The sequence below is a fragment of the Bubalus kerabau genome, chromosome X (assembly GCF_029407905.1).
Source record: "Bubalus kerabau isolate K-KA32 ecotype Philippines breed swamp buffalo chromosome X, PCC_UOA_SB_1v2, whole genome shotgun sequence".
Taxonomy (NCBI): Eukaryota; Metazoa; Chordata; class Mammalia; order Artiodactyla; family Bovidae; genus Bubalus; species Bubalus kerabau.
In genome coordinates, this window is record NC_073647.1 from 158240540 (window position 1) to 158312628 (window position 72089).

The following is a 72089-nucleotide window of genomic DNA, read 5'->3' on the forward strand; positions in this document are numbered from 1 at the left end:
GAAAACAAACATGAAATAAACAAAGGGTACAAAGATATACAAATTACTCAGAAGAAAAAAGGAAAAACTACCAAAAAACAGGAGGAAGTGTTGAACCCAAATGGTAATAAAAGAAATGCAAACCAAAACAATAATGGAATATGATTTCTCACCAAGCACATCGCCAAAAGTTCAGTGAAAGCTTTGAATGATACCAAATGTTTCCTCCACTTTGAGGATGAGGGATTAGAAAATCAGTGCTCATGCAGAATTGTGAAAGCATAAAATGATGCAAATTTCTGAAGGACAAGTGGACAATATCTAGTAAACTTACCAATGCATGGAGCCACTTAGCAAGACCCTGTTTGGAATTTACATTGCAGAAATATTTATGCAATTCCACCAAGATTATATATATGATGTTCACTGCAATATTTTTCTTTTCCCATCATCCTAGACAATCTCTTTGGGCCCCTTCCTCACACATCCCTTCTCCCATGCACAACCTGTTCTATCAGTATACATTAATTTTGCCTCATCTCAAACTTCCTATAAATGGAGCCTACAGTATGTACACATGTAGTTGCTTTACAATGTTGTATTACTTCCTGCTGTACAGCAAAGTAAATCAGCTGTGCATATGTGGTGTGTGGTATATATATCCTTTTTGTAATTTCTTTCCCATTTAGATCACCACAGAGCACCGAGGATAGTTCCCTGTGATGCACAGATGGTTCTCATTAGTTCAGGTCAGTTCAGTTCAGTGACTCAGTCGTGTCTGACTCTTTGCAACCCCATGGTCTGCAGCATGCCATGCCTCCCTGTCCATCACCAACTCCCGGAGCTTACTCGAACTTATTTCCATCCCATCGGTAATGCCATCCAACCATCTCATCCTCTGTCATCCACTTCTCCTCCCGCCTTCAATCTTCCCCAGCATCAGGGTCTTTTCCAATGAGTCAGTTCTTTGCGTCACTTTTGACTTCAGAATCAGTCTTTCCAGTGAATATTCAGGACTGATTTCTTTTAGGATGCACTGGTTTGATCTCCTTGCAGTCCAAGGGACTCTCAAGAGTCTTCTCCAACACCACAGTTCAAAACCATCAATTCTTCACTGCTCAGCTTTCTTTATAGTCCAACTCTCACATCCATACATGACTACTGGAAAAGCCATAGCTTTGACTATATGGACCATTATTGGCAAAGTAATTTCTCTGCTTTTTAAAATGCTGTCTAGGTTGGTCATAGCTTTTCTTCCAAGGAGCAAGTGTATTTTAATTTCATGGCTGCAGTCAACATCTTCAGTGATTTTGGATCCCAAGAAAATTAAGTCTCTCACTGTTTCCATTGTTTCCCATCTACTTGCCACAAAGTGGTGGGACCAAATGCCATGATCTTAGTTTTCGGAATCCTGAGATTTAAGCCAACTTTTTCACTCTCCTCTTTCACTTTCATCAAGAGGCTCTTTGGTTCTTCTTTGCTTTCTGCCATAAGGATGATGTCATCTGCATATCTGAGGCTATTGATATTTCTGCGAGCAATCTTGATTCCAGCTTGTGCTTCATCCAGCCCAGCATTTCATGAGATGTAGAATACTTTGGCCACCTGATGTGAAGAACTGACTCATTTGAAAAGACCCTGATGTGGGAAAGATTGAAGGCAGGAGGAGAAGGGGATGACAGAAGTTGAGATGGACATGAGTTTGTGTAAACTCTGGAAACTGGTGATGGACAGGGAGGCCTGGCGTGCTGCAGTCCATGGGATAACAAAGAGCCGGACATGACTGAATGACTGAGCTGAACTGAACTCTGCATATAAGTTAAATAAGCAAGGTGACAATATACAGCCTTGATTTACTCCTTTCCTAATTTGGAACCAGTCTGTTGTTCCATGTTCAGTTCTTACTGTTGCTTCTTGACCTGCATACAGATTTCTCAGGAGGCAGGTCAGGTGGTCTGGTATTCCCATCTCTTTCAGAATTTCCCAGTTTGTTGTGATCCACACAGCCAAAGTCTTTGGCAGAGTCAATAAAGCAAAAGTAGATGTTTTTCTGAAACTCTCTTGCTTTTTTGATGATCCAACGGATGTTGGCAATTTGATCTCTGGTTCCTCTGCTTTTTCTAAATCTAGCTTGAACATCTGGAAGTTCAGGGTTCACATATTGTTGAAACCAGGCTTGGAGAATTTTGAGCATTACTTTGCTAGTGTGAGATGAGTGCAATTGTGCGATAGTTTGAGGATTCTTTGGCATTGCCTTTCTTTGGGATGGGAATGAAAACAGCTTCTCCAGTCCTGTGGCCACTGCTGAGATTTCCAGATTTGCTGGCATATAGAGTGCAGCACTTTCACAGGATCATCTTTTAGGATTTGAAATAGCTCAACTGAAATTCCAACACCTCCACTAGCTTTGTTCGTAGTGATGTTTCCTAAGGCCGACTTGACTTCGCATTCCAGGATGTCTGGCTTTAGGTGAGTTATCACACCATCGTGGTTATATGGGTCATGAAGATCTTTTTTGTACAGTTCTTCTGTGTATTCTTGCCACCTCTTCTTAATATCTTCTGCTTCTGTTTGGTCCATTCCATTTCTGTCCTTTATTGTGCTCATCTTTGTGAGATATGTGCCCTTGGTATCTCTAATTTTCTTGAAGAAATCTCCAGTCTTTTCTATTGTATTTTTTCCTCTACTTGTTTGCTTTGATTGCTGAGGAAGGCTTTCTTATCTCTCTGCTACTCTTCAGAACTCTGCATTTAAGTGGTTATAACTTTCATTTTCTCCTTTGCCTTTTGCTTCTCTTCTTTTCTCAGCTGTTTGTAAAGCCTGATCAGACAACCATTTTGCTTTTTTGCATTTCTTTTTCTTGGGGATGGTCTTGATCACTGCTTTCTCTACAATGTCATGAACCTCATTAGCTATCAAGGCATTATTCTCCAAAATATACAAACAGGTCATGTAGTCCAGTATAAAAAAAAAAAAATTCAATCAAGAAATGGGCAGATCTAAATAGACATTGTTCCAAAAAAGACATACAAATGGCCAAGAAACACAGGAAAAGATGCTCAACATCACTCATTATCAGAGAAATGCACATCAAAACCACTATGAGGCATTACTTCACACCAGTCCAAAGAGCCATCATCAAAAATTATACAAACAATAATTTCTGGAGAGGGTTTGGAGGAAAAGGGACCATCTTTCACTGTCAGTGGACATGTAAATTGGTACAGCCACTATGGTGAACAGTATGGCAGCTCCTTAAAAACTATAAATAAAATTACCATATGACCCAGTAATTCCACTCCTGGGCACATTCCTGGAGAAAAACCTGAATTCCAAAAGATACATGCACTCCAATGTTCATTGCAGCATTAGGTACTGTAGACAAGACATGCAGCATTTTTCAACAAAAGCAGAAATGGAAGAAAAAAAAAAAAAAAACACCTTGAAGCCAACAGTCTCTAAACAGGGGATCAAATTACTAGTTATTTGTAACTGTAAAGGCTTAAAGATAAGCAAACAAAGCAAAAATCAACTATCAAAACCAAGTTCTATGTTAGCATACAAATAGCTGAAATGATGATTTTATACTAAAAGAAGTAGCACACCATCATCGCCCCGAGCCAGGAACTCAGAATTCTGAGCCAATGGTAAAGTGAAATCATGGGTGATTTTTTTGTTTCTTTCTATTTTTTGGCAACTTTATCTCTTCTGTTATGAGTATATATCATTTAATAAAGCAATACAGTATCTTTTCCAACATGTGAAGAATACATCTGGATTTTATAAATTGCATTCATAAGCTTTCTTCTACTTCTCCACCAGAGGGCAGCAAAAGCACAGTAAATATTTATTCATACACACATATATACGAGAGTATACATCTGAATTTTATAAATTACATTCATAAGCACAACAAATATTTATTCATATCCACATATACTCTGGAGAGTCCCAAGGAGATCAAACCAGTCAATCCTGAACGAAATCGGTCCTGAATATTCATTGGAAGGAATGATGCTGAAGCTGAAACTGCAATACTTTGGCCACCTGATGTGAAGAACTGATTCATTGGAAAAGACCCTGATGCTGGCAAAGACTGAAGGCAGGAGGAGAAGTGGACAACAGAGGATGAGGTGGTTGGATGGCATCACCCACTCAATGGACCTGAGTTTGAGCAGGCTCCGGTAGTTGGTAATGGACATGGAAACCTGGCATGCTACAGTCCATGGGGTCACAAAGAGCCAGACACGACTGAGCGACTGAACATATACATATAAAATGCCAATACAGCCTCAAAATGGATGTACTATGCCCAGAGTGGTGTACTACAGATGTTTTCATAATATATACATGAAAATAACTGCAGATGAATACCTGTATGTATGATTAAAAGGATACAAGAGTCTGTACAGCTACAACAGTAAGGCCATTTGAGGCAACATGCATGGACCGAGAGATGATCATACTAAGTGAAGTGAGTCAGAGAAAGACAACTACCAAATGATATTGCTAAAATGTGAAATCTAAGATATGACACAAATGAACATATGCCTGAAACAGAAACACACGGACATAGAGAACAGACTTGTATCTTCCAAGGCAGAGAGAACTGGGGGAGGGATGGAGTAAGAGACTGGGGTTAAGAGCTATAAACTCGAGTACATGGAATGGGTAGACAAGTTCCTACTGTAGAGCACAGAGAACTATATTCAGTATCCTATGATATATCATAATGGGAAAGAATATATATGGGACTTCCCTGGCAGTGCAGTGGTTAAGACTCCACACCTCCACACACTTCCAGCTTCAATCCCCGGTCAGGGAACTAATCCCACATGCTGCACAGTGTAGCCAAGAAAGAAAGATTAAATATAAGAATGCACACACACACAATGCATATATACACATATATGTGTATAACTGAAACAATAATTCCTATAGAGGTTGTGGAGAAAAGGGAACCCTCTTGCACTGTCAGTGGGCATGTAGATTGGTACTGCCACTGTGGTGAACAGTATGGCAGCTCCTTAAAGAACGTAAACTAGTATTACCATATGACACAGTCATGCTACTCCTGGCCATATTCCTGGGGAAAACCTTAATTTCAAAAGATACATGCACCTCAATGTTCATTGCAGCACTATTTACCATAGAAAAGACATGCAAATTTTTTAAAATCTTACCAAAAGCAGAAAAAAAAAAAAAAAACTTGAAGCAAACAGCCTCTAAACAGGGGCTCAAATTCCTAGGTATTTTAAAAAGTAGAGGCTTAATGATAAGTAAACAAAGCAAGAGTCAAGTATCAAATCCAAGTTCTATGTTAGCGTTCTAACAGCAGAAAAGGTGATTTTATTTTAAAAGGACTAACGCACCCTCGTCTTTTTATCTCCCTGTCCCAGGAACTTAGAATTCTGAGGCAACGTTAAAGTGAGATCATGGGGTTTTTTTTTCTTTCTTTATATTATTCTGTCAATTTTACCTTTTCTCTTATGAGCATGTATTAATTTTTAAAAAGTTACGCAGTATCTTTTTCAACATGTAAAGAATGCATCTGGATTTTACAAAATTACATTCATAATCATTCTTCTATTTCTCCACAAGACGGCAACAAATGCACAGTAAATATTGATTCATACACACATATACATATAAGAGAATACATCTGAGTTTTATATATTACATTCATAAGTATTCTATTTCTCCACAAGAGTGAAGCATATGCACAAAAAATATTTATTCATACCCACATTTACTCTGGAGAGTCCCTTGGACTGCAATGAGATCAAACCCATCAATCCTAAAGGAAATCAGTCCAGAATATTTCACACTACCCCACGTCCAGGGACAGAGAAGCCCCAGCAAGACAGCAGGATGGGCAAACTGCATTTAGAATCAAACTCCATATCTGCCAGAGACACTCAGGGGGCTCAAACAAACCTTGTGTGCACTGGAACCCAGACACCCCAAAGAGACTGAGACAGAAGTGTGTTTGAGTGTCTTCTGTGGAGGTATGGGTCAGCAGTGGACTACTGCGGGTGCAGGGGCTCTGCTGCAACAGAGTTGCATATGGCATAAGCCCTCTTGGAGGAGGTCACCATTAACCCCACCATAGAGCTGCCAGAACTTACACAGGACTGGGAAACAGCCTCCTGGAGGGCACAAACAGAACCTTGTGCACACTAGGACCCAGGAGAAAGGAGCAGTGACCCCACAAGAGTCTGACTCAGACTTTTCTGTGAGTGTCCAGGAGTCTCTGGCAGAGGTGTGGGTCGGCGGTGGCCTGCTGTAGGGTTGGGGATGCTGAGTGTACCACTGTGTGCATGGGACCTTTGAATGAGATTGCCATTATCTTCATTACCTCCACCATAGTTTGGCCTCAGGTCAAATGACAGGGAGGGAACACAGTCCCATCCATAAACAGAAAGGTGGATTAAAGATTTACTGAGCATGGCCCTGGCCATCAGAACAACACCCAGTTTCCCCCCTCAGTCAGTCTCTCCCATTAGGAAGCTTCCATAAGCCTGTTATCATTCTCCATCAGCTGGCAGACAGATGGAAAACCACAATCACAGAAAACTAGCCAATCTGATCACAAGGACCACAGTCTTGTCTAACTCAATGAAACTATGAGCCATGCCCTGCAGGGCCTCCCAAGATGGAGTGGTCATAGTGGAGAGTTCTGACAAAGCGTGTTCCACTTGAGAAGGGAATAGCAAATCCCTTTGGTATTCTTGCTTTGAGAACCCCAGGAACAGTATGAAAAGGCACAAAGATAGGACACTGAGAGATGAACTCCCCAGGTCTGTAGGTGCCCAATATGCTACTGGAGATCAGTGGAGAAATAACACCATAAAGAATGAAGAGATGGAGCCAAAGCAAAAACAGCACTCAGTTGTGGATGTTACTGGTGATAGAAGTAAATCTGATGCTGTAAAGAGCAATAACGCATAGGAACATTTGATGTTAGGTCCATAATCAAGGCAAATTGGAAGTGGTCAAACAGGAGATGGCAAGAGTGAACATCGACATTTTAGGAATCAGGGAACTAAAATGGACTGGAATGAGTGAATTTAACTCAGATAAACATTATATCTACTACTGTGGGCAAGAATCCCTTAGAAGAAATGGAGTAACCATCATAGTTAACAAAAGAGTCTGAAATGCAGTACTTGGATGCAATCTCAGAAATGACAGAATGATCTCTGTTCGTTTCCAAGGCAAACGGTTTAATATCACAGTAATCCAAGTCTATGCCCCGACCAGTAATGCTGAAGAAGCTCAAGCTGAATGATTTTATGAAGACCTACAAGACTTTGTAGAACTAACACCCAAAAAAGTTGTCCTTTTCATTATAGGGGGCTGGAATGCAAAAGTAGAAAGACAAGAAACACCTGGAGTAACAGGCAAATTTGACCTTGCAGTACACAATGAAGCAGGGCAAAGACTAATAGAGTTTTGCCAAGAGAACACGTTGGTCATACCAAACACCCTCTTCCAACAACACGAGAAGACTCTACAAATGGACATCACCAGGTGGTCAATAATGAAATCAGATTGATTACATTCTCTGCAGCCAAAGACAGAGAATCTCTATACAGTCAACAAAAAGAAGACCAGGAGCTGACTGTGGATCAGATCATGAACTCCTTGTTGCCAAACTGAGACATAAATTGAAGTAGGGAAAACTCCTAGACAATTCAGGTATGACCTAAATCAAATCCCTTATGATTATACCCTGGAAGTGAGAAGTAGATTCAAGGGGTTACATCTAATAGACAGAGTGTCTGAAGAGCTGTGGACAGAGGTTCATGACATTGGACAGGAGGCAGTGATCAAGACCATCCCCAAGAAAAAGAAATGCAACAAGGCAAAATGGTTGTCTGAGGAGGCCTTATAAATAGCCGTAAAATGAAGAACAGTGAAAGGCAAAGGAGAAAAGAAAAGATGTACACATTTGAATGCAGAGTTTCAAAGAATAGCAAGGAGAGATAAGAAAGACTTCCTCAGTGATCAATGCATAGAAATAGAGGAAAACAATATAATAGGAAAGACTAGAGATCTCTTCAAGAAAATTAGAGATACCAAGGGACATTTTATGCAAAGATGGGCATAATAAAAGACATAAATTGTATGGACTTAACAGAATCAGAAGATATCGATAGTGGTCTTTTTGATTTCTCAGTAGTGATATCCCCTTGCAGTTTAATTTTTCATATCACTGACAAAAAAACCAAATGAGGCACATTTCCAGACGCATCTTTCTTCATTGAATTGCCGTTACCTGTTGATGTTTCCTTCCTGATCGTGTGGTTTGTTCTCGTTTTTATTTCGGTGTGCAAACCCTGGCCATTTTGTAAGGGTAGGTGTCATTTATTGCCCGGCCACCTCGTGAATAGGCAGTGTCCATCAGCCCAAGGTTTAAGGTTGCCATTCCCGAATACGGCCACAAGGTAGCAGCATTTCTTTGGATTCTCCTCTTGTTACCATGGGAATTGCATCTTTAGAGGTATTCGCCATTTCTGATTGTAAATGAGAGCAGAATGAGTTAGAGGAAGCCCCCGAAAGCTTGTGTCTCCTTCCTTCTCAGTTTTATTGTAGTTGATATTTCTTGTTTGACAAAGCTGATGTACAGAATTGCCTTTGTTGTAGCTATACCTATTCTTACTCCCTTACATGGATGAACAGAGGCATTCAGGAGCAGTTTATTTCCTCTGACCTGCTCTCAGAAAATGTGTAGTACATCAGTCTTGCTAAGTCGGTCCCTGTGGATTATGTATTTGACAGGTATTTCTGGGAATCCATGATTTTCAGACTTCCAATGTAAGCCTTCCTCTCACCCATCCCCTTTGTTAAGCATCAGTGTGTTCCCAGCACTGGGTGTCCATTTCACTTTGGATAGAGAAAAATTCAGAGATCATCACACTGAGTGAAGGAGGGTCGATTCAAGTTACATCATGGGATGTAATGGAGAGGTGGGATACAAAAATCCACAGCAGTGAGCACCCAGACAAAGGTTAAATGGATATCCAATCTGGCAAGAAACTTATGGGAAGCAGAGGACCCTGGTGGATGGAGGGGATATGTATGGAGCCTGGAGTTAATTTCTTCCCAAAGATATGTATAAAATATGGAATCCACGTTAAACCTACTTCAACAAGAGGAGCAGTTGAAATACTTTCTAATCTCATGCAGGTGAAAACAAGCACAGCTGAATAGATCTGGTACTCTCAGTGCCATGGAACAAGAATCTGTACACATAAGACAAAAGCATCCTTGCCAGTCAACTTAAATAGAATAGAAACTTTAAGTTAAAATAAAATCCAAGAGTGAGGAGACACCAGGTTTGGTGGCATTCTCTGGCTCATTCTATTCTAATGTATAACAAGGCTTGACAAAAGCTCCAAGGTGGCAGAGGCCAACCTAAAAGAGGACGGAATAAGGAAACTGCAGCATGGAGGCTGTTCTCTGTAACCACAGCCTGAAACTTATCACTGATGGACATCTGATATTCACAAGGATGCTGGACTGGACATGACACCTATCCTTGAACATGTCAGGAGTCACACATCCAAAAGTGAATAAGTAAATTAAAAAAAAAAAAAAAAAAAAACGGAAACTCTCAGAAGAAAACATCAACAGGTAAATACAACTCAAAATGCTTTCCAAAAGCCAAAAGCCCATCAACAGTGCTCCATAGGATTTCTTATCAGAGATACAAAAGCTAAACGGCCATGAGCCATCAACTCTTAGCACTGGAAAAGGCCACCATGGACAACACTCCAGACCAGAAATGGTAGGTTGACATTGGTCAGGGGGATCATTTTATAGTAGTGGGGGGAATATCAGTGGGAGGAGCCAGTATAAGAATCACTGTCCAAGTGCCTTTATAGATAAAAAGAGACAGAAAGTATGACATGGCCTCTCCATTCCAAAGACATCTCAGAAATACACAGATTTTTAAAACCACACGCCCCAGAACATGCACTGCAGGGGCATTCCCATTGATAAGAGATTAAAGTAAAGAAAATACACAGGGACAGAGAGATCAGTGGATCAAGAAATGGGACACAGGTTCACGATGGAATATGACTCAGGTATTGAAACAAGGAAATAATGTCATTGTCAGAGGTACAGACAAGTGTAGTGATAATCAGAGTCAGTGAAGAAGGGCAGATTAGAACTATGTCATAGGATTTACCGTTCAAACGGGAAAGACAATACTGCTGGCAGTGAGTACCCTGACAGAGGTGAGATGGACACCCAGTGCTGGGAACGCCCTGATGCTTAGCAAAGGGGATGGGTGAGAGGAAGGCTTACATTGGAAGGCTGAAATTCACGGATTCCCACAAATGCCTGTCAAATACATAATCCACAGGGACTGACATAGCAAGAATGATGTACTACACACTTTCTGAGAGCAGGTCGGAGGAAATAAACACTGCTGAATGCCTCTGTGTATCCATGTAAGGGAGCAAGAATCGGTAGAGCTACAACAAAGGCAACTCTGTACATCAGCTTCGTCAAACAAGAAATATGAACTACAATAAAACTGAGAAGGAAGGAGACTCAAGCTTCCATGGGCTTCCCCTAGCTCATTCTACTCTCATTTTCAAGCGGAAATGTCACATGCCTCTAAAGATGCAGTTACCATGGTAACAGGAGGAGAGCCTAAAGAAGTGCTGCCACCTGTTGGTCGCTCTCGGGAACAGCAACATTAAACCTTGTGCTGATGGACACTGAAGATTCACAAGGCGGGCAGGCTCTAAATGACACCTACCTTTATAAAATGGCCAGGGGTCATACACTGAAATAAAAACGAGAACAAACTACACGATCAGGAAGGAAACTTCCACAGGTAAATGCAATTTAATGCTCAGAAAGAAAGCTCTGGAAATGTGACTCATTTACTTTCTTATCAGTGATACGAAATTTTAAACAGCAAGGCGATATCAATACTGAAACCAAAAAGGCCACTATCCAAAACTATACAGACCAAGAAGGAGTAGGGCAGTATTAGTAAATGGGACCCTTATATTCTACTGGTGGGAGGTAAGCAGTCAGAGCCTTTATGAGCATGACTGTCAAAGGGCCTGGGAATCAAAAATGAGACAAATGATGTCGTATGTCAATTCTATTCCTAGATTATTTGAGAAATCAACAGATCATGGAAAACACAGGCCACCCCCACAAACATGCACTGCAGCAGCATTCACATCGCCTAAGAGATGAAAGGAAAGAGAATTGTTGAGTGCAGACAAAAAGAGAAAGAAATGAGACAGAGATACCCAGTGAAATATGACTCCAACCTTATGAAAATGCAAAAAACTTCCATTTTTTCCTAAATGAAATTTAGAGTGAAGCCCAATAAGCAAAGAAGTGTGGATTAAAGAGATATCACATCATGTACCTTCCAGGGGGGATTAAAAAAGAAAAAAAAAAACATTGATGGCAATGAATACCTAAACAAAAGTGAAATGTACTTACACTCCTGGTAGGAAAATTACGGTTAGCAAAGGGAGTCTGTGGGTGAGAGGCCTAAAGGTGAAAGCTGGAATAAAGCTATACCCACAAATACCTGTGCAATTCATAATCCAGAGGACCTCCTGTATCAAGAGGCATGTGCTTAACAGATTCTGGAACCATTGCTGTGACAGTAACAACAGCTGAATACCTCCAGTTATGTGTGGAACGGAAGGAGAAACTGTCTCCCTGCAAAAACTACAACAGTGTAAATAGCCTTAAATAAAAAACAAAATGTCATTTGTAGACTTAAGGAAGCAACCTATATGTCCATTGGCAGACAACTGGATAAGAAAGCTGTGGTACATGCACACAATGGAATATTACTCAGCTATTAAAAAGAATGCATGTGAAGCAGTTCTAATGAGGTGGATGAAACTGGAGCCTATTATACAGAGCAAATTAAGTCAGAAAGAAAAACACCAATACAGTATCTTAACACATATATATGGAATTTAGAAAGATGGTAACGATGACCCTATGTGCGAGACTGCAAAAGAGACACGGATGTACAGAACAGTCTTTTGGACTCTGTGGGAGAAGGCGAGGGTGGGATGATCTGAGAGAACAGCATTGAAACATGTATATTATCATATGTGAAACAGATCGCCAGTCCAGGTTACATGCATGAGACAGGGTTCTCAGGGCTGGTGCAGTGGGATGACCCTGAGGCATGGGATGGGTAGGGAGATGGGAGGGAGGGTCAAGATGGGGACACATGTACACCCATGGCTGATTCATGTCAATGGATGGCAAAACCACTACAATATTGTAAAGTAATTCGCCTCCAATTAAAATAAATTTTAAGAAATAAAAGAATATATATCACTTAAAGAAAAGCCTCAAAGAATACAGAGACAAAAGTTTTTGGCGACTTCTTGTGTATCATTTTACTCTCATTTACAACCAGGCCCTGGATAACCACCCAGGTTGCTTTTACCATAGCCACAAGAGGAGGGAATGAAGAAATGCTGCCGCCCTGTGACATTTTCTCTAACAGCAACTTTAAAATGCCTGCTGATGGACACACTATTCACAGAGGTGCTGTGAATAGTGTGAACCCTTAACGAATTGCCAGGGCTCATATGGGGGAAAAAACTCAAGTAAACACAGGGGAAGCTAACAGGAAGAGGATATGAACAGGTACACACAATTATGTGTTTCTTTAAAAAAAAAACACATGACAATTTACACATAGGGTGAATTCGAAGATACAAACATGTAAGCTGCAAGGACATTATCACCTCTGCCTGAGCATGAAAAAGGCCACTGTTGAAAGCTGGAGCTGGCATCAATGGTAGAGTAACGTTAGTACAGTGGACACATTAGGGTACTGATGGGATGGACCTGGTAAGAGCCACTATGAGCATGATTAGAAAAGTGCACTCCCATGAGAGATAAATAAATAATTGAAGAGGTAGAGACAGTATGATAAATCAGGTCCTCTCCTGGAATATTTCAGAAATGAACGGATTTCAAACACCACACACCCCAAACCGGGTCCCACAGCAATGTTCAGAACATCGAAGAGATGAAAGTAAAGACAGCGTACCTAGACATAGGAATGGATATAGAAATGTGATACAGGTCTAGAATGAATTATGAATCAAGGGTTGAAATATGAAAGTGGCAGTCTTCAGAGATAGAGATAAATGTACTGGTCATCATACTGAGTGAAGGAGGGTCAACTCAAGAAATATCATGGGATGCAATCAAGAGGTGGGATACAAAAACCCACAGCAGTGAGCACCCACACAAAGGTGAAGTGGACATCCAACCTGGCAAGAAACTTATGGGTAGAAGAAGACCCTGATGGATGGGATGGAAGTATTGTAAAATAGTTACAGTAGAATCTAGGTGGGAAGTCTTTGTGTATTAGGTAGAAAACATGTTCAACCTCGTTGTATGTTTGGAAAATTTTATAATAAAGTGTTGCAGAATGTACAGAGCAGAGAACAATGAAAACCAAAATGCACATGAAGCATAATTTCATATTTAAAAATATGAGCTGAAAAAAGATGCCGAGGAGATAGGGTAAAATATTGTGTGCTCAGTCACTCAGTCATGTCTGATATTTTTGCAACCCCATAGACTGTAGTCCACCAGGTTCCTATGTCCATGGGATACTCCAGGCAAGAATACTGGAGTGGGTTACCAATCCCTTCTCCAGGGGATCTTTCTGACCCAGGTTTCTAATTCCTGACTCCTGCATTGGCAGGCGGGTTCTTTACCAGTGAGCCACCAAGGAACCCCAAAATATGAACCGTAGTGAGATTAAACATGGTTTTTATTTACTTTTTCACACTCCATGCCCTGACCAAGTTCTTTTCCCAATATCCACAGACTACATTTTCAATAATAAAAGTAGCATCACTTTGCCTCTGGCCCAATGGTGACAGGCCTCCTGGGCAGCATCATCGCTCTGCTTGTGCTCCCCTCCTGGTGATCTTGGCTTTGAGCAGTTGTTGGGGATCACAGGGTCCTCCAATCACAGCTCTAGAGACGTGTCCCCACTGGCTTCACAGGTCTGACCAAACCTATGGCTGACTCCTATGTTTGGGACACCAAGGTGTGGCCCCTTCCGTCCTGGCTTCATCTTGGCCCATCATGGCGCTACCCACCTCCACTTCATTTTTTCTCTTTATATATGTGTGTGTGTGTGTGTGTGTGTGTGTGTGTGTGTGTTTCAGGGTAAAGCAAATAGCTCATTGAAAAGTACATATGGAAAGGCATACAGATAAACCCAGAGAGAGTTGCCCCACCTCCCTGCAGGGAGGTATCTTTCAACATACACCCTCTAGTTCCCTGGAGTTTTTCTCAGTTATTTAAATTTCTTAATTCAACTGATCTTTGTCCAATAGCTAAAAAGGGAAAATTAACACTTTGCAGAAAAATTCCTGCATGTGTAAATAATTAATAAACAAGGAATTATAAAATGGCAATTGAGAAATATTTGGAAGAGAGCTGACAAAGGGCACATTTACCTAATTTATGCAGAGTTCAAAAGTTAAAATAAGAAAAGAAGATGAAAAACCCAATAGAAGACAAACACGAAGTAAACAAAGGGAAGAAAGAAATGCAAATTACTCAGAAGAAAAATAAAGATTACCAGAAAACAGGAGAAAATGTTGAACCTAATTTGTAATAAAAGAAATGCAAACCAAAACGATAATGGAATACGACTTCTCACCATGAAAACTGACAAAAGTTCAATGAAAGCATTGAGTAATACCAAATGTTTCCTCTAAATTGAGGATGAGAGGTTGGAAAATGAGTGCTCATGTGTTGTTGTGAAAGCATAAAGTGATGCAACTTTCTGAAGGACAATTTGACAGTATCTAGTAAATTTATCTGGAGAAGGCAATGGCACTCCACTCCAGTACTTTTGCCTAGAAAATCCCATGGACGGAGGAGCCTGGTAGGCTGCAGTTCATGGGGTCGCTAGAGTCAGACACGACTGAGCGACTTCACTTTCACTTTTCATTTGCATGCATTGGAGAAGGAAATGGCAACCCACTCCAGTGTTCTTGCCTGGAGAATCCCAGGGACGGGGAAGCCTGGTGGGCTGCCGTCTATGGGGTCGCACAGTCGGACACGACCGAAGCGACTAAGCAGCAGCAGCAGCAGTACATTTATCAACGCATGGAGCCAATTAGCAAGACCTTGTTTGGAATTTACATTGCAGAAGTATTTATGCAATTTCAAGAAGATTATATATATGATGTTCACTGCAATATTTTTTCCCACCATCCTAGAAAAACTCTTGGGCCCCTTCCCCACACTCCCCTTCCCCGATGCAACCCCTGTTCTCAGTTCTATCAGTAAACATGAGCTTTGCCTAGTCTAGAACTTTCCTGTAAATGGAGCCTACAGTATGTACACATGTAGTTGCTTTACAGTGTTGTGTTACTTACTGCTGTACAGCAAAGTAAATCAGTTGCATGTATGCGTGTATTTGTATATATATGTATGCATCGTCCCTTTTCAGTTTCCTTCCCATTTAGGTCACCACATAGCACTGAGGACAGTTACCTGTGCTATACAGAGAGTTCTCATTAGTTATCATGGCATTACTCTCCAAAATATACAAACAGCACATGTAGCCCAGGATTAGAAAAAAAAAAAACAAACACTCAATAAATGGGCAGATCTAAATAGACATTTTTCCAAAGAAGTCATACAGATGGCCAACAAACACTTGAAAAGATGCTCAACATCACTAGTTATCAGAGAAATGCAAATCAAATCTGCAATGAGGTATTACTTCACACCAGTCCAAATAGCCCTCATCAAAAACTCTACAAACAATAATTTGGAGAGGGCGTTGAGAACAGGGAACCCTCTTGCATTGTCAGAGGGCATCTAAATTGGTACCACCGATATGGTGAACTCTATGGCAGCTCCTTAGAAAACAAAAAATACGATGACCATATGGCCTACTCTGGGGCATTTTCCTGGAGAAAACCTTAATTCAAAAAGATGCATGCACCCCAATGTTCACTGCATCACTATTTACCATAGCCATGACATGCAACATTTTTTTAATTATAGCCAAAATGGGAAAAACAAAACAACCTTGAAGCAAACAGTCTCTAAACAGGGAGTCAAATTACTAGGTCTTTGTAAAAGCAGAGACTTAAAGATAATAAACAAAGCAAGAATCACGTATCAAAACCAAGTTCTATGTTAACATTCTAATAGCAGAAAAGATGATTTTATAATAAAGGAACTAGCACACCCTCATCTTTTTATCTCCTTGTCCCAGGAACTCAGAATTCTGAGCCAACGTTAAATGAGATCATGGGTGATTTTGTTCTTTCTTTGTACTTTTCTACCAACTTTATATTTTCTGTTATGAGCATATATTAATTTTTAACAGTTATACAGTATCATTTTCAACATGTAAAGAATACATCTGGATTTTATACATTCACAATCATTCTTCTATTTCTCCACGAGATGGCAGCATAAGCACAATAAATATTTATTCATACACACAGAGAGGGCAATGGCAACTCATTCCAGTACTCTTGCCTGGAAAAATCCCATGGACGGAGGAGCCGGGTAGGCTGCAGTCCATGGGGTCGCGAAGAGTCGGACATGACTGAGTGACTTCACTTTCATGCATTGGAGAAGGAAATGGCAACCCACTCCAGTGTTCTTGCCTGGAGAATCCCAGGGACGGGGGAGCCTGGTGGGCTGCCGTCTATGGGGTCCCACAGAGTCAGACATGACTGAAGTGACTTAGCAGCAGCATACATATGAGCTATTTCAAATCCTGAAAGATGATGCCGTGAAAGTGCTGCACTCAATATGCCAGCAAATTTGGAAAACTCAACAGTGGCCACAGGACTGGAAAAGGTCAGTTTTCACGCCAATCCCAAAGAAAGGCAATGCCAAAGAATGCTCAAACTACTGCACAATTGCACTCATCTCACATGGTAGTAAAGCTTTGCTCAAAATTCACCAAGCCAGATTTCAGCAATACATGAACCATGAATTTCCTGATGTTCAAGCTGGTTTTAGAAAAGGCAGAGGAACAAGAGATCAAATTGCTAATATCCGCTGGATCATGGAAAAAACAATAGAGTTCCAGAAAAACATCTATTTCTGCTTTATTGACTATGCCAAAGCCTTTGACTGTGTGGATCACAATAAACTGTGGAATATTCTGAGAGATGGGAATAGCAGACCACCTGACCTGCCTCTTGAGAAATCTGTATGCGGGTCAGGAAGCAACAGTTAGAACTGGACATGGAACAACAGACTGGTTCTAAATAGGAAAAGGAGTTCGTCAAGGCTGTATACCGTCACCCTGCTTATTTAACTTCTATGCAGAGTACATCATGAGAAACGCTGGACTGGAAGAAGCACAAGCTGGAATCAAGATTGCCGGGAGAAATATCAATAACCTCAGAAACGCAGATGAAACAACGCTATGGCAGAAAGTGAAGAGGAACTAGAAAGCCTCTTGATAAATGTGAAAGTGGAGAGTGAAAAAATTGGCTTAAAGCTAAACATTCAGAAAACAAACATCATGCCATCCAGGCCCATCACTTCATGGGAAATAGATGGGGAAACAGTGGAAACAGTGTCAGACATTTTTTTGGGCTCCAAAATCACTGCAGATGGTGACTGCAGCCATGAATTTAAAAGACACTTCCTCCTTGGAAGGATAGTTGTGACCAACCTAGATAGTACATTCAAAAGCAGACACATTACGTTGCCAACAAAGGTCCGTCTTGTCAAGGCTATGGTTTTTCCAGTGGTCATGTATGGATGTGAGAGTTGGACTGTGAAGAAGGCTAAGCGCCAAAGAATTGATGCTTTTGAACTGTGGTTTTGGAGAAGACTCTTGAGAGTCCCTTGGTCTGCAAGGGCATCCAACCAGTCCATTCTGAAGGAGATCAGCCCCGGGATTTCTTTGGAAGGAATGATGCTAAAGCTGAAACTCCAGTACTTTGGCCTCCTCATGCGAAGAGTTGACTCATTGGAAAAGACTCTGATGCTGGGAGGGATTGGGGGCAGGAGGAGAAGGGGATGACAGAGGATGAGATGGCTGGATGGCATCACTGACTCGATGGACGTGAGTCTGGGTGAACTCTGGGAGTTGGTGATGGACAGGGAGGCCTGGCGTGCTGCAATTCATGGGGTTGCAGAGTCAAACATGACTAAGGGACTGAGCTGAACTGATACATATGGGAGAATACATTCAGATTTTATGAAGTAAATTCATAAGCATCCTTCTATTTCTCAATGAGAGGGCAGCTAAAGTACAGTAAATATTTATTCATACCCACACACTTTCGCCACCTGATGTGAAGAACTGACTCATTGGAAAAGTCCCTGATGCTGGGAAAGATTGAACACCGGAGGAGAAGGGGATGACAGATGATGAGGTGGTTGGATGCCATCATGGACTCGATGGACATGAGTTTGAGTAAGCTCCGGGAGTTGGTGATGAACAGGGAAGCCTGGTGTGCTGCAGTCCATGGGGTCACAAAGAGACAGACACGACTGAGCAACTAACATATACATATGAACTGACATATACATATGAGAGAACACATCTGGATTTTATAAATTACATTCATAAGCATTCTTCACGAAAGGGCAGCATAAACACCGTAATTATTTATTCATACACACATGTACATATGAGAGAATACATCTGGATTTTATAAGTTACATTCATTAGCATTCTTCTATTTCTCCATGAGAGGGCAGCATAAGCACAACAAATATTGATTCATACACATATATACTCTGCAGAGTCCCTTGATCTGCAAGGAAATCAAACCAATCAATCCTAAGGGAAATCAGTCCTGAATATACATTGGAAAGATTGATGCTGAAGCTGAAAATCCAATGCTTTGGCCACCTGATGCAAAGAACTGACTAGTTCTTTGACTGAATGCAAACTAGTGCAGCCACTCCAGAGAACAGTGTGGAGAGTCCTAAAAAAAACTGGAAATAGTAAAATATCATGTATGAAATGAGTTGCCAGTCCAGGTTCGATGCACGATACTGGATGCTTGGGGCTGGTGCACTGGGACGACCCAGAGGGATGGAATGGGGAGGGAGGAGGGAGGAGGGTTCAGGATGGGGAACATATGTAAACCTGTGGCGGATTCATTTTGATATTTGGCAAATCTAATACAGTTATGTAAAGTTTAAAAATAAAATAAAATTAAAAAAAAAAAAAAAAAAAACAAAAACAACTGGAAATAGAATTGCCATATGACATAAACACCGAGGAAACTAAAATTGAAACAGGATTCATTTTGATATTTGGCAAATCTAATACAGTTATGTAAAGTTTAAAAATAAAATAAAATTAAAAAAAAAAAAAAAGAAAGAAACAGACATGTGCACCTCATTGTTAATCGAAGCACTGTTTACAATAGTCAGGACATGGAAGCAACCTAGATGTCCTTTGGCAGACAAATGGATAAGAAAGCTGAGGTAAATATACACAATAAAATATTACTCAGCAAATAAAAAGAATGCATTTGAATTAGTTCTAATGAGGTGGATGAAACTGGAGCCTATTTTACAGAGTGAAGTAAGTCAGAAAGAAAAACACCAATAGAGTATATTAACGCATATATATGGGAAAAATGGCAACGATGACCATATATGTGAGACAGCAAAACAGACACATAGAAACAGACTTTTGGACTCTGTGGGAGAAAGCCAGGGTGAGATGACTTGAGAGACTAGCACTGAAACATGCATATTACGATATGTGAAATAGATCACTCATCCAACTTTGATACATGATATAGGGCACACAAAGCTGGTGCATTGGGAAAACCCTGAGGGATGGGATGGGGAGAGAAGTGGTCGGGGTTTCAGGATGGGGAAGATATGAACACCCATGGCTGATTCAACTCAATATATGGCAAAACCCACCACAATGCTGCAAAGTAAGTAGCCTCCAATTAAAATAAATATATTAATTTAAAAGAAAAAGACCCATGTACATGCTGTCTACAAGAAACCCACTTCAGACCTAAAGACACATATAGACTGAAAGTGACAGGATGGAAAAATATATGCCATGCAAATGGGAATCAAAAGAAAGATGGAATAGCAATCCTCATATCATACCTTAAACTAAAGAAGATTACAATAGTTAAAGGACACTACATCGTGATGAAGGGATCAATACAAGATGAAGACATAGCAATTGTAAACATCTATGCCCCCAACACAGGAGCACCTCAATACATAAGACAAAAACTAACAGACATTAAAAGAGAAACTGACAGTAAAACAATCATAGTCGACTTTAACACCCCATTCATACCAATGGACAGGTCATCGAAAGAGAAAATTAATACAGAAACACATCTCTTAAATGACACATGAGATGAGATGAATCTCATTGATATCTTGAGGACATGCCATCCAAATGGAGAAGAATACACCTTCTTCTCAAGTGCACATGGAACATTCTCCAGGATAGACCACATCTTGGGTCCCAAATCAAATCTCAGTAAAATTAACAAAATTGAACTTGTATCAAGCATCTTCTCTGACCACAACACTATGAGACTAGATATCAAGTAGAAGAAAAAAACTGTAAGACACACAAACACGTGGAGATTAAACAACATGTTTCTAAATAACCAACAGGTTACTGAAGAAATAAAAATGGAAATGGAAAACTTTCTAGGAAAAAATGACAATGAAAACACTACAACTGAAAACCTATGGGATGCAGTAAAAGCAGTTGTAAGAGGGAAGTTTGTAGCAATACGACCCTAACTCAAGAAACAAGAAAAGCATCGAATAGACAACCTCAATTGACTCCTAAAACAACCGATAAAGAAGAACAACAACCAAAAAAAAAGCCAAAATTAGTACATGGAAAGAAATCATAAAGATATGAACAGAAATAAATGAAAAATAAATGAAAGAAACAACAGCAAAGATTAATAAACTAAAAGCTGGTTCTTTGAGAAGATAAACAAAACTGATAAACCTTTAGCCAGACTCATCAAGAACAATAGAGAGATGAACCAAATCAACAAACTTAGGAATGAAAAAAGGAGAGGTTACAACAGAAAATGCAGAAATACAAAGGATTATAAGAGACTATTATGAACAACTCTATGGCAATAAAATGGATAACCTGGAAGAAATGGAAGAAATGGACAGATGCTTAGAAAAACTCTATCTTCCAAGACTGAACCAGGAAGAAATAGAAATTATGAACCACCCAATTACAAGCTCCAAATCGAAGCTGTGATCGAAAAATTCCCCAAAGCCAAAAGCCTAGGACCAGGTGGCTTCACAGGTGAATTCTATCAAACATTCAGAGATGAGCAAATGCCTATCCTTCTAAAACTCTTTCAAAAAACTGCAGAGGAAGGAACACTTCCAAACTCATTCTGCAAGGCTACCATCACCCTGATATGAAAACCAAGGACAAGACTAAATAAGAAAACTACAGACCAATATCACTGATGAACATGGATGCAAAAACATCCTCAGCAAAATTTTAGCAAACAGAATTCAACAACACATCAAAAACCACGATCAAGTTGGGTTTATTCCAGGGATGCAAGGATTCTTCAATATTTGCAAATCAATCAATGTGACAGACCATATTAACCAAAGGAAAGCTAAAAATCATATGATAACCTAAATGGATGCAGAAAAAGCCATTAAATTTAAAAAATGTAAATTATTAAATTAAAAATAAAGTTTAAAAAGAAATAAACTAAAAAACGTTTAAAAAGTGTAAATAACTCAAATGTCCATCAACTGGTGATCGAATAAATAAAACATGCAATGCAAAATTATTTGGCCATCAAATGAATGGAGTTCTTATACAAGCTAATACATGTTAGCGCTCTGAAATGATTATGTTAATTAAAAGAAGCCAGGAACAAAAGGCTGTGTATTGCATTATACTGTTCATGTGAATGCATATGTTCCAGATTAGGTAATGCTCTAAAGACCGAAAACAAAGGAGTGAATGAAAGCGCCCAGATGAAGGGGCAAATGGAAAATGTCTGCCAACTGGAGAGTGTTTCCCATTGGAGGGATGAAAATATTCTAGAATGAGGCTGTGGTTATGGTTATTCAACCTATGAATAAGTTACAAATCAATGAATTATACAGCTTAACTAGTAAATCCATGGTACAGGTACAACATGTCAATAAATAAAATGCTTTAAAAAAAAAAAACTACTGAAATTAACTTCTACTTCCAGGAATATTATCCTTCAAAAACAAAGGAGAAGGAGATACTCTCATATCAACAAAAAATTGGGGAATTCATTCTCAGCAGATACCTTGTCTGTAAGAAATGTTAAAAGAAGTTATTTACACAGGATAAGAAGATATTGAAGAGAAACTATGAGTTAAGAAAGACTGTTATGTTGAAGTTTGACAGAAAACACCAATATTCTGGAAAGCAATCATCCTTCAATGAAAAGTTAATTGAAAAAATAAAGGAAGACAAATTGAAATGAAGGGTTGCTTTCTTATTATTAATTGGTAAAAGATGAATGCTTGTTTGGGCTTCTCCATCTTTGCTTTTCGCCAATTATGAGTCTTCATAATTAAGGTGGGTTTCATGTATACATGATCTCTTTTCACTCAGTGGTAAAGAATCTGCCTGCAATGCAGGAGCCGTAGCAGGTGCGAATTCCATCTCTGGGTCAGGAAGATCCCCTGAAGGAGAGCATGGCAACCCACTGCAGTATTCTTGCCTGGAGAATCCCCGTGAACAGAAGAGACTGGTGGGCTTACAGTCCATGGGGTGGCAAAGAGTTGGGACATGACTGTGCAAGGAAACAACAGCAGACGTATGCCTAACAGAGACTCTGAAGATACTAAAAATAGATGAGAAAATTCTCAGCCTAAACAAAGCAAGACAAACAAACAAAAAAACCTAGATTGTAGAGCTGAATTATGAAAGGTTTTAGGCAATAAAATGTCTCCCAACAGTAGGGTAAGCAGTGTGTTCCACACAGGAGAGAGGAGTAATTTTTAATACTCACTTAATAGAAAAATATTCCAGTTACATTCATAAATTAAAGGAAATGAAAATGTTCAGAAAACAAACATAGTATAAAATCTACTGATGATTTTATGTCTAATTAAGACTGTAAAACTGTAAGGGAATTTTTAAGAAAAAAAAATCTGTGAAAGTTCAAGCAGCCCCCAATGAAAAGAGTTGGACACGACTGAGCGACTGAACTGAACTGAAGCAGCCCCAATGAACGTAATTTTATTTTCTTTTTTCCCATAGTCTCAAAATAATTGACAATTAACGAATTTCACTTTAAAACATTTTTCAATTTCAGCAGAATATTTCATATTCAAACATAAGATTTTTCATGATAAAAAAGTTTGTACTTTGCAGTGAATATTTTGTTTCACTGATTTAGACATAAATAAAATCACATTTTGTGTCTTTGCCTTGACCATCTTTATGGCATCACTGTGCATTTAGAATCAACTGTTTGAATGTGTGTCTCGTATACAGGGTTTATTGTTACCATCTTTCTAAATTCCATATGTATGAGTGAGTATACTGTATTGGTGTTTTTCTTTCTGGCTTACTTCACTCTGTATAATAGGCTCCAGTTTCATCCACCTCATTAGAACTGATTCAAATGTATTCTTTTTAATGGCTGAGTAATACTCCATTGTGTATATGTACCACAGCTTTCTTATCCATTCATCTGCTGATGGACATCTAGGTTGCTTATTTCGATATATGGCAAAACCAATACAATATTGTAAAGTTAAAAACTTAAATTAAATTAAAAAAAATGAATGTGTGGACTGTGAAGTTCTCAGGTCATATACTCTTGAAGCCTAGCTTGAAGGATTTTGAGCATTACCTTCCTAGCATGTGAAATGAGTGCAGTTGTGCAGTAGTTTGAAAATTGCCTGGCATTGCCCTTCTTTGGGATTGAAATGAAAACTGACCTTTTCCAGTCCTGTGGCCACTGCCAAGTTTTCCAAACTGGCTGGCATATTGAGTGCAGCACTTTAACAGTACCACCGTTTAGGATTTGAAAGCGTTCAGCTACAATTTAATCACCTCCACTAGCTTTGCTGGTACTGCTGCTTCCTAAGGCCCACGTGTCTGCACTACAGGATGTCTGGCTCTAGGTGAGTGATCACACCATCATGGTTATCCAGGTTATTAAGGTTTTTTTTAACAGTTCTTCTGTGTATTCTTGCTACCTCTTCTTAATCTCTTCTGCTTTAGTTATGCCCATAACGTTTCTGTCCTTTATTGTGCCTGTCTTTGCATGGAATGTTCCCTTGGCATTTCTCATTTTCCACTGTATTGTTTTCCTCTGTTTCTTTGCTTTACTCAAATCCCTTGTGAGTATACTTTGGAAGTGACAAGTAGATTCAAGGGTTAGATCTGGCACACAGAGTACCAGAAGACCTATGGATGGAGGTTCCTAACATTGTACAGGAGGTGGTGATCAAAACCATCCACGAGATAAAGAAATCAAAAAGGCAAAGTGGGTGTCTGAGGAGGCCTTACAAATAGATGAGAAGAGAAGAGAAAGGCAAAGGAGACACAGAAAGATATAGTGACCTGAAGGCAGAGTCCCAAAGACTAGCAAGGAGAGATAAGAAGGCCTTCTTAAGTGAGCCACCAGGGAAGCCCCTTATCTAATAAAAGGGATTTCTCAGTGGGATCGCTATGCGCTCAGTCCCCTCCTATGGACACTGTCATAGTGCCTCCTCCCCTCCCCAGCTGGGGGTCACCGTCTGCTAGTCTCAGTGCCCAGGGGGAGGCGGCCACCCCAGCCTCTCCCATGGGGAAGCCACAGACCCGAGAACCAACAAACCCGTTGGCCCAGATGAATTTGCCTGTGACGGAGTTGGTACGGCCGGTGGCTGACCCTGGGCACTGGCCCCGCACCCATGCGCAAAAGTAGGGGAGCCCCCACTGGGTCAGCTTCTCCAGGGACTAGGCCGGGTGGACGCGGACAAACTCCAGGTTCTCTGAGTACACTCACCTTTAATCATCACCTCACACCCTGCAGTCACCGAGAGACACACGGAGGACCGAGGAGACCATGGACCCTGCCACCTGGCCCACCTCGGCAGTCACCCACATTCAGTGGACGCGCGGACAGATGACAAGCCCCAAAGGACAGGGCTGAGAATGGCCTCCACAATGCCCAGCTCCTTAGCGTGCCAACGGACAGCCCCGAGGCACTTCCGGTTCAGGCCGGTGACGTCACAGGACGTGACTGAGACGCAGCCTCCATGATACCCAGCTCTACCCATGTGCCGTCCCTCAGCCCCGAAGCAGCTTTCGGTTCAGCCCAGTGACATCACAGGATGTGAACGAGGAGCTGCCTCCGCAAGGCCCAGCTCCTCGGTGCGCCATCCCTCAGCCCCGAGGCGGCTTCCGGTTAAGGCCTGTAACGTCGCAGGACATGACTGAGACGCAGCCTCTGTGATGCCCAGCTCCACACATGCACAGTACGTCAGCCCGAAGCAGCTTCCAGTTCAACCCGATGATGTCGCCAACCCGTCGGCCCAGATGAATTCGCCTGCGACGGTGTTGGTACGGCCGGTGGCCGACCCCGGGCACTGGCCCCGCACCCATGCACAAAGGTAGGGGAGCCCCCACTGGGTCAGCTTCTCCAGGGACCAGGCTGGATGGATGCGGACAAACTCCAGGTTCTCTGAGAGGTTGATGCCGGCCACCATCAGCCTGCCTGGGACAAGAGAGGGGCTGCTGTTCATGGTGCCAGCTGTGGGGTCAGCTGCCCACGTGTGCAGCCACTAACCCATGGAGTCATGTGGCCAACCAAACCGTGTGGGCACCGACTCACGTGGTCACCCACCCATGGGGTCACTACCCCATGCAGTGATCCCTCCACTGGCCACCAAGCCCCGTGGGCACCCACCCATGTGGTCACTAACCTGCGAGGACATGCGCTCACCTGTCCACATGATGACCCACTCACACCGTCACCCGCCCATGGGGTCACCCACTCTCTGGGTCAGCAACTCACATGGTAACCCACCCTGCACTCAGCAACTCAAACCGGTCACCCACCCACACAGTCACCCACCCACGCAGTCTCCAACCAACATGGTCTCCTGCCCATGTGACCAGTAACCCATGGGGTCACCCACCCACACAGTCACCCACCCATGCGACCCCTAACCCATGGGGTCACCTGCCCACGCAGTCACCAAGCTGTGCCATCACTCACCCAGATTCTGGCCTCTGCAGAGGTCAGAGATTCAGATGTCCGACAGAGACCAAAGTTCAGACAGCAGGGGCTCACAGGGGTGTTGATTCATGAATTTCTCCTGTTACAAAGGGCAGGTGGGCTGGACAGTGACCCCAAAGATGTCCATGTCCTGGCCCCGTGTGGTGGACACAATAATGTCCACATGGATGTCCACATCCTGCCTACATCCTGACCCCCTGTGGTGGACACAGTAACGTCCCCAAGGATGTCCACGCCCTGGTCCCCATGTGCTGAACAGAATAACGTCCCCTAATACATCCTGTTCCATTTCTCCACGTGAACCCAAAGCCAGCCCCATGCGCTAGGACATGCATGTGGCCAGGTGTCCCGGTTTGAAAGCAGCACTCCCCTGGGTGGCTTCAGCTCTTCATGAGCTCCAGGTACTGGACGAGGTCTCAGGGCTTCACCTGGTTCCCCCACCAGTAGGGGATACCAGGCCACAGTTCTGCATGCTGACTCATGGATGCCTCGTCCTTGTACGACAGGATGACCTGCTGGCCCTGGGACCACAGCTGGTGCAGAGTCAGCACCTCCTAGGGGGAGAATCATCCGGGTGCCCATGAGACATGTGCACAGGGGTTATTGGGTGCCCTGTGACACAATGTGTCAGTTATTGGGGGTGTCCGAGAAGCTACAGTGATGTGTGGATTATTAGGGTGTCTATGAGCAGTGATGGGCTGGTTATTGGGTTCTCTGTGAGAAGAGACAGTCATGGGTGGGTTATTGGCATGTCTGAGTAGAGACACTAGTGGGTCGATTACTAGGGTGTCTGAGTGGAGATGGTGATAGGTGGGTTATTGGGGTGTCTTGAGCAGTGATTGGTAGATTTTGGGGGTGTTTGAGTGGAGACAGTGGTGGGTAGATTACTTGGGTGTCTTGAGCAGTGATGGGTTGATTATTGGGGTGCCTGAGTGGAAACAGAGGTGGATGGATTATTGGGGTTTTTGATAGAAAACAGCAGGTGGATTACTGGGGCATCGTGAGGCATGATTGATGGATTTTGGGGGTGTCTGAATAGAGACCAGGCAGGGTGGATTATTGGGGGTGCCTGTGACCAGTGATGGGCTGGTCATTGGGGTGTTTGAGTGGAGACAGTGGTGGGTGGATTACTGGGGTTCCATGAGCAGCATCACCTGGTGCCTGAATCAGCCTCACACAGCGAGCAGATAGTCTGATTACAGTGAGGCCTAGTGCTCCCACCACCCCCGCTTCCAAGAGCATGGGGAGCCTGTGGCCCCTGCTCACACCCCACGGGGACACAGCATATCCCCAAAGATGTTCTTGATGCAGCCCATCAGGTACTCGTGCAGGTCCTGTATCATGCCCTCGAAGTTCCTGCATGCCAGGATAACCACTTCCTGGGGGTGCTTCTCCAGCCACTCAGATCTCCATGATCATGTCCTGGGTGGGGTGGGGTGAAGGGCCTTGTAGTGAGAAACAGAGGGTCATGGGTGGGGAATTCCCCCAGCACAGCCACTCTACAGTCAGGTTGGGGTGTCCTGACACACAAAGACATAAAGCATGTCTTTATGTCATGCTCCCAAGGGACCCAGCCTCTCCTGAGTGGCAGTGGGGAGCCGTGGCATTGCTCTGGTGTGCTGGTGTGTGTGTGTGTGTGTGTGTGTGTATGTACACACTCCAGTAGGTACAGGTGCACACACAGGTGTGCATGTGTTCAGGGTCTGTGTGTGCACGGATATGCATGTGTGTGTGCATGCACAGCAGCAGAGAGCATTGCTTATCATACTGTGTGAAGTCTGTACTCCAGGGAGCGGATGAGGCCAGGAGGGTACATGTACACTGAGGCCCAGGACAGAACCTCCAGACCCCAAGGGTCTTTAGGTTCTGTGGTGGGGGCACTGGGGTCTGAGGCCAGAGTGAGACATTGAGTGATTTGGCCAGCAGCCAAGAGAATGGACTGGACACTCCAAAACTGGACACAGGAAAAGATGTGTCAGGGACCTGGTATAGCCAAATTCTGGGAAACACCCCAGAGGCCAGGGGTGCAGTTGTGAGTTCAGAAACGCACGTTGGTCGGGAATTCTGAGTGACTGATGCCAGAGGTCAGCCCTTTCATGCCTGGAGTGGACGTGTGTCTGTCCCATTAGAGGTTGTCCCCTCAGAGGTCAGCCTCTCCTGTCTGGAGTGACTGTGTGTCCATCTGAGTGGACGTGTGTCCGTCTGAGTGGATGTGTGTCCGTCCCCTTAGAGGTCAGCATCTTCTAACTGGAGTGGACCTGTGTTGTCCCCTTAGAGGTCAGCCTCTCCTGCCTGGAGTGACCACATGTCCACCTGAGTGGACGTGTGCCCATCCCCTCAGAGGCCCTCCCCCTCCTGCCTGGACCAGACGTGGGTGTCCCTGGCTGGCGGACCCCCCCCCCGTCCGTACCCCTGCCCCCACCCCCACCTCCATGAGGGCTGTCATGTACACTATGTGGCCAGAGTGCAGGTTCCTCTCGGTAGCCTCCTCCATGTGCGGCATCTGCAGGTCCTCACGCCAGCATCCAGGTGCTTCATGATGCTCAGCACCTGCACACAGAGGTTGGTCATCTGTGCTGGGCACAGAGGGCAGCCCCCAACTCAGGGGCTGGGCATGCACTGAGGATGCCCAACTGAGGGCCACATCGGCCACTGTGAAATCAACCGTGTTGGTGCTGCTGGGGTTGAGGCACTGCTTCTGGGAACAGGGTCCCCAGGGTCAATGGTCATGTGGAGCACAGAGCCCGGGTCGAGATTGTGGTCTTGGGGGGGTGTTCCTGCAGAGTCCAGCCTCACACTCCTTCAGGCAGTCCCTGGGTGGAAGCTCCCTGTGGGCTCAACGCCAAGGCTCCATGACACCCAAGCTGGACCCTTGGACATGAGGACACACTAGACCCACAGAGATCTGTGCCCACCCCCACAAACAGCACTAGGAAAGGCAAAAAGGAATCAAGGGAAGAGAACAAAAGGACAAAACATCTGTCCATGACACAAATAAGACAGGAAAAAGCAAAAAATAACTTTAACGTACATTGAAAATTGAAAGTTGCTTAGTTGTTTCCAAGTCATTTTGATCCGGTGGACTGTAGCCCACCAGACCCCTCTGTCCATGGAATTATCCAGGCAAGATTACTGGAGTGGGTTGCCTTTCCCTTCTCCAGATCTTCCCAACCCAGGATCGAACCCACATCACCCTCATTGCAAGCAGATTCTTTACCAACTAGCCACCAGGGAAGCCCTAATATAAATTTGTAACAGAAAATGTACTGTGTCCTCTACGAGGAGTCATAATGGAAAAAGAAAAAAAAAAAACATAAGGATAAAAAAGTGGGGAAGAAAATAATAGATTCTCTCTATCCAAAATAAAAGAAAAAGCAAAAACTAATATTAACATAAACTAGTAGCAGAAAATGGTACTGTATTCTCTACACAGAGTCATAATAGAAAAAGAAAAAGATATAAGGATAAAAAATGGGAAAGGATGTCACAGCCCCACCCCCCAATCCAAATTAAAAGAAAAAACAAAGACTCATATGAATATTGTCAGCTATTGTCAGGCACTTGCCATCCACTACAAGGATTAAATGAAGTGCTGCTGCAGCCGCTGATCTTAAACACCCCCTGAAAGACCACCACCTGTGCCCCCCACCCCGCACACACCCAGGTCTCTTTGGGAGCCATACCACTTGAGACCATGGCACCGAGGTCCCCCAGTATGGAGGGGACCCTGCCCTGGAGGGATGCAGAAGAGAGGGACCCAGCACCAAGGGGCCCTCCGAGCAGAGGGACCCCAGTCCTGCAGGACTCCTGGGCTCTGGTGGACCCCCTGCTGCTCGCTCCCTTCTCTGGGTGTGAGCTCTTAAGGCCAGGCTTAGGCACCTGATGCAAGCAAGAATGTAGTTGTTCCCATTCCAGCCCTGGCTCTCTGCCAATCAGATCCCCTGAGGAGGATTCCAGCAACCGGGGACCTCCCAGGAGGAAGCAATCACACAGGTAAGAGCTGTGCTTGACAGCCTCTTGTCCTCTTGGGAGGACCAGCCCAGGAGCAGAAAAACCAGGAATATGAGTGCCCCTCAAGTGCGGGTACAGGAAGGCAGGGGCCATCTGTCCTGCCCAGGTGGGCCCCTGCTCCTGAGGGCACCTGAGCCCAGATGGGTTTTCTACCCCATCCTGCATCCACCCCCTGGGCAATGTGTGTGCCAGTGACAGGACCACTGTCAATTGGGTGCCCCCTCCCCACAGACAGGGCCCCCGCCATTGACTCCTCTCCATCCTCCACAATGACTGCCTCCCACCCTGGCTTCTCTGTGCCCCATAAAACCCCCGATCCACCCAGGAGAAGCACTACAGGGGAGGGGTGTGAATGCGTGCATGTGTTCTCAGTCACTTCAGTCGTCTCGACTCTCTGTGACCCCATGGACTCTAGCCTTCCGGGCTCCTCTGTCCATGGGACTTCCCATGTGAGAATACTACAGTGGGGTGCCATTTTCTCCTCCATGGGATCTTCCCGATCCAGGGATCTAGCCCAGGTCCCACGCATTGCAGGCTGATTCTTTACCATCTGCACCAGCAAGAAAGTCTCCCTGGAGGGGGTGCTGGGGTGCAAACGTAAACCCACCTCAGAGGACATGGAAACTCAGCTATTGCTTATCTGGGACCAGGAAGGAGCTCTAGTGTCAGCTCAGCTGCACAAAGGGTGGGACCCAGCCTCCCCCTTCCCCTCCCAGCTCCCCCGGCCTCTGTGACTTCAGAGGGTGATGCTGTTAGTCCATGGGTCCCTGTTCTGGCTTCAGGCTGGTTCTACAGTAAAGCTGTGTCCTTTCCTACCTTTCTGGGAGGCTCTCTGGGTTGGAAGATCTCCTGCAGGAGGGCATGGAAACACACTCCAGTATTCTTGCCTGCAGAATCCCATGAACAGAGGAGCCTGGCAGACCACAGTCCATGGGGTCGCAATGAGTCAGACATGACTGAGTGACTAAACAGCAATTCTGCTTTACAGCAGGTTTGTTCTCAATCCCATTTCCCCAAGAGGGATAAGGAAACCGCCCCCTGTGGGGGACACTAGCGGCTGGAGCTGGGTCCAGGGCCCGGGAGTGCCCGCAGACCCTCACCTGGGTGGTGGACCTCTTGAACACCACGGGCAAGGTGACACATGGCAGCACTTTGCCCAGAAGCTGCAGCAGCCTCGACTCCTTGTGAGAGATGGGTGACTTCTTGTTCAGGCAGTAGGTCATTATGCTGTGGCTCCCTGCAGGCAAACCAGGTGGGGGACACATCACCCCCTGAGCCTGTCCTCTGTGCCCCCAAGCTGCCCTAAGGATGCACAGCTATAGCACCGCGGGGTATGGCAGAGTCCCGAAAGTCATATCCACTGAGTCCTGGGAACTGAATCTTGTCTCGAAATGGGGGTCTCTGCAGAAGTGTGAAAGTGAAAGTCAATTTATTTAAGGAATCCCGTTTTGGGACAGGAAAGCCTTAAGATGGCTTTTGATTTTATGGTTTGTTGTTTCCCAGGTGGTGCTCGTGGCAAAGAGCCTACTTGCCAAAGCAGGAGGCATAAAAGATGCAGGGGAGATCCCTGGGTTGGGAAGATCCCCTGGGAAGGGAATGACAACCTACTCCATTATTCTTGCCTGGAGAATCCCATGGACAGAGGAGCCTGGCGGGTACAGTCCATGGGGCTGCAAAGAGTCAGACACAACTGAGCACAGAGAGACCCTCTCTAGTTACAAGTGCTTTGAAATTATTCATAGTATTTTCAGGCTCTTTATGACGCCAATGTTGTGGTCATTTATGTGGGGTTTTACTTATTCTTTTCCCTTTTAAATCTGTGTGAACTGTTTCACAGACAGTGTGGAGAGGTTCATACTTTAGCAGTCACCTGGGGACAATCCAGAAATCTTCCCTTCTGTCTCTGAACATAGGTTTGGACTAGCTTTATTTCTTTCTCTTTTTTTCTTTTCTTATTTATTCTCAGGGTCAAGGGATGGGAAGGAGGATTTACAAGTTCATAATATAATTTGATTTGATGATGTTATGGAAGAGTGGATGGATGGGTGGATAGATAAGTGGATGGATGGATGAATGGATGGTGAGTGGGTGGATGGATCAATCAGTGGATGGGTGGATGATGGATTGGTTTGTGGATGGATGGATGGATGGATGCTGGATGGGTGGATTTATGGATGGATGAGTGGGTGGTTGGATGGATGAGTGGATGGATAGGTGAGTGGGTGGATGGACAGATAGATGAGTGGATGGATGGGTGGATGGATGGATGGGTTGGTCAGCAGCATGTGGTCCATGCACACAGTGGTGTATGAGTCACCATGAAAAGGAGTGAAGTTCTGACACAGGCTACATCGTGGATGGACCTTGAACACACGATGGTCAGTGAGAGAAGCAGACACAGAAGGACACATTTTACCTGTCCATTTATAAGAGATGTCCAGAACAGGCAAATTTACAAAGACAGAAGCAGATGAGTGGTGCCCGGGCTTGGGGGAGAGGCATCATGAGTTATATTGTAAGGGGTACGGGAAGGAGAGCGGCCAAGGGCCCCCCTGTGGTCCTGAAGACTCGGAAGCCTCCTCCTTGTGGGGCCCCCACAGCTTTCCCCACGGGGAAGCACCCGGAAGGGCCGAGAGACTGGGTCCACAGTTCCCTGTCTGCTCCACACTCTCAAGGGAAGAGCCGTGTGGGGCCCCTCCTCCCAGGCAGGGTGGGGTGGCCGGCATAGAACCCCACAGCTGTCGAGAGGGTGAGAAAGAGTCTAAAGCTGCCTTCCATAGAAAACAGCACTTCCTGTTTGTCCAACTGTCCATGTGCGCTCCCAGCGGGCAGTGTCCAGTGTCACAGAGCCAGGGCAGGGCCCAGTGTCTGCACGGCCAGAGGAGTGCCGGTGGAGAATGGGGCACGTTTGCACCTTGAGGAGGTGAGCAGGGTGCTGTCTGGCAGGGACCCTCCCCTCCCAGGCCACGGTGTCTGGTGGCCACCCCTCAGATGGCCTGAGCACAGCAGTGTCACCCTGGAAGTGCCCGCCACCCTGGTCACCACTGGCCATCCCCAAATCCAGATGCCCGCCTATAGCTGAGCTTTGCAGCACTTTTTGCAACCAAATTGGCTGGAGTCAGAGGTTCCTCATTTTAATTAGGTAGTTCTGGTATCACTTATCGAGTTGTTTTGGGGGCGGGTGGCCCCCTTAAACTTTGGGTCCTCCAGCCTCAAGTGCAGAAGGTGCTGCACAAGCTCTGATGGAAAACGTGGGTGGAAAGGTGAGGGGTCCCCAGGAGTAGGACAGAGTGGCTGAGAAAACACAATCCCGCCCCCCAGGGAGGCCGGCATGTGTCCTGAAGGCAGGCTCTAGGGGGTTCTCGTACCTTCCGGGTTGAATGGGATCAAGTGGACAGACAAGGGAAGGTGCTGGTGTGTGTATGTGTGTGTGTGTGCAGTATGTGTGCATGTGTGTTTGGTGTGTGTGTGCATGTGTGTTTGGTGTGTGTGTGTGCATGCGTGTGTGTGTTCAGTGTGCCTGTGTGTGCCTGCATGTGTGCATGTTTGGCTCTGAGGCTTCCCACACTTGGACCCATCTCGCAGCTGCATCCCCTCTGAGCCGAGCATGCGGGGCCTCACCTGGGATGGAGAGGTGGTGCGGGGGCATGTCCCAGAGCCGAGAACTCAGTGCCGACATCCAGTCTGCGTTCACCTTGGTGGCACAGGAAGGATCCGGGCAAGCTCACCCGCCAGCCCATCGGAGGCCCAGCCTGGGCAATCTGGGGGAGGAAATGGGGTGTTGCATAATTAAAACAGGACATACAGAAGACCCGGTGCTGGCGGCGTGGAGGCGTGGCTCTGAGAAACTGGTACCTGTGGACTTCTCTCCAAGAGAAAGGAGGATGGGGTGGTGGAGAGGGGAGAAGTGCTCTAGAGACAGAGAAACAGACACAGAGAGAAATGGACAGAGACATGAAGAGAGACAGACAGTAGGGCGAGGGGGCAGAGAGACACAGGAGGTTAAGTGGGGGTTTGAGGAGGAGCAAGGGAGCGGGGAGACAGGGACCAACAGACAGACCCCAGCAGCTCAAGTCTGCTCTCCCTGAGGCTAGAGCTGGTGACCCCATCCAGAGGGTCCCCCTTTCTGTCACTGTGCACCAGCCCCCTCCTCTTGGGTCTGAGAGGGGCCCAGTCGAGCCTGTGAGCTCCAGGTATGGGGGCTTCCATCCTAGGTGCAATGGAGCCCAGGCACAAGGTCACACGCCCTTCACTCCCCAGAGGCGGTCTCTCCATCTGGTGGCTGTTGCTGCAGTAAAAGTGACTGCACAGGCTCCCAGGATGAAGCACCCACCTGAGCAGCTAAGAAGCTGGGAATGCCTCCAGTTAGGGTCTGAGTGTCCCCTCTCTCCTGTTATGAGTGGATGTTCTGTTAGTCTGCATGCCATCAGGACTCCTTTCATGGCAAACACATGCCTGGACCTTTGTATTTGTGTTTAGTGCTCTCCATGGACAGGGGTTGTCTCTATTCTTAGGGTCCCCTCTCTATAGTAATAGTCCCCTTCTGTTGTCATAGTCCCCCCTCTACAGTAATACTCCCCTTCTATTGTCGTACTCTCCCCTGTACAGTGATAGTTCCCCTTCTATAGTAACAGCCCCCTCTAATATCATAGTTGGAGAAAGGCATGGCAACCCACTCCAGTATTCTTAGCTGGAGAATCCCATGGACAGAGGAGCTTGGTGGGCTCCGTGCGGTCAGTCCATGGAGTCACAAAGAGTCGGACACGACTGAACGACCAACACTAATGTCATAGGGTTTAGAGTAATAGCCCTCTATTCTCAAAACTTCACTTCTACAGTAACTGTGCTCCGCTACTGTCATAGTCGCCCCTCTGTAATAATAGTCCCCCTTCATTGTATTACTCCTCTTCTATTGTCATAGCCCCCCTACAGTAATGGTTCCTCTTCTACAGTGTTAGCTCCTCTCTATTGTCATAGTAACAGTTCTCCCTATAGGGTAACAGTTCTCTATTCGAGATCTAATAGAGTAATGAAAGTGAAAGAGAAATTGCTCAGTCATGTCTGACTCTTTGCGACCCCATGGATTGTAACCTACCAGGCTCTATGGCAACCCACTCCAGTGTTCTTGCCTGGAGAATCCCAGGGACGGGGGAGCCTGGTGGGCTGCCGTCTATGGGGTCGCACAGAGTCGGACATGACTGAAGCGACTTAGCAGTAGCAGCAGGCTCTTCCATCCACGGGATTCTCCAGGCAAGAGTACTGGAGTGGGTTGCCATTTCCTTCTCCAGTGGATCTTCCTGACCCAGGGATCAAACCCGGGTCTCCCACATTGTAGGCAGATGCTTTTAGTGCCTGAGCCACCAGGGAAGGCAAGAGTAATAGAGTAATAGTTCTCCTTTACTGTCATAGTCCTCCACCCATACACTAAAGTCCTGTCTCTATTGTCATACTTCACTTTCTGTTGTAATAGTCCCCTCTCTGCAGTTAAATTATCTCCTCTACTGAAATAGCCCCCCCTCTAATGTCATAGTCCTACTATATAGTGATAGTCCCCCCTCTATTGTCAAAGTTCCCCTTCTAGTACTGTCATAGTCCCCTCTCTGGAATAATAGTCCTCCTTGATTGTGGTAGTTCCCTTAAACTATAATAGTCTGCCTCTAATATCCCCCTTCTAGAGTAAAAGTCCTCCGTTGCTATAATCTGCCTCTACATAAACGTCCCCCTCTACTGTCATAGTCCACTCCCTATTGTAATAAGTCTGTCTCTGTGGTAATAGAGTAATCTATTCTAGTAATCTCCCTCCATCTAGTAATCTCCCTCTGTTGTCAGTATTCCCCTTCCATAGTCAAGTCCCCCTTCTACTGTAACAGTCCTGCCTCTATTGTCATAGTTTCCCCTCTCCACTAATAGTCCCCTTCTGCTGTCCCTAGTGTATATTAATAGTCCCTTTTCTATCTTAGTAGTCCCCACTCTATAGTAATAGTCTTCCTCAATTTCAGTAGTCCCTTTCTATTGTAATAGTCCCTGTCTGCAGCAATAGACGCCCATTTATTATAATAGTCCCCCCTAAGGTAATAGTCCTCTTTCTGTTATAATAGTCCCTCTCTCTTTGTCGTAGTCCCCTCTGTTCAGTAATAGCTCCCCTACAATGATAGACCACTCTTTACTGTAATAGTCTCATATATGCTATAATAGTCCTCTCTCAACAGTGAGAGTCCTCCTCTATTGTAATAGCCTCCCTCTATGGTAAGAGTCTTCCCTTCATAAACAGTTTTACCTCTTCTGTAATACAGCAAAGCAGAGACATTACTTTGTCAACAAAGGTCTGTCTAGTCAAGGCTATGGTTTTTCCAGTGGTCATGTATGGATGTAAGGGTTGGACTATAAAGAAAGCTGAGCGCTGAAGAATTGATGCTTTTGAACTGTGGTGTTGGAGAAGACTCTTGAGAGTCCCTTGGAGTGCAAGGAGATCCAACCAGTCCATTCTAAAGGAGATCAGTCCTGGGTGTTCATTGGAAGGACTGATGCTAAAGCTGAAACTCCAGTACTTTGGCCACCTGATGCGAAGAGCTGACTCATTTGAAAAGATCCTGATGTAGGGAAAGATTGAGGTCAGGAGGAGAAGGGGACGACAGAGGATGAGATGGTTGGATGGCATCACCAACTCAATGAACATGGGTTTGAGTGGGCTCTGGGAGTTGGTAATGGACAGGGAGGCCTGGCGTACTGCGGTTCATGGGGTGGCAAAGAGTCAGACACGACTGAGCGACTGAACTGAACTGAACTGAACTTCTGTAATAGTCCCCCTCTACAGAATGGTCCCCCTCTATTGTAATAGTTCCCTTTATTATGATAGTTCTCTGTATTGTCATAGCCCCTCCCCTGTGTAAGAGCCCCCATGGTATCAGAGTCCCTCTATTATAAATTTTCCCCCTCCACAGTAATAGTCTCCCACTACAGTAAGGGTCCTCCTTTATTATGAGTCCCCTCTCCATAGTAGGGCTTCCCTGGTGGCTCAGCTGGTAAAGAATCCACCTGCATTGCGGGAGACCTGGGTTCGCTCCCTGGGTTAGGAAGATCCCCTGGAGAAGGGAAAGGCTACCCACTCCAGTATTCTGGCCTGGAGAATTCCATGGCCTGTATAGAGTCAGATACGAATGAATGACTTTCACTTTCTCCACAGTAACATCCCCCCTACATGGTCATAGCCCCATTTATTGTTGTATCTCCCCTCTATCATATTAGTCACCTCTCTACAGTAATATTGCCCCTACCTTTATGTAAGCATGCCCTCTCTAGAGTAGTAGTCCTCCCTGAAGGACTCTTATCCTCCTGTAATAGTCCCCTTTCCTCTTCACAATAACCCTTCAGAATAAAAGTCTCTTTCTAATCCAACTATTCAATGAGATGCAAGTAGAACACGCAGCAAAACAGTATGTCAGAACCCTGAACACGGCACCATGGGGAGAACCTGTGGGTGTGTGTGCCCCGTCACGTAGGGCTCCTTTGGTGCGTCTGTGTCACCATCCTGGGGACACCTGTGGGTGTGTGTCTGTCTTCCCCTCACAGAGGAGACCTCCCCACAATACAGGTCACCTGCCCACTGGGTGTCCTGTCCACAACTCTCCCCATAACACGGGTCACCTGCCCACTCCTGAGCCCTCTTGTCTCCACATCCCTGGACCTCTGTTCCATCAGAATCCAGGTCAGTGTGCCACAAGCCCTTCATCCTCCCATTTGCGCTGGCCTGAGATGGTGGTGGGTTCACTGTGATGGGAGGAATAACGTCCCATCACCTGTGGACACCAGTCCTGTACTTGCAAGACACTCTCCCTTCCCCCAGGTACATAGGTGTGGGTCACCCACCCTCTTTTCCTTGTCTGTGAACCCAGCTGCCTGGTTTCCAAGTGCAGATTCAGGAGTGCTCGGCAGGAGTGCCACCCAGCCCTGGGGCCTCGGAAAGCACCCCAGGGAGCAAGCCGGGTGCACCTGAACACCCTGGTGGCTTCCGCTCTGCGGGGCACTTCCTCCTGTGGGTCTGCCGCGCCCTCTGTGTTCTCAATGCACTCAGGTGAGCAGGTGGGGTGCATGCCAGTGAGGTCAGGTTCTGCCCCCGTGGGCCCACAGTGAGACACTGGAGGAGGTTCCGTGTCGCCTCACACACATCTGTGGGTGGGGATTGGCACAGAGGAGCTCAGGGAATCATTCTCAGGTGAACGAATGGATGGAGCCATGCAGGGCCACTTCACGAACACCAGGCTCCTAGACCTTTGCTCAGGCCCCCAAACTCACCAGCCCCCTGAAATGCTCACCGGGTCCCCTAAACTCACTGGCCCCCTGAAATGCTCACTGAGTCCCCCAGATACTCATTAGCCCCTGAAACACTTACTGGGTCCCCCAACACTCACCAACCCCCTGAAACACTCACTGGGTCCCCCAAGCACTTTCCGGGCTCCCAAAATGTCCATCCACTCCGACAAGCCCATGGTCCTACCCCGTAAATATAAGGGCAGGACACAAGGCCTGGGTCATCAGGTGTCCTCCCCCAGTGGCACTGGCCAGTACAGGGTCAGCACCAGCTCAGGACTCGTGAGGGGCTTGTCACTGTGCCCGGTGAGCCGCAGTCCAGGGGCTCCCTCAGGGTCCGTGCTCTGACCCAGAAGGACTCAACTTCCACGTGGAGATGCCGAGTGGCCACCTCCCTTCCCCTAGGTGGTCCCGGCCCTCCAGCCCCTTCTATGCACAAACACACACACGCATACATATATGATGCTGGGAAAGATTGAGGTCAGGAGGACAAGGGGTGGGTGACAGAGAATGAGATGGTTGGATTGCATCACCGACTCCATGGACATGAGTTTGGGTAAACTCCAGGAGTCAGTGATCAATAGGGAGGCCTGGACTGCTGCAGTCCATGGGGTCATGAAGAGTCAGACATGACTGAGCAACTGGACTGAACTGAACACAGCTTTTAGAGTTGCTGTTAACAAAAAAATGGCCACAAGGAGTCAGCATTGCTTTTGTGTCACACTCCACTTCTAAATTTCTTTTTATTAAATTAATTAATTTATTTTAATGGGAGGCTGATTACTTTACAATATTGTAGTGTTTTTTGCCATACATTGACATGAATCAACCATGGGTGTTCATGTGTTCCCCATCCTGAACCTCCCACCCACCTCCCTCCCCATCCCATCCCTAAGGGTCATCCTAGTACACCAGCCCTGAGCACCCTGTCTCATGCATCAAACCTGGACTGCAATCTATTTCATATATGGTAATGTACATGTTTCAATGCTATTCTCTCTAATCATCCCACTCTCGCCTCCTCCCACAGAGTCCAAAAGTCTGTTCTTTACATCTGTGTCTCTTTTGCTGTCTCACATACAGGGTCATTGTTGCCTTCTTTCTAAATTCCATATATATGTGTTAGTATGCTGTATTGGTGTTTTTCTCTCTGACTTACTTCACTCTATACAATGGGCTCCAGTTTCATCCACCTCATTAGAACTGATTCAAATGCATTCTTTTTAATAGCGGAATAATATTCCATTGTGTATATCTACCAGAGCTTTCTTATCCATTCATCTGCTGATGGACATCTCGGTTGCTTCCATGTCCTGGCGATTATAAGCAGTGCTGCAGTGAACATTGGGGTTTTCATGTCTCTTTCAATTCTGGTTTCCTTGGTGTGTATGCCCAGTGGGATTGCTGGGTTGTATGGCAATTCTATTTCCAGTTTTTTAAGGAATCTCCACCCTGTTCTCCATAGTGGCCTTACTAGTTTGCATTCTCACCAACAATGTAAGAGAGTTCCATTTTCTCCGCACCCTCTCCAGCATTTATTGCTTGTAAACTTTTTGATAGCAGCTATCCTGAGTGGAGTGAGATGGTAGCTCATTGTGGTTTTGATTTGCATTTCTCTGATAATGAGTGATGTTGAGCATCTTTTCATGTGCTTGTTTGCCATATGTATGTCTTCTTTGGAGAAATGTCTGTTTAGATCTTTGGCCCATTTTTTTGATTGGGTCGTTTATTTTTCTGGAATTGAGCTGTAGGAGCTGCTTCTATATCTTTGAGATTAATTCTTTCTCAGTTGCTTCGTTTGCTGTTTTTTTCTCCCATTCTGAAGGCTGTCTTTTCACCTTGCCTATACTTTTCTTCGTTGTGCAAAAGCTTTTAAGTTTAATTAGGTCCCATTTTTTATTTTTGCTTTTATTTCTATGACTCTGGGGGGTGGGTCATAGAGGATCCTGCTGTAAATTTCTTTTTTTGTGCATTCATTGTTGTTTTATTTTGAAGTAGGGTTGATTTCTGTCTGTCCAGCAATCCCTGCTGGAGAAGCAGCATGTACTGATCCAGCAGCACAAGGATGCCAGGGAGCTGAAGAAGAACCTGAACCGCTGGGAGGGCATCATCTTCGACAACCTTCCTGGCCAGCTACCTGGGTCCTGAGAGCCTGGCAGACTATGAGCACGTCAAGGTGAAGTCAGTGCTCATCATCGAGCAGCACGAGCTGGAAGACAAAATAAACCTGGGTGAGGAGCAGCTGAAGTGCCTGTTGGACAGCCTGCAGCCCGAGAGAGGCAAATGAGGGCACACCCACCCCCCACCCCACCCGGCCTTCCCTGGAGGAGAAGGAAGATGCAGATGGGGTTGGCGGAGTCATCAGCTCCAGTCCTGTGGATGCAGCTGAAACCCGCAGCCTATATTTACCTCCTGTCAATGGGGATCGGGGGATGGGGGTGGGATCCTCTCACGGCCAGGTGGCGGTCAGCAAAGCAATAACTTCCATGTGTGCATTTGGGATGAGTTATTTAATTCTTAGGTTCCCTTTTGAAATGCTGAGCAGAGCGGCTCCCCTTGCCCCTTCCCCGGCGTGGCCCTGAAGCATCCCCACGTGGTGTGAGGGCTCAGGTGTGCCCTGCGTGCCTGCACACCGGGGTCACCCCTGTGGTCTCTGCCGGCCCTTCGTCCAGGCACTGAACCCCGTCCTCCGCGCGGGAAGGAACCAGCGCGTCTCTAAGAAGGTGCATGTGGGTTGGGGGCGGGGTGGGGAGGGGTCTCCTGGTGCACACGAGCTGTCCCGTGAATCGCGGGAGGCGCCGGGCAGCTGTTCTTTGGTGTGTCCGGAAGTGTTGCGCCGTTCGTTGTGTCTGTCCTGTAAGGATGACCCCTGACCCAGCAAAAAAAATCCTGAGGATGAGCATTATTTGAAGTCGCTCAGTCGTGTCCGACTCTTAGCGACCCCATGGACTGCAGCCTACCAGGCTCTGTCGTCCACGGGATTTTCCAGGCAAGAGTACTGGAGTGGGGTGCCATTGCCTTCTCCGATTAGTGTGTTAGAAGGGAGAATAGTTGTCCCTGCGGTTTAAAGACCAGCGGTGAAATGACGAGCATTCAGCGGGCTGGGCTCACTCATGGTGAAATCCCCACTTGCACAGTGTGCATGCTTTAAGGCACAGGCAGAAGGGACATACTGGCTTCTGTTTTTCTGGGATGACACCCGTGTGCAAATGGTATTTTTCCTGCAAAGTGAGATTACCTGATTGAAAGTGTGTCCGGAGGGTATGTGCTTGCGAGGTTGTTTTTTTTTTTTTTTTCTTTTTCTTAAGGCCCCTGAGATATTTTCCTCATTTACTTTCCCCTCCGCCCCCCACCCCAGAGCATTTCTTTGTGCCCTGATTGTATTTCTGTGTGTATATGATTGTGGATTATAATTGGCAGCTCCTGTCTTGTTGCTTCTCTGGATTAGTTATGGCAGTGTTAAGGCCACGTTTCCTCTAAGAACCCGTGGTTCTGGCTTTCCAGAGGTCCCAGTGGACCACACAACTCCCAGACCTGGTCTTTATCTGCCACAGAGTTGACCACTGTCTGTTCCCTGTTTTATCATTTGATGTTGCAAGGTGGTCCAGAGAGTCTGTTCACTAAAGAAAACACTGTCGAGCTGTTGTTTTCCAGTGCCCGAGTCATGACTAGGAGAAGATAACTTGCAGATCCCGTGTGCTGCATTTGCATCCAGAACATATAAACAACTTTCCAAGTTAACAGTATGAAAACAGACAGCCCAGTTAAAACATGAGCCAGAGATTTAAATAGACACCTCACGAAAGAGGCTATATGCATGTCAGTAGGCACAATAGATGTTCAGCCCCTCGTGGCTTGGTTCTCATGGTCTGATTTTTAACCTGATCATCTGTGTTCCGTCCCAGTTGGGTGAGATGCCTGCATAATGGCGGGAGAAGTCCTAAGATAACTTCATGTCAGGGTGATATTTGGAGGCCAGATCATGTTACTCCTTGTCTCCTTTTATGTCTGTGAAAGGAGTTTTCTGACAGGTAGGGAGATAGCCCTTGGTCACCAGTGGCCGGCACCTTCCCAAAGGCAGAAGGACACAATGTCTTATTAAAGGACACTACTCCACACGGAGCCAGAAGGACAAGCTGGACTGGCCACGGTGATATCTCTGCAGCCCTGGGGGGAACCGACCTGGCAGGCTTCATTGATTCTGGCAGTAAACATTCCTTTGGCAGCCCACCCATGGCAAAGAGAAAAGCCTTTTCCCCACACTTTTTACTCTTCTTAAATTAATCTGTTCCTGACTTGAAAAACCCCTCTTCTGCCAGTGAAGTGTTGTCCTCCTCCCCATGCTCTATGGTCACTTGCTGTGAAAATGGGTCATGGCAGAAAAGATAAAGCTGCCTGTCCACGGACCGCCCCCCTCCACCACCTTCCTACCTTGGGGAGATAACCACAGTGATGTCAGTGTGTTTTGATTTTCACAAAGCTTTCATCTGTGATTCTTGCCCTTGTCATACAGTATTGTGATCATTTTGATGATACGTCTGTAAAATGTGAAAATAGAGTTTTTGCCTGTAGCCAGCTTTTCAGTGTCTTTTGAGAATGTTGTCTTCTACATAGCAATACACAGGGCACTGGTGTCCTTTAAATGAAGCCCATAGAATCACAACGGTCCTGTCTATTTCCCCATCTGCCTCATAAATGTCTGGTGGTGGGGACATAGAGATTGCAGTGAGTCAGTGTGCACAACTTTGTGTATAGCTATATTACAGCATATGCAAACAATCTGGTGCTAACGTTTCTCCCGTGGCATTCCTGGGTGGTGGCTGATGGCTCACCCTGGGTCATTGCTCAGCTGAGAAGTGCTCTCTGTATCTCGAGGTTGCAGTCAGGGACCTTGCCGCAGACTTTGATCATGCCGCCCACCATGGAAGATGTGTACCAATTTCATGCTCAACACTTAACATTTACCTCTCAACAGATCATCCTGCTTGACCTTAATAAAATAAATGGTGTATTTCAGTGAATGGAGCGTGTCTTTGTTTTTCATATTTTTTAAGAATTGGAACTTCTTTCCCGTATGTCAGATCCTTCAGCTACTGATAAATCATGGGGTTGAATCTGTGTATGCAGGTGTTTGACTGTTTCTGCCTGTTGAGTTCAGGCCAGTCAGTCTGCAGCCGGGAAAACATCAGGGACACAGGTTGTATCAGTCAGCTGTTGCCACAGCCATGTTGTGTAACAACCACTATAAAATCGCGGCAGGGTGCATGGAGGAGTACTCCTTTAGAGTAGGAATTTGTAGATCATTCTGCCCCTCGTGCCTGTCATCTGCTCTTCGGGACCCATGCCTTTGGCTGGGGCACATTGATGGCCAACGACCAGAGAACAAGCCCAGTCACAATGGTGCTTGCCCTGGGTGTGGTTACGGCGCACCTACTCACCTTCCATTGCTGCACGTGCTAATTTCCATTGCCTCGGCAAGTCCTGCAGCCCAACCCGGAATCCAGAAGGTGTGGCGTGTGCTCCACCCCATGACTGCAGGGAGCTGTGAAGCATTGGAGCCATTGGTGGAGCCCTGTCATCTCCCAGGCCAGTTGCTGATATGGAGTAGCACCATGCAGTCCAGGACCTGAAGCCAAGTTCCTGGATCAAAGCCACCTCTGTCACTTGAAGGTCGTATGGCTGTGAGCAGTCGCTGGCCTCTGCACCCCTCAGCTTCCTCCTTCCCAGCCCTTGGGAGAGCAAGTGAGCTGATAACATCAACGTGCGTGGAACCCACGCCGGGTCAGAAGAGTGCCACATGGAGGGAGGTGTTCACACCTCTGGTGCTGTCACTGCAGCCTGGGTCTGGAGGAAAAGCGTTCTCTGCACCGGGATGCCCCTGTTGGAACCAATGGAGGACAGATGACAGCTGCTCCTGGTCAGCAGTGGACAGATGGAGGTCTTGCTGCTCGGGCTTTTCTCTAGATGCGCTGTGTGGGCTTCTGGCACGTGGGCTTCAGTAGTTGTGGCGCATGGGCTTAGTTGCTCTGTGGCATGTGGCATCTTCCCAGATCAGGGGGTGAACTGTTTGTCTCCTGTATCGGTGGATTCTTTACCACAAAGCCACCAGGGAAGCCCGAGAGAGTCTTCTTAGTAAGAACTACTCAAACGTAGTAGGTGAATTTTTATTTGGGATGGGGGAAAAAACATTGTCACAAACTTAGGGACTTTAAGAAGTACACAAATGCTACATTCATTATCATTATTATTATTATTATGCTTCTACAGGGTCACCCCCACTTGTCTTGTGAGTTCTGAAAGGATGGAGGGATTCGTCCATGAGGGTGGTGGAGGTGCAGTTGTAGGCTGGGGTGGTGGTGGTGTGGCTGTGGGAGCCAGTGGTCCTCATGCTCTGAGGACTGAGATACTCAGACTTCTGTTTCTTCAAGGCGAGCCACCTTGGGCACGCTGAATCAGTCTCAGGCACGGGGGCACTGGACATGCTATCTGAGTCCTCACACCTGTTGGCTTGACCACGGCAGGACTACTGCACTCTGCAAGCCCAGGCATTCAGGGGTGGGGTGTTTTCTGCATTTCCCATCAAAAGAAAAGAACCTTGCATGTCATGTGTGTACACGTATAGGCTGTGCACTGAGTCACACTGAGCCAGGTAAAACATCCCACTAAACCCTACCCGTGTCATTCCCCCGGTCCACCAGATACCCAAAATGCCTGTGATGACTCTGGTGCCCTCCCCCTCTGTGAAACCTAGGAAGTGAGGTGCAGAGGAAGGCAAAGAGAAAAGGCCCTTAACCGGTGGCAGTGAACCCTCCTTTCTCATCTCAGCAAAGCCTAGGGCAGAGGAACATCGCTGGAAGCCCCGTCTCTTACCCCCCATCTTGGAAGGGTCATGCAGGGGGAGGCCTGCCCCTTTCAGCTCAAGGTCAGCATGTTTCTAGTTTATACCCACTTAGGAAACTCAAGTGTGAGGCCTACCTGATGGTGTCATGCAAGCAGGACAAGACCCTGTGGGCAGGGGCCCTCCATGCACAACAGTCCACGGCCCGGGCAGCAAGCCTGGACACTGTACACAGGATGTGCCAAGGGAGGACACTGTCTCCCTTTGGAGGTGTCCTCTCTAAAATATATCAGACAAACCCAAAGTGGTGGCAAAGTAATGTCTCTGCTTTTTAATATGCTGTCTAGATTGGTCATAACTTTCCTTCCAAGCATCGTTTAATTTCATGGCTGTAGTCACCATCTGCAGTGATTTTGGACCCCCCCCCCCAAATAAAGTCTGCCACTGTTTCCACTGTTTCCCCGTCTCTCTCTCTCTCTCTCTCTCTCTCTCTCTCCCTCTCAGAGAGAGAGATGGGGAAAGAGTCAGACACTACTGAGCGACTGAACTGAACTGATATATATATATATATATATATATATATATATATATATATATATATATAAAGTTCCCAATCTTTCCCTCCCCTCCCCCTTGGGAACCACAAGTCTGATTTCTGAGTCTGTTTTCCTTCATACATATGTTGATTTCTGTTGTATTTTAGATTCCACATCTAAGTGATATCATATGGTATTTGTCTTTCTGCTGCTGACTTGCTTTTTGTTGACTTAGTATGATCAGACCCATCCCTGTGGCTGCAGACTGCATTCTTTTGGGTTTTTTTAATTTATGGTTGAGTAATACTTTCTCTGTATATATGTACCACATCTTCTTCATCCATTCATCTGCTGCTGGACATTTTGTTTGATTCCATGGCTTGGCTATTGTGAATAGTGCTATGAACATGGGAATGCATGTATCTTTTTGAATTAGTGTTGTCTGGATATACATCCAAGGATGGGATTGCTGGGTCATATGGTAGCTCTACTTTCAGTTTTTTAAGGAACCTTCCTACTCTTCTCCATAATGACTGCACCAATTTACATTCCTACTAACCATGTAGAAGGGTTCCCTTTTCTCCACACCTTCTCCAGCATTGTTTGTACATTTTTTAAGGACTGCCATTCTAACCAGTATGGGCGGTACCTCATTACAGTGTTGATTTGCATTTCTTTAATAATTAGCAGTAGTCCAGGTGAATTCCTTGATTCCCAGGGTCATGCTATGGTGACTGGTGTCATTTTCACTTGGTTAATCTTTGGTGAAGAATGTGATGCTGTTGTTGTGCTTAGTCACTCAGTCATGTCCGACTCTTTTCCACCCCGTGGACTGTAGCCTGCCAGGCTCCTCTGTCCATGGGGTTTCCCATGCAAGAATACTGGAATGGGTTGCCATGCCCTCCTCCAGTGGATCTTCCCAACCTGGGGAATTGAACTCAGGTCTCCCACATTACTGGTGGATTCTTTACCACCTGAGCCACCAGGGAAGCCCAGAGAATACTGGAGTGGGTAGCCTATCCCTTCTTCAGGGAAACTTCCCAAAACAGGAATCGAACTGAGGTCTCCTGCAAGAATGTGTGGAGATGTGCTATTTGCATCTCTCTCTCTCTCTCTCTCTTTTTTTTTTTTTTTTTCCAGAGACTAAAAGTTTTTTTAGATGGAAAAGGTGCTCAACAGGTTGCTTTCCACAATTTCAAAGGAGGATTTCCTTCTGTACCTCCTCACTCCAGCACTTTCTTCCAGTGTGTGAGGGGAGCTTTAAAGCTGAGTTGGGAATAGTTCTTCATAACAGGAAGGCCAGCGTGGAGCTGGGGCCCTAGGACCTCTTGGGTTTTCAGAAGACTCCTGCTTTAAACCGTCAGTAAGTACTGGGGAGGGTGCTTATCTGTGCTTGTCCAGGTGGGTAGCTGATGTGGACAGGAGCAGTGAGCGTGGGCAGCCAGCCCATGGGGGCCAGGGGACAAGGGTGGGGTGGGGTGTGGAAAGCCAGGCCCTGAGAGGCAGGGCGCCCACACCAGGATACCAACGCCATCCCCTGAGTGTTCAGAAGCCAGACTTCAGCACTGGGGAAAAGGAACACAGGATTGCTGGCCCCTCAGTGGCAGAGGTTCAGTTCTTTCACCACCCCAGGTCTGTGCTGGGGGGGCAGGAGGTGTGTCGTAGTGGACGTGCATGTCCAGGTTTGCGCTCAGGCAGACCTGGTGGTACTACCCTCAGCCTTGAGGCGAGAAAGGGGTAGAGCTCCGACCCCGGGGGGGGTGGGGGTGGGGGGCAGCAGCCTGGGAAGGGAGGCCAGTATTTCACGGTTTCACAAACCCCTGGATCTCGGGCTGCACGTGGGGAGTATGGTTCCGCATGGAAGACCGTGATGCGCTGGAGCTGGCGCACAAACACCCTGCACTCTGAGCGTGGAACGCTTCCCAGCAATCCTGCACTGAGGCACCAGATTTTAACTTTCCGATAGGGGTTTTCCCGAAGGCATGTGTGCCTGGACTGCCGCTGCACCCCCCACCCCCGCCTGCCCTGTCCCGCCCTGCACCGCGTGATTAAACACTGAGTGCGGATCAGAACTCCCCCATGTCTCCAGAGGCACCGTTCCAGGGGAATTGCAATTCCAGGTTGCCATTGCGGGACTCTTTTGAATGTTGGATACAAGGGCCTCCAGGCCCCTGAGGGTGGAGCTGGGGCGGGGGGTCGGGGGGAAGGGTCCTGTGACATCTCGGTATGAGACCCTGGTCTCATGTGATTTGTGTGTACATTCGTGCCCAGGTATGTGGTTTTGTTTTTTTGTTTTTTTTTTTTCCTGGCATGAAAGAAGATAGGGGAAACATACACACATAAACAGACAGTGATGCAAGTGTGTGGATGGCATTAGCTGACAGCTTTACAGCAATACTGGGGCTCCGCGTGCATGCATACTCGCCCGCCTTCTCATCTGGATGAAGAACCATCTTCCAGTACTGACAGGCCAGCCGCAGACCACGGTTTCTCCGGGGGACCGCCCCGTATCCCTTAAGGCCTCTCCTCAGAGCTCTCTCTCCCTGTGGTTTGCCAGCTGCCCTGGGAGCAGCGCCAGGATCTACTCAAGTGAGCTGAGGTTCCTTTAGGCCCTTCACAGGTACTCCCTTCTCCTGTTTCTGTGCCCGAGTCCTTCCTTCCCTGTACAGGACAGGATGCCAAGGCTCTCAGGGACCTACGGTGCCAAGTCAGGTAAGGTGTTGGTGTATCCCATCCCTCCCCTCACATCTCTCCATTTTCTTTCTTTTCTTTTTTTTTTTAAGAAACAAGATTCTTAACTACATACTTTTGTCTTTTTTTTAAGTTGAAGACTAGTTGCTTTAAAATGTGGTGCCCTTCTCTGCTGTACAGAAAACTGACCCAGTGATTCACACAAAGACATTCTTGTTTTATAGCCTTTTACACTTTGTCACAGGATACTGAATATAGCTCCATGCATTCTGCAGTAGGACCTTGTTGTTTATTCTAAATGTAGTAGTTTGTATCTACCAAATCCCTACACACAGTCCATCCTTCCACTCTCCCCCTTGGCAAACACAAGTCTGTTCTGTATGAGTCTTCTGTTTGTTTTACAGGTATGATCATTTGTGCCATATTCTGGCTTCCACCCCAGGCTTCCCTGGTGGCTCAGATGGAAAAGCATCTGTCTGCAATGCAGGAGACCCGGGTTCGATTCCTGTGTCAGGAAGATCCCCTGGAGAAGGAAATGGCAATCCATTCCAGCACTCTTGCCTGGAAAATCCCATGGACAGAGGAGCCTGATAGGCTACAGTCCATGGGGTCGAAAAGAGTCGGACACGACTGAGCAACTTCACTTTCACTTTTCCTGGCTTCCACCCCAGATATGCAGATGACACCACCCTTATGGGAGAAAGTGAAGAGGAACTAAAGAGCCTCTTGATGGAAATGAAAGAGGAGAGTGAAAAAGCTGGCTTAAAACTCAACATTAAGATCATGGCATCTGGTCCTATCACTTCATGGCAAATAGTTGGGGAAACAATGGAAACAGTGAGAAACTTAATTTTCCTGGGCTCCAAAATCACTGCAGATGGTGACTGCAGCCATGAAATCAAAAGATGCTTGCTCCTTGGAAGAAAAGCTATCATCAACCTAGACAGCATATTAAAAAGCAGAGACATTACTTTGCCGACAAAGGTCCATCTAGTCAAAGCTGTGGTTTTTCCAGTAGTTATGTACGGATGGGAGAAGGCAATGGCAACCCACTCCGGTGCTCTTGCCTGGAAAATCCCATGGATGGAGGAGCCTGGTAGGCTGCAGTCCATGGGGTCCCGAAGAGTCTGACATGACTGAGTGACTTCACTTTCACTTTTCACTTTCATGCATTGGAGAAGGAAGTGGCAACCCACTCCAGTGTTCTTGCCTGGAGAATCCCAGGGATGGTGGAGCCTGGTGGGCTGCAGTCTATGGGGTCGCACAGAGTAGGACATGACTGAAGCAACTTAGCCACAGCAGCATGTACAGATGTGAGAGTTGGAGTGTAAAGAAAGCTGAGCACCGAAGAATTGATGTTTTTGAACTATGGTGTTGGAGAAGACTCTTGAGAGTCTCTTGGAATGGAAGGAGATCAAATCAGGAGAATAAGGCAGGAGGAAAAGGGCGCAACAGAGGATGAGATGGTTGGATAGCATCACCAACTCAATGAACATTAGTTTGAGCAAGCTCCGGGAGTTGTTGATGGAAAGGGAAGCCTAGCATGCTGCGGTCCATTGGATCGTGAAGAGTCAGACACAACTAGTGACTGAACTGACCTGGCTTCCACATATAAGTGATAGCGTATGGTATTTGTCTTTTTCTGTCTGACTTATTCCACTTAGTATGATAGTCTCTTTGTTGTTGCGTAGTCACTGAGTCATGTCCGACTCTTTTGCAGTCCCATGCCCTGTAGCCCACTGGGCTTCTCTGTCCATGGGCTTTCCCAGGCAAGAATCCTGGAGTAAGTAGCCAGTCCTTTCTCCAGGGGATCTTCTCAACCCAGGGATCAAACCTGGGTCTCCTGCATTGCAGGCAGATTCTTTACCACTGAGCCACCTGGGAAGCCCATGATAATCTCTAGGTCCATCCACACTGGTGCATTGTTTCATTCTTTTCTTTGTGGCTGGGTGGTATTCCATTAAATAGGCATTATGTCATCTTTGTCCATTCACCTCTCGCTGGACTTTAGGTTGTTTCCATGTCTTGGCTCTTGTGTGTAGTGCTGCTGGGAACATAGGGGTGTATGTACGTTTTTGAATTACAGTTTTGTCTGGGTATGTTCCCAGGAGTGAGATGCTAGATCATATAGTAATTCTGTATTTAGTTTTTTGAGAAACCTCTTTACTGTTCTCCATAGTGGCTGCACAAATTTACATTTCCACCAACAGGGTTGGAGGATACCCTTTTCTCCACATCCTCTCCAGCATTTTCTTTTTTTTTTTTACTTTACAATATTGTATTGGTTTTGCCATACATCAACATGCATCCACCACGGGTGTACATGTGTTCCCAATCCTGAACCCCCCTCCCACCTCCCTCCTCATACCATCCCTCTGGGTCTTCCCAGTGCACCAGCCCCAAGCTTCCTGTATCCTGCATCGAACCTGGACTGGCGATTCGTTTCTTATATGATATTATACATGTTTTAATGCCATTCTCCCAAATCAATCAGCTTTTTATTTAGCAGTACTAGGAGGATTTTTCTTCTTTATTCTTCATAATGTGGAATTGTGTTATATCCCATTGTAAGTTTATAAAATGGTTTACTGTACATATTCTCTGCCTGGGTTTTCTTCTCCCTATTTGTCCCGATTGTAAGTTCAGTCATAAAGCTCATTGGGTATGTGTGTTTCACTGACATGTTTGAAATTTCCTTGGGATAAATTTGTTACAGAAAAGTTGTACACAGAGGATTCCAGTGGCATTTAGACTTGTATGTGAAATGCAGTCCTCACTACAATGAGTCATGGCTCATTGACATGATGTCTCATTTCTTACAGAAGTCTCATCTGAAGCTCTCCCCTATCTTAGCAGCTACCTTATCTAGTCTGTACCGCATACTCCCATGGACCATCTGTGATCCAAGACTCAACAGGAAGGGGGTGTTTCCCCTGAACTAAAAGTATGTTTCCTAATGTGCTTCTTGTCGTTGGTCTGTCTCAACTCAGTCTCCCCGATGTGGGCACCACTGCTGCTAACACCTCCATGTATAGGTTGCCATCGCTTTAAGAAAAAATGCCATTAACTCCAAGTGAGATGGGTTAGGTACCATGTCTGGGGGACAAGAGAAAGGGATGAGGGGACATACCTGAAGCAGTCACACAGATCTTAAAATTGAACTGTTAGGGTCTTTGGAGGAAATGTACTCCCCTCTGGCATAGGGCTGGGAGACAAAGAGGAGACCAGGTGAAGAGGGAATGCCACCATCAGCAACAGAAATGCCGCCATGATGTCTGTGACCTAGCAACTGAGAATGCTGGAGGTGTGTACAGTGGAAACAGAATGCGGTGACTGCACAAGTCCAAGGAGAGAGCCTTGGCCTTACAGGCCAGACTAACTCACAGTGGGGCCAAAAGCTGTTCTGTGCTCAGAGTGAGGAGCCCAGGAGCAGAGAGCAGAGTGTGTAAGTGGGGGACATCTGCCCATAGGGAGGAGCTGCCCTTTGAACTAGCCACCTTCCTCACTAAATGCTGATTTCCTTGGAGACTGGTTAGTAGGTGCTCTGGCTTCGTTATTGTGTATGTTTTGGTGTGGTAAAATAGACAAGATACATATTTTTTTAACATCTATAAGTATACTGTTCTGTGGCGTTAAGGATATTAACACTTGTGCAACCATATCACCAGCAATCTTCAGAACTTTTTCATCTCCTCAGACTGAAGCTAACTGAAACTCACCATTGAACAAGTTCCCCCCCGCCCCGCCCCACCCAGCCCTGGTCACAGCTTTTTTATTTTCTGTGTCTGTGAATTGGACTAGTCTGGGTCCTAGGAAAAGTGAAATCGTTCAGTATTTGTCTCTCTCTAACTGGCTTATTTCTCTCAGCATAATTAGTCCTCAAGGTTCATCCTTTTTGTAACATTTGTCCAAGTTTCCTTACATTCAAAAACTGAGAAATTCCCTGTTATATGGATGGACCACATGTTGTCTATCCATTCATCCGTGGGTGCAGAATTGGGTCACTTGCACATCTTAGCTATTGTGAATAATGCTATTAAAACACAAGTATACCACTATCTGAATCCCTCCTTTTACTTTGGGGTATGCTGTAAAGATTGGAGGCAAAAGGAAAAGGGGGTGACAGAGGATGAAATGGTTAGACAGCATCAACAGCTCAATGGACATGAGTTTAAGTAAACTCAGGGAGGTAGAAAATGATAGAGGAGCCTGGTGTGCTGCAGTCTGGAGTCACAAGGAGTCAGACTTGACTTACTGACTGAACAACAACAAATATGTCTATCCAGAAAAGAAATTCCTGAATCACGTGGTAAGTCTTTGTTTTAAGGAAACAATGTGCCATTTTTTAACAGCAGTTGTACCAGCTTATAGTCCTACCAGAAAAGCACAAAGGTTCTGCTTTCTCCACATTGTGGCCAACAGTTTTCTGTTTGTGTAACAGCAATTCTGTTGAGTGTGAAGGAGCATTTCATTGAATGTAAGACCTTTTAAGCAGGTCGAGTTAAGTAATAAGCAGGAGACTCTGATACAGATATGGAAGATAGAAAGATATATTCAGTAGTTAATATAACTAGAACTTAACTTGTAAAAAGCATCCTTTGTGTCCCTCTTGTTTGACTTTTCATTCTACAAATATTGATTAAGCAGCTTCTCTGGCCCAGGCTTGAGTTTTGAGGGCATCTCTTTCTGTCTTAATCTTTGGATCAGATTGTTTGAGAAAAACAGAGTCCTCTAAACATTTCTGGGAGCGGACAGATTTCAGGTTCTTGATGTATTATTGTACTGAAGAGATAGTGAAGTTGAAATGATCGAAGGGAAAATACAAGGGGAGTATTTGTATCCTGTAGATGGTGTGTGATGCATAAAGACTCCAACTTTCTGCTTGCCTACTCACAGTGTCATCCTTCAGTATTGTGGTAATAGCTGACTGATGTCTTGTGAATATGATGGGGACTTGGAGCTGAATCTATAACCGGAGATAAAAGCTTTCATTTCTATAACTTTGCCACATTCCCATTATGTGACAGTCACCTTGAGAGCTGGCCTTGTTGGTCTCCCAAAAAGAGACACGCACAGCCTGATTACCACTAGTTCTGGTGGCCTTTCCTAGGATGAGCACATCCATCCTAAAGAGTGACCAGGTCATTCTCAGTTTGGCTGATGCCATAGTGGATGGTACTTTGTCTCCCCATTGCACCCATTGCAAGAGTCTCTGATGACATCCCTCACTCCAGCAAAAGGCACCTTGAGATCACATTTCTTTCACCATCACTTTGTTTCTCAAAAGGTCTTTCTTTTACCTTATTCAGTAGTTCTCACACCCTAGTTGCACACTGGAACCATCCTGGAGCTTTCAAAATCTCTGCCCTTTTCACTTACCCTGAGCAATGGACTGAATCTGTAGTTGGGAAGTGTTGCCCCAGTTTCCTCCTCTTCCTGGATGCTTTTCCTTTTCCAGATAGCTCTTTGAGCTTCCTGCCATTTTGCCCCTAAAAGGTGAAGTAGGATGATGTACTCTGAAGCCACTTCCCATGTAACTTTAGGCAAGTTCTCAGCCTCTGTTCTGAGTGCTTCCATCTATAAAATGAGGATAAGAATACTTAGTAGTTCTTTAGAAAGGTAAATGGAGTCAATAAATATAAACCCTACAGAAGTGAAACTTTTCAAGACTATCCAGTGTGTAGGTGGATTCCACAAGTGCAAAACTATTTTTTTTTTTAATACTTACCATGGTGATACTAAAACACTATGTACCTTGCTCACTCTTACTCTCTCACAAGTATACAGTGGAGTCTTTCTCATTCTTTTGTTTTTCCTCTACCTATTTGCACTGATCACTGAGGAAGACTTTCTTATCTCTCCTTGCTATTCTTTGGAACTCTGCATTCAGATGAATATATCTTTCGTTTTCTCCTCTGCCTTTAGCTTCTCTTCTTTTCTCAGCTATTTGTTAGGCCTTCTCAGACAGCCATTTTACCTTTTTGCATTTCTTTTTCTTGGGGATGGTCTTGATCACCACCTCCTGTATAAGAGGTTCCGTGAGATTTGATGCTAAAAACAATGCCTTCTAAATTTTGTTTTGGGAAATAGTTAACTCTGTATAAAAATCCCTATGTTAACATGAGGTAGTGTATTATATGAATTAATAATTTAAAATTTCTCAATTTTAATCTCTAATAAATAACAAAAGATTCAACCTGCCTTAACAGAATCTCCTTGAGGGTCTCAATAATTTTCTTTTCTCTTACTGTGGTAAATATACATAAGATAAAAGCTGACCATTTTAACCATTTTTAAGTGTACAGTTCAGTGGCATTAACTACCTTTTTAATATTGTGCAACCATTACAAAATCCCCCTGCTCTTCCAACTTCTCATTTAATGGCTCCCTCTTCTTCTGTTCTGCCAGGAATTACCAGTTGACTGCTCAACTCAGAGATGTTGTAACTTTCTGCTGCTCTGTTTCTCTCTCTGTTTTCAATTAATTGATGGATTAACTTTGCTGTAAGACTTGGAACTCAAACTGGGGTTCTGTAATAACCTAGAGGGGTGAGACTGGGTGGTAGGTGGGAGGGAGATTCAAGAGGGAGGGGACATATGTACACCCATGGTTAACTCATGTTAATTTAATTCATATTGATGTATGACAGAAATCAAAGTAATATTGTAAACCAATCATCAATCAATTAAGAAAAGTAATGGATGTTTTGGACAAAAAGTTAAAGTTGTGGAAAGGAAGATGTTGTGTGTGATGGGAATGTTGAAAACAGAGAGAGAAAAGTATGCACTTGTAAGGAAAGCTATTCAAAATACCTTGCTGAAAAACACATAAGTTGCAGATGTTAGTGTAGAAATGTTCATACTTCTGTGAAAATTAAGAAAGATATTTCCCTTTATATATTTGTAAACAGAATATATATCAAAACTCCAAAGATATTTGCATAGCAAACAGAAGCCCATGACTTATCTCTCATTAATATTCATGTCCTTCGAAGCATTATTCTCTTGAATGTACTGTGGGTGCCAGGGGGGCTTTGGTTGCCCTGGGACAGCAGTCTGAGCCAACTTCTAAGTCTGGAAGCTGAGGTGGCATGCCATCTCCTTACTGTACTTGAATGTTTTCTGTTTAAAATGTTCAATTATCTGAACATTCAAATCCTTCCTAGCAGCCTGCCTGCTCCAGCAACCAGTAGTGAGTTAAGTGCACCCAGCTCAATTGTCTCGGTTCTTTGGCCATATGCCTCGTGGCCAAAATACCCAGAACATAAGCAGTATTATATTTAATAAAGGCTTTTGAAACCAGCACACAATCAAAAAAAGAAAAAAAAATCTTAAGCAATTTAAATGGAACATTGGCAGAAATCAATGAGGCAGGAGCAAGGATTCAATGGAAGGGCATTAACGGGGTCCTAGGTGGGAGAGAGGAACAGGGTGAGAGATTCTGCCAGGTTGATACCAGCAGTCCCCTGTTATGAGCAGAATGCTCCTGATAGATGTGCATTCATAAAGATCATTCTTTTTTTTTTTTTTTTTAAATAATCATCTATATATCAAATTGAAGAAACAATTTAGGGAGTTCCCTGGTGGTCCTGTGGTTAGGACTTTGCCTTCCAGTGCAGTACTGTGTGGGTGTGGGCCCCTTCATAACTCATTGAGTTCTGCATTAGATTATGTACTCCTTCCTACATGCAACTGATTGTTCACAATACGAATAGCTTTCAGAATGCCTAACCCCTCTAACTCAGTTAAAGCAACCAAGTACTCGTACATGTTACAACATGGATGAACCTTGAGAAGAGTCAAAACACAAAATATTGCCCCTCATACAAGTCTAGTCTACTCTGAATGCTGCCATATAGGCCTCTTGCATGGATGTGCATAAATTACTTAACCAAGCCCTCTTGTTGCCCCTGAAATTTTTCCCACTTTTCAATATTACAAAGAGGCTGTGTTGACTATTTTTTTTTTTTGACTAAATGTTTGTGATCAATCTTAAATTACATCTTTGGGCAAATGCTCCGAAGTAGAATTGTCTGTTTGAAAATTTGCACATTTTAAGTCTTTTAGTAAATATTTCCAGATGGCCCTTCAGAAAATTTGCTTGTTACCATCTTTCTAAATTCCATATATATGCGTTAGTATACTGTATTGGTGTTTTTCTTTCTGGCTTACTTCACTCTGTATAATAGGCTCCAGTTTCATCCACCTCATTAGAACTGATTCAAATGTATTCTTTTTAATGGCTGAGTAATACTCCATTGTGTCTATGTACCACAGCTTTCTTATCCATTCATCTGCTGATGGACATCTAGGTTGCTTCCATGTCCTGGCTATTATAAACAGTGCTGCGATGAACATTGGGGGTACACGTGTCTCTTTCCCTTCTGGTTTCCTCAGTGTGTATGCCCAGCAGTGGGAGAGGGAGAGGGTGGGGAGATTTGGGAGAATGGCATTGAAACATGTATAATATCATGTATGAAACGAGTCACCAGTCCGGGTTTGATGCACGATACTGGATGCTTGGGGCTGGTGCACTGGGATGACTCAGAGGGAGGGTATGGGGAGGGAGGAGGGAAGAGGGTTCAGGATGGGGAACACAGGTATACCTGTGGCAGATTCATTTTGATATTTGGCAAAACTAATACAATATTGTAAAGTTTAAAAATAAAATAAAATTAAACTAGAAAAATAAATAAATAAAACAAGAAAGAAAAAGAAAATATGCTTGGCCTGTGCTCCCCAGTGCAGAGCTTGAGGGTCAAATGTCTCTGGTGAGAAATAATAGTACTTAAATCTCAAATACAGTACTGCTTATCCACAGCAGTGTAAACGTAGGGGAGGAGAATGGAGATAGCGGCTTGAGTGTGTTGTTCTAGGCCAAATTTTCCAAACTCATGATGTCCTATATTTGTTTGCAGTTCACTTGGGTACACATCTACCATGTCCTTGCTCATCAATAGTGCCAATTGCCAAATAGTAGGTTTTGCAGTAGCCACTATTGGATGGATCCTCGGCACCACTGCCATGGGCTTCGTGGAGTGGCGAGTATGGTATCTAGATAATGCCTCACAATTCTCTGGTCTGGCCTGCATGGGAATGTGGAGAGTCTGTGTCTTCCATCAAACCAACATCACCACAGCTACCTCATGTCACAGTTACAGCTACCATGATACTTACCTGCCTCTTGATATCCGTGTTTCTCAACACCTCTTACTGATGGCCAGCATTCTAGGACTCTTGGGGAAAGCCTCTGTTACTTTTGCACTTAAAAATGTGTCCACGGGAATTCTTGAGACTACTACTACCTACAAAGCATTTGTCATTTCAGGAATTCTCCACATAGCTGCTGGTATCTGTATCTCAGTTGCTGTCATCTGGAATTACCACTCTGTGATGACTGAAGAGGGTATTGTCTTCCCACCATCTTTCAATATACCCTTCAAGCCATATGCTCAGAAATTTGGCAACACTGTTATAGTGGCATGTCTAGCTGCCTTTGCGCTGTTCTTAAGTGGGTGGTTTTTTTCTCTCTTACAAATTACCCCTGGATAACCAGGTGCATCCTGAAGTATCAGGAATGTAGATTCCTGTTTGCATTGACCTTACAAAAACAAACATTACTAAAAGTTTGTCGGAAATCTTACCATGATGCTTAATCAAATTTCCAAGGACTCGAGACCATGGCAATAAAGCTTTTGGCAGAAAGTAGTAAACCATTTACTTCAGTTGTAATCTGTGTCTGATTTGATTCATTGATTCAGTTAAGGAATTTCATTTTAAAAATCTTTCCAATCTGCCAGTTTTTATTTTAATTATTGCCTAATCACAATACTATAAATCTAGTGTATTGGAAATAACAGTTTCTGAGATTCTTTTATTTCCCGCCTCAATGATTGCTAAAAGCTGATTTATTTTCTATGTCTGGTATTATACATCTGTCATATAAAAATTTCCATTATATGGAGAAGTAGAGATGGTAAAGGACAGGGAAGCCTGGCATGCTGCGGTCCATGGTGTTGCAGTCAGACACAACTGAGCAACAACAACAATGAGAAAATGAGGAATTCATTCCACTATATTACTGGAAACCAGAATTAGTGAAATTGCTCTGTATAAGGTTTATGTATCCTTTCTTTCCCCCTTTTAAATCTTTTTAAATGGTTATAAAGGAACATCTTGTCCCTTTATCCTAACAAAATGATTCCCTTGCTTAAAGAATATTAACAGTTATTCCTTGTTGTCACTGAATATTACAATTTTTAAATGCCTCAAAATAAATTCTTCAGATTTGTTTTTTTTTCTACACAAAGTACTCACAATGACAAAAGTCTGAAACTAAAGCATCTCTCCTACCAACCTATCCTATCTGCCCTTTAAGAAAATTTTTAGATTTTTTAAATTTGTTGTTGATGTTCACTTGCTGAGTTGTGTCCAACATTTTGCAACCCCATGGGCTGAAGCACACAAGGTTTCCCTGCCCTTCACCATCTCCCGGAGCTTGCTCAAACTCATGTCCATTGACTCGGTGATGCCATACAACCATCTTGTCCCCTGTCGTCCCCTCCTCCCGCCTTCAGTCTTTCCCAGCATCAAGAGTCTTTTCTAATGAGTCAGCTCTTTGCATCAGGTAGCCAAATTATTGGAGCTTCAGCTTTAGCATCAGTCTTTCTAATGAATATTCAAGACTGATTCCTTTAGGACTGACTGATTTGATATCCTTGCAGTCCAAAAGACTCTCTCAAAGAGTCTTCTCCAACACCACAGTTCAAAAACTTCTGTTCTTTGGCACTGTGCTTTCTTTATGGTCCAGCTCTCATATTCATACACGACTACTGGAAAAAACATTGCTTTGACGAGATGGACCTTTGTCAGCAAAGTAATGTCTCTGCTTTTTAATATGCTGTCTAGCTTGATCATAGCTTTTCTTTCAAAGAGCAAGCATCTTTTAATTTCATGGCTGCAGTCACGATCTGCAGTAATTTGGAGCCCAAGAAAATAAAGTTTCTCACTGTTTCCATTGTTTCCACTTCTATTTGCCATGAAGTGATGGGACAAGATGCCATTATCTTTGTTTTTTGAATTTTGAGTTTTAAGCCAACTTTTTCACTCTCTTTCAATTCTTCAAGAGGCTCTTTACGTCTTCACTTTCTGCCATAAGCATGGTGTCATCTGCATATCTGAGGTTATTGATATTTCTCCTGCAATCTTTATTTCAGCTTGTGCTTCATCTAACTTGGCATTTTACATGATATACTCTGCAAATAATAAATAGGCAGGGTGACAATATAGAGCCTTGATGTGCTCTTTTCTCAATTTGGAATCAGTCTGTTGTTCCACGTTTGGTTCTAACCGTTGCTTCCTGACCTGCATACAGATTTCTCAGGAAGTAGTTAAGGTACTCTGATATTCCCATCTCTTTAAGAATTTTCCAGTTTGTTGTGATCCACACAGTCAAAGACTTTGGCTGTCCTATTGAAAGGCTGTTGCTGAGCCATGAAAGACTCTGGGATTCTTGGCCTCCAAAGGAGATGAATCCAATTTGGGGCCAGTGACAAGGCTTGATCACTCAGAGCTTTTGGGTAATAAAGTTTTATTAAAGTATAAAAGAGATAGAGAAAGCTTCTGATATAGGCATCAGAAGGGGGCAGAAAGAGTGCCCCCTCCCCGCCCCCGCTAGTCTTTAACTGGATGTTATATAGCTACTAGCAGTCTGCTAACTGGAGAAAAGAAATGTCTCAAAACTCAGAGACTGGCGACAGGCCCCTCACTCACAACATGCATTGAGATTACATTGGCACAAAGTGAGTCACCCTGGGCCATAAAATGATTTATATGAATCTTGAAGAAAGGCAGGTTTCTAAGCAAATATAGTCTCACTAACATAGCTTAAGAAAACATTTACATGGGTAAAACATAGTGGTTTGTCAAGTCCTTCTGAGTCTTAGTCAGAACCAACTTGAAGACAGAATCTAGGGTTCGTTAACATAGCTTAAGGTAAATATACAGTGGAAGTGAGAAATAGATTTAAGGGCCTAGATCTGATAGAGTTCCTGATGACCTATGGACTGAGGTTCGTGACATTGTACAGGAGACAGGGATCAAGACCATCCCCAAGAAAAAGAAATGCAAAAAAGCAAAATGGCTGTCTGGGGAGGCCTTACAAAAAAACTGTGAAAAGAAGAGAAGCAAAAAGCAAAGGAGAAAAGGAAAGATATAAGCATCTGAATGCAGAGTTCCAAAGAATAGCAAGGAGAGATAAGAAAGCCTTCTTCAGCAATCAGTCCAAAGAAATAGAGGAAAACAACAGAATGGGAAAGACTAGAGATCTTTTCAAGAAAATTAGAGATACCAAGGGAACATTTCATGCAAAGTTGGGCTCGATAAAGGACAGAAATGGTATGGACCTGACAGAAGCCAAAGATATTAAGAAGCGATGGCAAGAACAACAGAATTGTACAAAAAAGATCTTCATGACCCAGATAATCACGATGGTGTGATCACTCACCTAGAGCCAGACATCCTGGAATGTGAAGTCAAGTGGGCGTTAGAAAGCATCACTACGAACAAAGCTAGTGGAGGTGATGGAATTCCAGTTGAGCTATTTCAACTCCTGAAAGATGATGCTGTGAAAGTGCTGCACTCAATATGCCAGCAAATTTGGAAAACTCAGCAGTGGCCACAGGACTGGAAAAGGTCAGTTTTCATTCCAATCTCAAAGAAAGGCAATGCCAAAGAATGCTCAAACTACCACACAATTGCACTCATCTCACACGCTAGTACAGTAATGCTCAAAATTTTCCAAGCCAGGCTTCAGCAATATATGAACCGTGAACTTCCTGACGTTCAACCTGGTTTGAGAAAAGGCAGAGGAACCAGAGATCAAATTGCCAGCATCCGCTGGATCATGGAAAAAGCAAGAGAGTTCCAGAAAAACATCTATTTCTGCTTTATTGACTATGCCAAAGCCTTTGACTGTGTGGATCACAGTAAACTGTGGAAAATTCTGAAAGAGATGGGAATACCAGACCACCTGATCTGCCTCTTGAGAAATTTGTATGCAGGTCAGGAAGCAACAGTTAGAACTGGACATGGAACAACAAACTGGTTCCAAATAGGAAAAGGAGTACGTCAAGGCTGTATACCGTCACCCCGCTTATTTAACTTATATGCAGAGTACATCATGAGAAATGCTGGACTGGAAGAAACACAAACTGGAATCAAGATTGCCGGGAGAAATATCAATAACCTCAGATATGCAGATGACACCACCCTTATGGCAGAAAGTGAAGAGGAACTCAAAAGCCTCTTTATGAAAGTGAAAGTGGAGAGTGAAAAAGTTGGCTGAAAGCTCAACATTCAGAAAACGAAGATCATGGCATCTGGTCCCATCACTTCATGGGAAATAGATGGGGAAACAGTGGAAACAGTGTCAGAATTTATTTTGGGGGGGCTCCAAAATCACTGCAGATGGTGACTGCAGCCATGAAATTAAAAGACGCTTACTCCTTGGAAGGAAAGTTATGACCAACCTAGATAGCATATTCAAAAGCAGAGACATTACTTTGCCAACAAAGGTCCGGCTAGTCAAGGCTATGGTTTTTCCTGTGGTCATGTATGGATGTGAGGGTTGGACTGTGAAGAAAACTAGTGCCAAAGAATTGATGGTTTTGAACTGTGGTGTTGGAGAAGACTCTTGAGAGTCCCTTGGACTGCAAGGAGATCCAACCAGCCCATTCTGAAGGAGATGAGCCTTGGGATTTCTTTGGAAGGAATGATACTAAAGCTGAAAGTCCAGTACTTTGGCCACCTCATGCGAAGAGTTGACTCATTGGAAAAGACTCTGATGCTGGGAGGGATTGGGGGCAGGAGGAGAAGGGGACGACAGAGGATGAGATGGCTGGATGGCATCACTAACTCGATAGACGTGAGTCTGAGTGAACTCCGGGAGTTGGTGATGGAGAGGGAGGCTTGGCGTGATGCGATTCATTGGGTCGCAAAGAGTTGGACACGACTGAGCGACTGAACTGAAGTGAACTGAAGGTAAATATTTCTATAAGCAAAATGCATTGGTTAGCTCAGGAATTGAGATGAGTTAAGTTCAGGTGGAACCAGGTGTCATCATGGCAACAAAGAATTTTAAAAGAAACCTCTTTTTAAATTTGTATCGAGAAGGGGAAATAATCTAACACTTATTTGTTTTCTCCTGCCACTTAAAAGAGAGGTAAAAATGTCTGACACTTGCAATCTATTTCTTCCGTTTGGAGACCCCCCGCCTTCCTACCTGTTACCCTCTCATTCCTCCATTTTCTTTTAGTAGAATTATGTTGCCTAGGGAAAGGGACATTGTTCTCATTCTGTCACTGCTTCCAAGCTGATAAGGAGCATCGTCTCTAAATTGGTGAGGCAACATATTCTCCTAACCCTCATATTGAGGGTCTCTGATCCAGGGGCCCCAAGTAGTAGTTGGAGGAAGCTGGAAAATCCCATGAGCTGAGGAGCCTGGTAGGCTGCAGTCCATGGGGTCGCTAAGAGTCAGACACGACTGAGCGACTTCCCTTTCACTTTTCACTTTCATGCATTGGAGAAGGAAATGGCAACCCACTCCAGTGTTCTTGCCTGGAGAATCCCAGGGACAGGGGAGCCTGGTGGGCTGCCATCTATGGGATCGCACAGAGTCGGACACGACTGAAGGACTTAGCAGCAGCAGCAGCCACAGTTGCAGAAGTTTGAGCAACCATTTGTAACTTAAAAGCCTTCATGCGACTGGAAACAAATCCAGCTACACAGTTACAGATGCAGGGAGCAAACAGAAAAAACAACCAGAATTATTGCAATTAAGATAGTTCCCCATGGGAAACTAGTTAACATCTCCAAAAGTGAGGCTTCAGGAGTATCCATAGCCTGAATCATCTTGTTCACAAGTTTAGTAAAATGAGCAACATTAATGCTCATATCAGGTATATATGTACAGCAATGGGTATGAATAATGGCACAAGTTCCTCCTTGTGCAGCTGTCAGAATATCTAAGGTCAATCTGTTTTGTAAAACCACCTTTCTAATTTGTATTTGTTCAGCATTAAGAGCTGAAATAGCTTTTTGAGAATCTTAGAAATCCCATTGAATAAAATTAGTCAAAGCATCCACTCGTAGCATAACATCTGTAGTTCCCAGAGAGGGAACAGCAGTGCAGCCAAATAATCATACCAGTGAAATACAGACCTTGCCCACCAAGTTTTAAGGTCTAGTAAATTAGCAGGTTTTTCTGGAAGCTCTGAGAGCATGAAGCCATGAGTAAAAGCTAGACCTAGGGTGCATCTCCCTATCCAGCCAGGGGAAAGCCAAGCAAATACGTAAGGGCCACATATCCAATAGGTCCCGTTTGGATCAAGCCAGAGTGACTGAGATATCCAGTCCCAATCAGTGCCTGGCCAGGCAAAGGGAGGACCTGAACTGGGGTTGGAAAACACGGGAATGATTACGCTAATTTCATAGTGTTGTGGTCGGAGAAGATGCTTCATATGATTTCAGTTTTCTTAAATTTACTGAGGTTTGATTTGTAGCCAAGGTGTGGTCTATCCTAGAAAATGTTCCATGTGTACTTGAGAAGAAGGTGTATTCTTCTGCATTTGCATGGCATGTCCTGAGGATATCAATGAGATCCATCTCATCTCATTTATCATTTAAGACATGTGTTTCCTTATTAATTTTCTGTTTGATGATTTGTCCATTGGTGTGAGTGGGGTGTTAAAGTCTCCTACTTTGACTGTGTTGATGTCAGTTTCTCCTTTTATGTGTGTTAGTGTTTGTCTTATGTACTGAGGTGCTCCTATGTTGGGTGCATAGATATTTACAATTGTTATGTCTTCCTCTTAGATTGATCCCTTGATCATTATGTAGTGCCCTTCCTTGTCCCTGGTAGTACTCTTATTTTAAGGTCTATGTTGTCTTATATAAGGATTGCTACTCCAGCTTTCTTTTGCTTCCCATTTGCATGGAATATATTTTTCCATCCTCTCACTTTCAGTCTATATGTGTCTTTAGGTGTGAAGTGGGTTTCTTGTAGACAACATATATATGGGTCTTGTTTTTGTATTCATTCAGCCTGTCTGTGTCTTTTGGTTGGGGCATTTAATCCATTTATATTTAAGGTAATTATTGATATATATGTTCCTAGTATCATTTTCATAATTGACTGGGGTTGATTTAGTAGATCTTTTTTCTTCTTTTGTATTTCTTGACTATATAAGTCTAACATTTGTTGTAATGCTGCTTTGGTGGTACTGAATTGTCTTAACTTTTGCTTGTCTGAACAGATTTTGATTTCTCCATCAATTTTGAATGAGATCCTTGCTGGGTACAGTAATCTTGGTTGTAGATTTTTCCCTTTCAGGACTTTAAATATATTCTGCCATTCCCTACTGGCCTTCAGAGTTTCTGCTGAAAGAACAACTCTTACTGGTATAGGGTTTAACTTGTATGTTACTTGTTGCTTCTCCCTTGCTGCTTTCAATATTATTTCTTTGTGTTTAGTCTTTGTTAGTTTGGTTAGTATGTGTCTTGCTGGGTTTCTCCTTTGGATTATCCTGTATGGGGCTCTTTGTGCCTGTTGGACTTGATTGACTATTTCCTTTTCCATGTTGGGGAAATTATCAACTATAATGTCTTCAAAAGATTTCTCATCCCCTTTCTTTTTCTCTCTTCTTCTGGGACCCCTAATATTCGAATATTGGTGCATTTAATATTGTCCCAGAGGTCTCTGAGACTATCCATTATTCTTTTCATTGTTTTTACTTTATTTTGACCTTAAGTGGTTTTATCCACCATTTTATCTTCCAGCTCACTGATACGTTCTTCTGCTTCAGATATTCTATTGGTTCATATTAAAGTATTTTAAATTGGAGTAATTGTGTTGTTTGTCTCTGTATGTTCATTCTTTAATTTGTCTAGGTCTTTGTTCATTGATTCTTGCATTTTCCCCATTCTGTTCTCAAGGTTTTTGACCGACTTTATTATCATTATTCTGAATTCTTTTTCAGACAGGTTGCCTATTTCCTCTTCATTTATTTGGACTTCTGTATTTCTAGCTTGTTCCTTCATTTGCGTAGTCTTTCTCTGCCTTTTCATTTTTAAAAATGTATTATGTTCAAGGTCTCTTTCTCCCAGGCTTCAAGGTTGAATTCTTTCTTCCTTTTGGTTTATGCCCTCCTAAGAAAGTGAAGAGGAACTAAAAAGCCTCTTGATGAAAGTGAAAGAGGAGAGTGAAAAAGTTGGCTTAAAGCTCAACATTCAGAAAACGAAGATCATGGCATCCGGTCCCATCACTTCATGGGAAATAGATGGGGAAACAGTGGAAGCAGTGTCAGAATTTATTTTTGGGGGCTCCAAAATCACTGCAGATGGTGATTGCAGCCATGAAATTAAAAGACGCTTGCTCCTTGGAAGAAAAGTTATGACCAACCTAGATAGCATATTCAAAAGCAGAGACATTACTTTGCCAACAAAGGTCCGGCTAGTCAAGGCTATGGTTTTTCCTGTGGTCATGTATGGATGTGAGATTTGGACTGTGAAGAAGGCTGAGCACCGAAGAATTGATGGTTTTGAACTGTGGTGTTGGAGAAGACTCTTGAGAGTCCCTTGGACTGCAAGGAGATCCAAACAGTCCATTCTAAAGGAGATCAGTCCTGGGTGTTCTTTGGAAGGAATGATGCTAAAGCTGAAACTCTAGCACTTTGGCCACCTCCTGCAAAGAGCTGATTCATTGGAAAAGACTCTGATGCTGGGAGGGATTGGGGGCAGGAGGAGAAGGGGACGACAGAGGATGAGATGGCTGGATGGCATCACCGACTCGATGGACATGAGTTTGTGTGAATTCCGGGAATTGGTGATGGAGAGGGAGGCCTGGTGTGCTGCAATTCATGGGGTCACAAAGAATTGGACATGCCTGAGCGACTGAAGAGAACTGAACTGAACTGAAGGTTGGTCCAGGGGTTTGTGTATGGTTCCTACAGGGTGAGATTTGTGCTGAGTTTTGTTTCTTTGTTTGTTTTTCCTCTGATTGGCAAGGGTGAGTGAGATGGTAATCCTGTCTGTTGATGATTGGCTTTTATTTTTGTTTTGTTTGTTTTTTTGGATAAGGTATTCTGCACAGGGTGCTACTGTTGGTTGGGTGATGCAGGATCTTGTATTGAAGTGGTTACCTTTGTGTGAGTTCTTACTATTTGAGAGTCACTAGGGTCAGTTCTCTGGTAGTCTAAGATCTTTGAGTTCCAAGTGGAGCAAGAGCAAGTGTATTCAGTGCAGTCTCACAGCCTGAAGCAGGGGATTCAGACTGGAAACTAGAAAACTGAGGAGAGCTACATGGACACTGAGAAATGGAGATAGGATGGAAAATATTTCTGGTAAGTGGCCCAGAAATAAATCGTCTTCAAGGTGCATTAAGAGCACCTGTAGGAGGAAAGTGGAAGGATTCTCATTTCCACAGCCTAATTTTCATGGACGGATTTTAGGCAAGATATTAAAACTACATAATTGTGAAACATGAGCGAGAACAGAATGAAATCCCAAATAATGTGGCTGTGAGGCAAGGTTGAAGGAGACACACTCTCCCTGCAATGTGGCCCATCTGAGTTAACTTAGAGTCTAGATGAGGATGGCAGGTGAGTTTGGAAGGCTATGTAGGGATATTAAAAATGCTCATTTCTCCCACCAACACATCTGAGTTGCTCCCCATCCTCTGCTAGAGGTGTCAGGATGGGGCTTTGTGATGTCAAGGCTCACCCAGGGCCACCATTGACAGGAGAAGTGACTTGCTGACCTCATAAAGCATACGGGTGTGGCCCCTGGGGAGGGGTATATATGGGGTGCTCAGGAGCTCTGGAGCAGACCACTGGAAGTCTTCAAAATGACTAAGGTACTGGGAAGCCACAAGGCTCTAGAGCTGTTAGGGAACAGATGATTCCAGATGCCCAGGAGGGAAATAGGAAGACCTCTTATCAACTGAGGTCCAAAAGAAGTGTCAAGGTGAGCTAAACCCACCCAAGCTCCTCTTGCATGTTGACACCACCCCATAAGACCCGCCTCCCCTGTCTTTGCCTGGCCCATACCTCTTCTCTACCCAAATCTCTTCTCCTCAAGCCTTCAATTCCATCCATCATCACCCTCTTCCCCAAACCAGTGCTGTTCTTTGCTCCTTCTCTTATTTTCTCCAGTCGGCCAGGGTAACCGTGAGGATGAATAAGCAAATTCAACCAAAGCTGACCCAAAAAAGCTTCTCAGAAAACTCCCACCTCAGAGAAACTTTAAAAAATCAGAGGCTCAAAGCTCTGTAGCCAGTGTTCCAAGGTGAATGAAGAGCTGAATTAGAATGAACTGGAGGAGGTCGCAGAGACTGTGGAGACCCCTGCCATTCCAGCTGGACCAGTGGGCAGCCAGTCACTTCAGAGCATGGCTAGAGAGCTCAGAAATCTTCAGGGGTCTCGCTGCTAAGAAATGTCCAACAGTACAGATGTTGAATCTTATACCAACAGCACACATTAATAATGAAAATTCACTTCAGTTCATTCACTCAGTCTTGTCCGACTCTTTGCAACCCCATGAACCGCAGCACGCCAGGCCTCCCTGTCCATCACCAACTCCTGGAGTCCACCCAAACCCACGTCCACTGAGTTGGTGATGCCGTCCAACCATCTCATCCTCTTTCATCCCCTTCTCCTCGGGCCCTCAATCTTTCCCAGCATCAGGGTCTTTTCCAATGAGTCAGCACTCTGCATCAGGTGGCCAAAGTACTGGAGTTTTAGCTTCAATATCAATCCTTCCAATGAACACACAGGACTGATCTCCTTTAGGATGGACTGGTCGGATCGCCTTGCAGTCCAAGGGACTCTCAAGAGCTTCTCCAACACCACAGTTCAAAACTATCAATTCTTATGCACTCAGCTTTCTTTATAGTCCAACTCTCACATCCATACATGACCACTGGAAAAACCATAGCCTTGACTAGACAGGCCATTGTTGGCAAAGTAATGTCTCTGCTTTTTAATATGCTATTTCGCTTGGTCATAACTTTCCTTCCAAGGAGCAAGTGTCTTTTAATTTCATGGCTGCAATCACCATCTGCAATGATTTTGGAGCCCCCCAAAAATAAAGTCAGCCACTGGCTCTACTGTTTCCCCATCTATTTGCCATGAAGTGATGGGACTGGATGCTATGATCTTAGTTTTCTGAATGTTGAGCTTTAAACCAACTTTTTCCACTCTCTTCTTTCACTTACATCAAGAGGCTCTTTAGTTCCTCTTCACTTTCTGCCATAAGGGTGGTGTCATCTGCATATCTGAGGTTATTGATATTTCTCCCAGCAATCTTGATTCAATCTTGTGTTTCCTCCAACCCAGCATTTCTCATGATGTACTCTGCATATAAGTTAAATAAGCAGGGTGACAATATACAGCCTTGATGTACTCCTTTTCCTATTTGGAACCAGTCTGTTGTTCTATGTCCAGTTCTAACTGTTGCTTCCTGACCTTCACAGATTTCTCAAGAGGCAGATCAGGTGGTCTGTTATTCCCATCTCTTTCAGAATTTTCCACAGTTTATTGTGATCCACACAGTCAAAGGCTTTGGCATAGTCAATAAAGCAGAAATAGATGTGTTTCTGGAACTCTCTTGCTTTTTCGATGATCCAGCAGATGTTTTATTGAATTGTTATGGAATTATGTGTCTCTGAGCTCTCTCATAGATAGTGGGGGGCAGAGACGGCAGGGAATGGATAAGTGTGTGAAGAGGGAGCCAGATGTGTCCTGGGGAATTGATGAGACCAGAAGGTTCAGGTAGCCAGAAAGTAGGGGGAAGATCTGGGTCCAGACTGAGCCCCAAAGATACACTTCCCATGGGAGATGAGGAAGAGGACTTGGTGCTTCTGTGTGTGACTGCAGAGGTGGGAACTTAGCTGGGGAGCCATGTCATGTGTGGGATGGCAGTGCCATTAGCTAAAAAGGCATACAATGTAGTTGCCCCTAGGGCACCTACCTCAAAGTAGTGTTTATTACCCCTCAAAATAGGATGTCAGCAATTAACAGCATCAAAAACTCAATCTTCCCTTCTAAAAGGTAGTCTGTAGGAGTGAAATAATGGTGGTTTTCAGTATGGAGATTTCTCAAAAAGCTAAAAGTGGAACAACACATGACCTAGCAGTTTCATTACTGGATATATATTAAAACACACACACACACACACACACACACACACACACATACACGCACATATATATATATATATATATATATATATATACACACACACTCAATGTATATATACACATAAATGTGTATAACGTAATCACTTTGGTGTAAGGTAGAAATTAACACATTGTTAACCAACTGTACTTCACTTGTACCCCACTTCATGACTGGGAAAAAAGATTGGTATATTTCATTGTATGTAAAGTTTATATCCAAAGAAAATTGCTGCAAACAAACACAGCTCACTACTTACTGGCAGGTTTGCTGAAATACTTAAGGAGATATATATGTATGTCTACAATTTACCGCAAAATGCACCAAGGAAAAAGATTAATTCATGATTGAATAGAGGGATGGACAAATGGATAGATAGGTGGCAAAGGAAGTATTGTAAAATGGTTTCAAAACCAGACCGCTATATATATACTGTCTACAAGAGACCCACCTCAAACCAAGGGACACATACAAACTGAAAGTGAAGGGTTGGAAAAAGGTATTTCATGCAAATGGAGACCAGAAGAAAGTAGGAGTAGCAATACTCATATCAGATAAAATAGACTTTGAAATAAAGGCCATGAAAAGAGACAAGGACACTACATAATGATCAAAGGATCAATCCAAGAAGAAGATATAACAATTATAGATACATATGGACCCAACATAGGAGCACCTCAATATGTAAGGCAAATGCTAACAAGTATGAAAGGGGAAATTAACAATAACACAATAATAGTGGGAGACTTTATACCCCACTCACACCTATGGATAGATCAACCAAACAGAAAACTAGCAAGGAAACACACACTTCAAATGATACAATGGATCAGGTAGACCTAATTGATATTCATAGGACATTTCACCCCCAAAACAATGAATTTCACCTTTTTCTCAAGTACACACGGAACTTTCTCCAGGATAGATAACATCCTGGGCCATAAATCTACCTTGAAAGGTGAAAGTGAAAGTGAAGTCACTCAGTCGTGTCCGACTCTTTGCGACCCCATGGACTGTAGCCTACTATGCTCCTCCGTCCGTGGGATTCTCCAGGAAAGAATACTGGAGTGGGTTGCCATTTCCTTCTCCAGGAGATCTACCTTGGTAAATTCAAAAAATCGAAAACATTTCAAGCATCATTTTTGATCACAGTGCGGTAAGATTTGATGTCAACTACAGGCAAAAAACCATTAAAAATGAAAACACATGGATGCTAAACAATACACTTTGGAATAACCAACAAATCACAGAAGAAATCAAAAAAGAAATTAAAATATGCATAGAAATGAATGAAAATGAAAACATGACAACCCAAAACCTATGGGATTCAGTAAAAGCAGTGCTTAAGAAGGTTCATAGCAATACAAGCTTACCTCAAGAAAAAAGAGAAACATCAAATAAATGACCTAACTTTACACCTAAAGCAACTAGAAAAAGAAGAAATGGAGAACCCTTGGGTTAGTAGAAGGAAAGAATTCATAAAACTTAGGGCAGAAATATAAATGAAAAAGAAACAAAGAACACTACAGCAAAAATCAACAAAACTAAAAGCTGGTTCTTTGAGAAGTTAAGTAAAATAGACAAACCATTAGCCAGACTCATCAAGAAAAAAAAAAGTAGAAGAATCAAATCAACAAAATTAGAAACGAAAATGGAGAAATCACAACAGACAACACAGAAATACAAAGGATCATAGAGACTGCTATGAGCAGCTATATGACAACAAAATGGGCAACTTGGAGGAAATGGACAAATTCTTAGAAGAGTATAAATTTCCAAAACTGAACCAGGAAGAAATTGAAAATCTTAACAGACCCATCACAAGCACGGTCATCAAAACTGTAATCAAAAATCTTCAAACAAACAAAAGTCCAGGACCTGATGGCTTCACAGGTGAATTCTACGAAAAATTTAGAGAAGAGCTAACACCTATCCTACTCAAACTCTTTTGGAAAATTGCAGAGGAAGATAAATTCCCAAAATCAATCTATGAGGCCACCATCACCATAATACCAAAACCAGATAAAGATGCCACAAAAAGAGAAAACTACAGGTCAATATCACTGATGAACATAGATGAAACATCCTTAACAAAGTTATAGCAAACAGAATCCAAAAACATATTAAAAAGATCAGACATCATGATCAAGTGGGCTCTATCCCAGGGATGCAAGGATTCTTCAATATTTGCAAATCAATCAATGTGATACACCACATTAACAAACTGAAAG

At 44.3% G+C, this 72089-nt stretch overlaps 1 pseudogene; it reads right to left on the minus strand.

Annotated features, from left to right (window-relative positions):
* Nucleotides 1-25294: 25294 nt before the first annotated feature.
* Nucleotides 25295-33997, minus strand: LOC129639916 (PI-PLC X domain-containing protein 1-like; annotated as a pseudogene).
* Nucleotides 33998-72089: the final 38092 nt, after the last annotated feature.